At 42.9% G+C, this 62,669-nt stretch overlaps 4 protein-coding genes and 1 long non-coding RNA gene across 6 annotated transcripts; 4 read left to right on the top strand and 1 right to left on the bottom strand.

Annotated features, from left to right (window-relative positions):
- The first annotated feature begins 3,790 nt into the window (after positions 1–3,790).
- LOC128445147 (general transcription and DNA repair factor IIH helicase subunit XPB-like) lies at positions 3,791–6,962 on the top strand. The gene is made up of 4 exons (XM_053428213.1): positions 3,791–3,845; positions 4,865–4,983; positions 5,572–5,721; positions 5,829–6,962. The coding sequence occupies exons 1-4, from the start codon at positions 3,791–3,793 to the stop codon at positions 5,961–5,963; spliced, it is 459 nt and encodes a 152-aa protein (XP_053284188.1). The 3' UTR covers positions 5,964–6,962.
- A 4,674-nt stretch (positions 6,963–11,636) lies between these two features.
- On the top strand, positions 11,637–20,526 carry LOC128439928 (cytochrome P450 27C1). Its single transcript, XM_053422456.1, has 9 exons — positions 11,637–12,098; positions 13,062–13,252; positions 13,558–13,757; positions 14,031–14,240; positions 14,840–15,003; positions 17,520–17,686; positions 17,919–17,997; positions 18,218–18,421; positions 19,352–20,526. Exons 1-9 carry the CDS (start codon positions 11,817–11,819, stop codon positions 19,469–19,471), a joined length of 1,617 nt encoding a protein of 538 aa, XP_053278431.1. The 5' UTR covers positions 11,637–11,816; the 3' UTR covers positions 19,472–20,526.
- Positions 20,527–21,654: 1,128 nt separating this feature from the next.
- Positions 21,655–31,530, top strand: rbm26 (RNA binding motif protein 26). 2 transcript variants are annotated; one of them, XM_053423819.1, is made up of 22 exons: positions 21,655–22,128; positions 22,245–22,363; positions 22,631–22,749; positions 22,870–22,961; positions 23,051–23,328; positions 24,038–24,319; positions 24,424–24,666; positions 25,291–25,431; positions 25,759–25,899; positions 26,097–26,205; positions 26,342–26,498; positions 27,233–27,430; positions 27,808–27,906; positions 27,997–28,065; positions 28,166–28,264; positions 28,358–28,432; positions 28,861–29,031; positions 29,192–29,296; positions 29,459–29,656; positions 29,861–29,947; positions 30,064–30,177; positions 30,797–31,530. In XM_053423819.1, exons 1-22 carry the CDS (start codon positions 22,070–22,072, stop codon positions 30,884–30,886), a joined length of 3,045 nt encoding a protein of 1,014 aa, XP_053279794.1. In that variant the 5' UTR covers positions 21,655–22,069; the 3' UTR covers positions 30,887–31,530. The 2 variants fall into 2 exon arrangements, with proteins under 2 accessions (XP_053279794.1, XP_053279786.1); XM_053423811.1 differs by having other exon boundaries at positions 27,805–27,906.
- A 2,028-nt stretch (positions 31,531–33,558) lies between these two features.
- LOC128440513 (eukaryotic translation initiation factor 4 gamma 1) lies at positions 33,559–35,488 on the bottom strand. The gene is made up of 2 exons (XM_053423248.1): positions 34,410–35,488; positions 33,559–34,240 (listed from the first exon to the last, which is right to left on the bottom strand). The coding sequence occupies exons 1-2, from the start codon at positions 34,623–34,625 to the stop codon at positions 33,734–33,736; spliced, it is 723 nt and encodes a 240-aa protein (XP_053279223.1). The 5' UTR covers positions 34,626–35,488; the 3' UTR covers positions 33,559–33,733.
- A 274-nt stretch (positions 35,489–35,762) lies between these two features.
- On the top strand, positions 35,763–37,045 carry LOC128441155 (uncharacterized). Its single transcript, XR_008338744.1, has 2 exons — positions 35,763–36,222; positions 36,607–37,045. It is a non-coding gene; the product is annotated as an uncharacterized LOC128441155 (long non-coding RNA).
- Positions 37,046–62,669: the final 25,624 nt, after the last annotated feature.

The raw sequence follows: 62,669 nt of genomic DNA, 5'->3' as shown, positions 1-62,669 counted from the left end.
TTTAAATTGCCTAAACATAACTACATATTATTTCCGGTAGCGAATCATTATTATTTCAACTACATGACTGCTTTGGTTAAATAAATTATTTGTAAATAGTTGATAATGTGTTATGGACTCCACTCATTTCCATTAGTAGACATTATTCAGGTGGTATAAAGTGAACTCAGGTAAAAGCCAAGTCCTAACAGGGAATTGACTGTAGGGCTACATATATATGGACTATTACAATCAATAATATATTGAAATTAATTAGAATAAATCTATTTCTGCACAAAAATTTCGGTCTGTTGTGTGCGTGTGTCAAGTTATATACAGCCTATGCCTACCGTGCGCAAAAGCGCTGCTCGCGCCGAGGCTATTTCATTGTTAAGCCTTGGTAGGCTATGTGCGTGGTGCGCCAACTTTTTTATGAGATAGAGACCCCCTTAGAGACCAAAAGATAATTGGAACCCTGCTTCCACATGTAGTAACCATTGGTTTGCAGGAGGTGGAGCAGTCAGACTCAGAAGCAGAAAGGGGAGGTGTTGTCTCTTTTATGGCAGCTGAAGTGGGGCATGGATATAACCTGTAAGATAAAAGCGAGCAGACAAAACTGAGGGGAAGCGGATACTGTAACCAGAGAAGAGTGTTTTGTACTGGGCAGGGGAACCAGCAACTGGAGCAGAGTTTCTGTGGAACATGCACATGACTAATTTCTGTTACTGGATTTCCCTCAGATGCCATTTTTTTCCATCTCGATCCACATCTCGGTGCCTCTGAAGGGAAGTCCGCAGCACTTGGGCCACGGAGACCTCATCCCTGAACGCGGCTTGAGAGGACAGGAGAGCCTGGACGAGTCAGTCACACCCCTCATCCTCCTCGTTGATTTACCTGGGCTCATCTGTCTACTTGATATTTTTCACGTGTCTAAAATGGGGAAAAGCATTGGGCTCGGTTTCGGTTCCTTTGCATAAAATACAGATACAAATTCCCCCTGTTTTTCCTCTGCCTTTACCATTTATAAAATCATGTAAACTCCCACCTCCGCTGCCCGAGTCCCTGAGCTTTATTACAGAAAGATAACCAGACTGCAGCGCGGACCTTTCCCCTGCTGTCAATCTGTGAGTCAAAGCTGTCAAACTAACTGTTTTCACTTTTGTGAGCTGTGCAACAGCAGCGGCAGCTGGAGGACGAACCCTGTCAGAGAGAAGCACGGATCCAATCTGCAGAAAATGGCAGGTAGGGACTGAAAACACAAACAGCTGCAGAACATGGTGAGCGGAGCTGCAAAGACCATGAGACAATATAACGTCAGCAGCAGGATAGAACCATGCATCTCCTGGTATTATAATATTGTCTTGGTCCTCGTCTGAAAACAGCAGGACCGTGGTTTGTAGAATGTACAATTCTACAAACCAAATCTAGAAGGCTGGTGGTTCAATCCCAGCACCTCCAGTCTACAAGTGTCCTTGGGCAAGTTACTGAATGTGTGCGGGAACGAGTGAAAGCAACTTGTACTGTAAAGAGCTTTCAAGGGTCTTTATAAATATCTATATAAATACATTGATCATGACCTACTACCTACTTGCTTGTTATTTAAATTATATTTCTTTATTCAGTTGTGCAATTATTTTCATTTCACTTAATTTGCATCCCTTTATCTCCCATAAATCACTTGGCTTCCAAAGGTTTGTTTGTTAAACCACTCACTCATTCAGTCACATTTGACCAGTCTGCCCCCTAGTGGCCATTTTAGGCTAAACCAGGTTGGTTTTCTCAGCACTGATTCTGTAATCGTGTATTTCCTGCGTTACAACGACTCTTTGTGTCTCAGGGTTGTCTCAGAGCCTGGAGTCGGTTCTCGGCGGACCGCGGCCTCGGGCTAACACAGGCGGGATGATTAGAGTGGACCAGCATGGCAGACTCATGACCCCGATGATGGCAGCTCACAACGCGTTGATGCAGCAGGACACCCGTCGCTTCAGCGAGGCCAGCATCAACCCCCCGCCTCGACCGCCGCCCCCCAACCTGAAGCGCCTAAACATCAAGTCCCAGAGGAGGCCCATGCTCCCACTCCCAGGTGCCTCCCGGCCCACGCAGTTGATCCTTCCCCCTCCGCCACAGCCACCGGCACAGCAACCCCCTCAGCCTCAGCCGGGCTCCAACCTGGCTAAGATGGCCCACTTGGCTCGCTCGACCCCGCAGCTGGATGAGGTGGACAACAGGGAGGGAGAGAGAGAGAACCAGGGAACACGAGAAGTCGTCACATGTGCAGAACACGAGGGAAGGTCTCATCGGACAGGTATGAGATTTCATATAGATGAGTTTTTTCTACAGGAAAAATGTCAGGAATAATTTTCACTGAGACGTTATCCTGCACATTACATTAGCTGCAAATAGTTTTTTTACCTGAAGGATTTTGTATATATTGTGTTATAAGACATTATTCTGTTGAATAAAAGTGATGATCTCCTCTGATCTGATTTTACACATTGAAGTGCATTGTGGGTAAAATTGGGCATCAGGTTTTTCAAAGAATTAAAACAAATATATTTTCATTATAGTTATAATAAATACCATATTTTTTTTAAGGTTTTCACAGGATTCACCATGATGAATTTATGCATTACGGTTTAACATTCCATTTAATAGGGAATTTGAATGTTAATGTTATTGTATTCCCGAGCATTACATTGTACTGAAGGGAGGATGAAAGCTCTCTGGGAACTATCATTTAAGACGACACATTTCAAGTATGTATATCAGCTTATATTGTGTAAATAAGCAAAGTAAATAAAAACTAAAACTGCAGCAGGTGGTATACCTATTTTTCTGTACAATAGGAACTTGAGGATTTTATATTATGAGAGGGATAGTTCATTTCTAAACGATTCCACGGGAGAACTGATGCTGCACAGTGACATGTTCAGACATGCTCCCTCAAATTGGTGCCCCCCAACATACACACACAAACTGTCATGCATCCCCAAGAACTTTTTGACTGTATACAGATGCACTAACAGGCAGACGAAATTGTGCTTGACACAAGAGAAATTCACACTGGACGTGGCCTTTCAATAAAACAGTAAATGCACGGTGATGACATCGATACAGTGGTAATATCGCATTTCTACATCTCTCAAACAGGTTGGAGACACCTCATTTGATTTGCCAGAAGCCAATGTTCTGATCCAGATCTCCTTCCATGGGGGGTCTCGCAGGCAGGAGGCCCAGAGGCTTGGTAGACACGCCGTCTACATGGAATATCACAGCAGAGGCAGCAAATCCTCCCAACTCAAGGGCATTCATCCGCTGTTCAAACTGCATTTTCTCAGAATGAAAACCGCATTGACCCTTTGTTAATCAGCTCTTGAGTTAATGTGGCCAAGATTTGAAAGGTTTATACATCACAAATTGAATCCACATAAATCGGTGGATAATACGGATCAGTGTTCCTGGTTGTGCCCCATGATGTTATTGTTAGTTATTATGAATTGTTAGAGAATTTTTTTTGTAATGTTGCTAAATGCTTTTTGGAAAAGAAGTCTTAGGATTATTTATTTTATTCACGGGATTAAACTTTTGAACCATCAAAACGTGTCACATTAGGAAAATATAATATTTTACAAGAAGAGATGATTCTAGAATTGAAGTCTGTGTGTCATATACATCTGAGCGTGCAGCAGGAGCGTGGAGGGAGGACACTCAGACAGAGACTCGGACCCGGCACAAACTAACGCTCACTGTTTTACAGCTTTGATCTGTAGAGGAAACTCTGTATTCACACTCTGTGTTTCCACTGTTGGACATGCATCACCCCGTTCACCTCCTCTTCTCCCTCATCACTGCCTCACCTGTTTTCGGTGAGTGAGTAAACTCCATAGAGGAGATGAGAAGAGGAAGCGTCACGACTCGGATCAAACACAGAGACACACCAGTTAAATGTTTGGTGCACCTATTCCAGACAAAATAATGGCTGCATTCAAAACCAGAGTTTATCCTGTCAGGAATTCGATTTGACAGTCACCACTGGCCAAAAACATCACACTCCCAGACCAACACCCTCAACGGCTGAGTTTAATCTGGCTCAGTAAAGAAACGTAACAATATGAGACTGTTTTTCCCTTGAAGACTGAATGGAGGATAAAACTTTGATCCTATTGGGGATTTGGCATTAGTAAAATCTGGGGACAGTGAGAGGTGAGAGTTTGTTTAGGTTTATTTGGGTTTGTTTAAGATATTCCCAAAAAACCACACACCTGCATCGAGAGCCTGGTGCCTGGTGCAGGCTGCCAGACTAATTTCCCCTTGAAGGGCTCTACCTACGGCTTGGTTGGTCAAATATGTGCATTGTGGGAACTCAGGAAAGAGTTGAAGCTCATTGGCTTGGGAGGACCAAAACTATCAAGGTTGATTCAAACGCGCATGGTGGCGGAGATATGGACGAGAGGGGTCAGGGAATAGACAGAGACTCAATTAAATGTTTGATAGTGTAAAATGTAAAAGAAGAAATCCGTCAGAGTATTCTTTTTTGTTAAGAACCATATAGTTCTTTAATTTGGAATATAATTGTCTGGGGCTGCAAATGACAGTTTTCATTAGTGAAAGAAATCCTAATATTTGAGAAAGGGAAACGTGAGAATATCCGACCACGAGGTTTTCTATGCAGCTTTTTACTCTGCACAGAAACCAACATGGAAGTTAAATTAAAGAGTAGATGTACTCATATTCATACAAAACCTCATGAACACAACCTAACGTAAAAGCTACCCCCTCCTGGCAGAGTACGACTTTCGCAACTCTGCGACAACAACAAAGAAACCACTGGGATTGTTTGCTCACACATGACAAATGCTGACATGACTGTTTTTGACTTTTATAGGAATGGTTGCAGAGGAGTACAATGCCTACTTCTATTCGCTGGTGTCCCAGGACACACAGGAGATGGCGTACTCTACCAAGAGGCAGAGATTCTTGGTGGACCAGGGCTACAGCTTTAAGGTGCTTTCCCGCTCTTTGTGTTTCCTCTAGGTTCTTGTGGCAGATTGTCTCCGTTATTTATACACTAGCTCCAGACGCGTTGCTGCCTGATAATATGTTGACGGAGGTCTTTGGTTCATCAGGTTTAATCTTGCCCGGGATCTGCCTCCATGCTCATCAACGCTGAAATGTGACAGTGATTCTGGCAAAAGCAAACAATAGTTTTACATAAGAGGAACAATAAATGGACCAGAAAAGAATCTGGTTTGAGAAAACTCATCTTTCAATCACAGAGATATGTTATATCCAAAGAGAGCTGCACCTGATCTGCTGAATCTATTCATTTAGAGAGATGGAGCTAAAGTTGATTGACAAAATGACAAACTTGGTGAAAAATAGATTTTATCTAGACTTGTATTTGTTGTAAATATGTAAAATAGCATTCAGCCATTACAATTTCAAATGAATGTTCTGCAGGAAGACTGGAAAAATCTTTATAAATAAGAAAATCTTTGTGCTGTGATCTTGGATCTTTGTTTATGTGACACCCCGTTCTGTTCTCGTTAAAGAATACTGGTTCTAATTTGGCGAGTTCCTCCTCTTTTATAGGTCATCACTAAGTTGGCCGGTATGGAAGAAGAAGACTTGATGTTTTCCACCAGAGATGAGCAACAGCAGCTGCTGATGAAGGTCCTCGCTGCGTCCGACCTGGACGCTGAGGAGGAAGTGGTGGCCGGGGAGTTTGGCACACGACCACAGGTGAAGACCTTCGCCAAACTCTTACTCAGAAAACTCTTACATGCTTACTGTTGTTTTTGTGAATTGTCAAACTAATTGAATGTCATCTCTCTCTGCTTCCTTATCAGTTCTCGAGGCGAACGGGCACCATGAGCTCCATGTCCGGTGCAGATGACGCAGTCTACATGGAATATCACAGCAGAGGCAGCAAATCCTCCCAACTCAAGGGCATTCATCCGCTGTTCAAACGCTTCAGAAAATAGATGCACTGACTGAGACGTTCACACCCAAATACCTACTCTGTTGCTTATCAACTGTTTGAGGTGGTTTCACAGAACTGCATTTTCTCAGAATATAAACCAAATTGACCTTGTTAATCAGCTTTTGAGTTAATGTGGCAAAGATTTGAAAGGCTTATACATCACAAAAACTTTGATCCTATTGGGGATTTGGCATTAGTAAAATCTGGGGACAGTGAGAGGTGAGAGTTTAGGTTTATTTGGGTTTGTTTAAGATATTCCAAAAAACCCACACACCTGCATCGAGAGCCTGGTGCCTGGTGCAGGCTGCCAAACTAATTTCCTCTTGAAGGGCTCTACCTACGGCTTGGTTGGTCAAATATGTGCATTGTGGGAACTCAGGACAGAGTTGAAGCTCATTGGCTTGGGAGGACCAAAACTATCAAGGTTGATTCAAACATGCATTGTGGTGGAGATATGGACGAGAGGGGTCAGGGAATAGACAGAGCCCAATTAAATGTTTGATTGTGTAAAATGTAAAAAAAGAAATCCGTCAGAGTATTCTTTTTTTGTGAGATATATAACTTGATTGTCTTTTGTAACTTAACATAGGTTTAACTCAGTGCGTTTTATCTCTGAATTGTAAATAAAGGCAATTTTAAGTTCAGAAATCCACTTTAAGAATATCACACCAAAAGTTTGGCCCAAGTTAACGACAGCGTGAGTGCTTCCTGACACAGAGACATGAATAACGTGCAAATATTTCACATTTGTGCCATCTAGCCCCATGCAACATTCATCTCTATGGGAAAGGGGCTGAATTCACCGTTAGGTTTAGGAGAAATGTTCCACGTGAAACTCCTGCCTGTGTTAGCTCCACACTGAGATAAGCCCTGCGCCTCCTGCAGACTGTACACGGTCCATCAGAACTCTTTTAAAGTGTAGCTTGCTAAACATTTACAGACCAGTGAATGTGTTAACAACTGGTGATTGGTTTACCCGAATGAAAGAAGACGTGTGAAGTGTGTGTGTGGGGGGGGGGGGGTCCTTTTGTTATACAGTATACCTACTCTGTTGCTTATCAACTGTTTGAGGTGGTTTCACAGAACTGCATTTTCTCAGAATGAAAACCGAATGGACCTTTGTTAATCAGCTCTTGAGTTAATGTGGCCAAGATTTGAAAGGTTTATACATCACAAATTGAATCCACATAAATCTATGGATAATACGGATCAGTGTTCCTTGTTGTGCCCCATGATGTTATTGTTAGTTAATATGAATTGTTAGAGAAATTACTTTGTAATGTCGCTAAATGTTTTTTGGAAAAGAAGTCTTTGGATTATTTATTTTTTTACACGGGATTAAACTTTTGAACCATCAAAACGTGTCACATTAGGAAAATATAATATTTTACAAAAAGAGATGATTCTAGAATTGAAGTCTGTGTGTCATATACATCTGAGCGTGCAGCAGGAGCGTGGAGGGAGGACACTCAGACAGAGACTCGGACCCGGCACAAACCAACGCTCATTGTTTTACAGCTTTGATCTGTAGTGGAAACTCTGTGTTCACACTCTGTGTTTCCACTGTTGGACATGCATCACCCCGTTCACCTCCTCTTCTCCCTCATCACTGCCTCACCTGTTTCGGTGTGTGAGTAAACTCCGTAGAGGAGATGAGAAGAGGAAGCGACACGACTCGGATCAAACACGGGGACACACCAGTTAAATGTACTTCATTGGTGTTTCCATGGCAACGGTCTTAAGCTTGGGCCGTTGCCCCAGAGCAGAGACCGACGGCAAGAGAGAAGCGTTTCACAGAGCAAGCACACAGACAGAAAAACACAAGAATCAAATGACTCCAAAACAAGACTATAATGCTTGTGAGTCAAGTTTATTCACACACACATTCACGCTACTTTGCATAAAAAATAAAATAAAATATATTTTGCCACAAAATACAGATGTATTGAGCTTTCTGCACAACAGCACCATCTGGTGGGGCAGTGCCCCACCTGCCTCTAATGTAGAAACACCACTGATCATCACCGCACATCATCTTGCGGCGCACATCATCCTGCAGCGCACATCATCCTGCGGCTCACCTCATAGTGCGGCGCACATCATCCTGCAGTGCACATCATCTTGCAGCGCACTTCATCCTGCGGCTCACCTCATACTGCGGCGCAACTCATCGTGCGGCGCACATCGTCCTGCGGTGCACATCATCACCGCACATCATCTTGTGGCGCATATCATCATCACCGCACATCATCCGGGGGCGCACATCATACTGCGGCGCACATCATCCTGCGGCGCACATCATCATCACCCACATCATCGTGCGGCGCACATCATCCTGCGGTGCACATCATCACCGCACATCATCTTGTGGCGCATATCATCATCACCGCACATCATCCGGGGGCGCACATCATACTGCGGCGCACATCATCCTGCGGCGCACATCATCATCACCCACATCATCGTGCGGCGCACATCATCGTGCGGCGCACATCATCCTGCGGTGCACATCATCACCGCACATCATCTTGTGGCGCATATCATCATCACCGCACATCATCCGGGGGCGCACATCATACTGCGGCGCACATCATCCTGCGGCGCACATCATCATCACCCACATCATACTGCGGCGCACATCATCCTGCGGCGCACATCATCATCACCCACATCATCGTGCGGCGCACATCATCCTGCGGCGCACATCGGCGCACATCATCCTGCGGTGCACATCATCACCGCACATCATCTTGTGGCGCATATCATCATCACCGCACATCATACTGCGGCGCACATCATCCTGCGGCGCACATCATCACCGCATATCATCTTGGGGCGAACATCATCATCAACCACATCATCCTGTGGCGCACATCATCACCGCACATCATCGTGCGGCGCACATCATATCATCCTGGGGCGCACATCGGCGCACATCATCGTGCGGCGCACAACATCCTGCGGCGCACCTCATCGTGCGGCGCACATCATCATCACCCACATCATCTTGGGGCGCACATCATCCTGCGGCGCACATACAAGGAGGAGGGTTGGACCACAACTCACAAGTTCCACCCCACATAACAGCCTTTTGATTGAATTTGATATTCCAACATTTAACAATACAGGACAAAATCGATTTATGTATGTGGGTCTAGAGAAGTGATGGCCTATTTCAATGGCAAGAAAAAATAAAAAAGATTCAACAGAAGAATACGGAAGCGTATTGCATTCACTTTTATTTTAAATTTTTTGGGGCATTTGTCTCGGAATTTCCGAGATAATTATACCAGAAATTCAGATTAATTTTTTTGTGAAGTGAATGTAATACACTTCTGTAGAAGAAAGCTTTTTTTAAGTTCTAGACATATTTATGGTGTTTTTTTCTCACTTTCTGTACGTCCTATAGCGACCATTACATTATGCAAATTAGGCGATGACGTAATTTAGCGACATCTAGCGACGTTTAGGACAGCCAATAGCTACTTTCCTTACTGATGAGTTGGCAACACTGACAGTGAGATCAGAGCTCGTTCACGTGAAGCAGCCGCTCACTAACTCACTGGCTGCTTTTGAACAGTGGAAACACTGAAAACACAGAGTTTCTCTGGCCTCAGCTGCTCAGAGATCAGCACCAGCTTCTTGATCAGAGCAGAAGCTGCAGTTGGTTTCTACCGAGCTTCAGTATCTGTGTTTGCCTCCAGTCTGACCTGCTCTCACTTTTTGTTTTTACATTCCCCAACAAAAATATATACGATTGCATTTATGTTGTTTTTATTTATTTCAAAATAGGGTTCTTCTTATTTCATACATTTCAAATATGGGGAGGACTCAAAAAGCGGGAGGAGGGGGGCAAAATGGCTCTTTTGATAGTAAAGGTTGCCGACCCCTGATATAGACCTATGGCAGGTGGGATATCTAATGGACAACCTAAGTACTGCAAGCTAGACTAAAACTAAGAAGGATTAAAATGTGACTAAAACTAATATGCATTTTCGTCTAAAGACTAAGACTAAGACTAAATCAAAAATAGCTAACAAAATTAACACTGCTTGATGTGAAAATTTAAGGTAAACTTGTTCCCAGGCAATGTCCTGCTCTGGGATCAATGAGCTGAGGGCATATTCACACACGTGTACGATGATACAGAATACGCTCATCCCATTGGTCGAGGAGGTACTGTTGCTCACGGAGAAGATAGTGGAAGATAAGTAAGTATAAGGAGAAGATAGTAGAAGACAACAAAGCAGCATGGGTGACAGTGACACAGACGCCGACACTGCTTTAGAAAGAAATACAAGTGGAAAAAGTAATGTGGTATTGAGCTGTTGAGTTCATGATTTTTTTTCTTCCTGTATTACTACAACTGTAGCCTACAGTCATTGCCTTTGAGGCACAAATATGTTTAGAATTTTTCTACAGACATTCTGTTTGCACTTTTGTTATTGCACAAAAAATATGCACTATTTCAGGATGGATGTTCTGCTTTCTATCTATTGTTTTATAGATGGCAACCCCCAGACCAACACCCTCAACGGCTGAGTTTTAATCTGGCTCAGTAAAGACACGTAGCATTATGAGACTGTTTTTTTCCTCTGTAGACTGAATGGAGGATAAAACTTTGTTAAGACTTATACTCTTTCCTGAGAACTCAGGAAAGACTTCTCAGGAAAGAGTTTAAGCTCATTGGCCTGGGACGACCCAAACGATCAAGGTTGATTCAAACATGCATTGTGGTGGAGATATGGACGAGAGAGGTCAGGGAATAGACAGAGCCCAATTAAATGTTTGATAGTGTAAATTGTAAAAAAAAAGAAATCCGTCAGAGTATTCTTTTTTGTGAGATATATAACTGTTGATTGTCTTTTGTAACTTAACATAGGTTTAACTCAGTGTGTTTTATCTCTGAATTGTAAATAAAGGCAATTTTAAGTTCAGAAATCCACTTTAAGAATATCACACCAAAAGTTTGGCCCAAGTTAATGACAGCGCGAGTGCTTCCTGACACAGAGACATGAATAACGTGCAAATATTTCACATTTGTGCCATCTAGCCCCGGTGCAACATTCATCTCTATGGAAAAGGGGTTGAATTGGCCGTCAGGTTTAGGAGAAATGTTCCACATGAATCTCCTGCCTGTGTTAGCTCCACACTGAGATAAGCCCTGCGCCTCCTGCAGACTGTACACGGTCCATCAGAACTCTTTTAAAGTGGAGCTTGCTAAACATTTACAGACCAGTGAGTGTGTTAGCAACTGGTGATTGGTTTACCCACATGAAAGAAGACAGAGTGTGTGTGTGTGTGTGGGGGGGGGGTTCCTTTTGTTACAGTATGACTGATCATGGTGAATATGAGGTTTGGCTTCATGTTACAGGTAATCGCTATTAATCACAGACTGTGTGTGCGTGTGTGTGTGTGTGTGTGTGTGTGTGTGTGTGTGTGTGTTTGCGGGGGGGGGGGGGGGGGGGGGTCTGATTGATTGGTGTGATATAACTGTGGCACTTGCACGTTGAGAAGAATGGACCCTGCAGCTCTTTTTTGGGGTGTGGAAACGCCCACAGCCGAATCCAGAGTTATCCCTCCCTTCTCTCTGAGCGAACATCCAATCCTCGTCCACTCCTGCGGTTGTACAAGCCACATTTAAAAAAAACGATTCCTCAATAAAAGCCCAACTAAAAGTACAGCAGCACACAGGTCTGGAAGAGGAGGAGGGTTGCTTCTACGCGTGCACCGGGGGAACATGCATTTGCAAAACTAAAAGTCTTTGCGCTTTTGTCAGACTCTGCAGAAGACACCGAAACGTTTAGTTTTTTCCCCATTTGACACACGAAGAACACCGAGGAGACTTGTCACCATGGCATTCCTGAAAAGTTTTGCAACAGTCTACAGGACGAGCTTTCAGGGCGAGCGGCTGAATAAGCAGCTGTTCACTTTACGCGCGTTACACAAGTCTGCAGCCAGCGAAGCATTGGGAATCTCCACGGCCGAAGAGGAGGCCATGGGCCAGCCTCTGGTCACACCGGCGAACGTCGGTGAGAAAGTGAAGAGTCTGAAGGAGATGCCGGGACCGAGCACCCTCTCCAACCTGGTCGAGTTCTTCTGGAGAGACGGGTTCAGCAGAATCCATGAAATACAGGTAATGATGTGTTTGGAGTTTCATCGCGTGTTTTGCCTCTGTTTTCTCTATACAAAATATGCCCGCCCATGCGTAAAGTGGCACAGACTGTTGCGTAAAAGTGCACCAGAGGTCTGGTCTGTGGTTGAGGTTTTCCACTCCACTGCACGAGTTTGGGAATGGTCATCAAGTGAGTTGCATAAATCACTGACAGTATTTTCTTCCATCCAAGCTGCAGAAGATGAACTAGTTCTGAAACGATCTGGTCCAGAGGTGTCAAACGATGAGACAGAACAAAACCTCTGTCCGGTTTTTACCAGTGAGAAAGGTTTCATAATAGGTTTTGTTACATATGTTCTTGACCTGCAGGATAAGTCCTTATTGATGAAAGTTGACACAAACTGACAATCTCACATTTTGTTTTGTGACACATCTTTTGTAAGAAAGGTCTGTGTGTGTGTTCCCCCCATTCCGACAACTTATATCTTATTGATTATTGATATCCGATTTTAATCAGGGGGATTTTTCTGTATTACCTATTGTTGTTGGGGTGAATGTTTTTCAATATGCAATATAATAATAGAAAGGACATTTATTATTGTTTTCTTTTTTAATTTAAGTCGAGATCAGTTGGATAGTTGCTTAAGGAAACAATTTTTCTTAACTTTTAATTTCCCTTTAAACGGTCTCTGAAACAACAAGATTGAATTGGTTAATATGTGATTGGGCTTTGTTATTGGTCAGTTTGCAGGAATCAGACTGGTTTAAAGTATTTAATATTACATTTAGAGACTACTTTGCTAAAATCTGGATATAATCTAACAACCAGCATGTGTTCATAATTACATTTTGATTGTAGAAAAGCTGGGTCAGTTTCATGGAGTGAAGTCACTGCTGGATTTTCTCCCATTTCCAAAAGCCATTTATGTTACGTGAATGAAGAAATGTGTCCATTGCCTTGTTGTTTTCTCTTCTGCTTTATAGATGGACCACAGGAAGTTGTATGGGAAGATTTTCAAGTCCCGATTTGGACCTCAGATGGTGGTCTCGATCGCAGACCGGGACCTGTTGGCTCAGGTGCTGAGGGCCGAGGGCCCAGCCCCTCAGAGAGCGAACATGGAGTCATGGAAGGAGTACAGAGACATTAGTGGAAGAGCCACTGGCCTAATCTCAGCGTGAGTCTCCTGCAGCCTTTGACCTCCTGAGTCTGAATGAAATAAATGACTTAGGGGTTTGTCAGGGTGACCACTTTAATTTCTAACGTGTAGATGGGACTAAATGTGGGTGTGTGGGCTACATATCCAGGATCAGCCGACTTCTAGTGCACTAGCCAGTCAGCATTTAAACTGAGATGTTGTACTTTCCCCAGGTATCATAAATACCACTATCAGTCTTCTCAACTGCTAGGATGTGTTTCTATTTTTGTCAATGAATGCTTGCATGGGAATGCCAAAAATTCACCTAGTCACCTGTTTTCCAGTGAGGGGGAGCAGTGGCTGAAGATGCGGGGGGTGCTCAGACAGCTCATCATGCGTCCCCGGGACGTGGCGGTCTTCTCCGATGACGTGAACCAAGTGGTGGACGACCTGATCAAGAGGGTTTATACTCTGCGGAGCCGCTCGCCTGACGGAGCAACGGTCTTCAACGTGAACGACATGTTCTTCAAATATGCCATGGAAGGTGGGTGAAGTGAACACCGGGCAGAAGAAACTAAAGTTATGCAGGAAGAGAAATGGATAGGAAAAAACCATGGTCATCAATTCTCTCAAAAGTAGATTTGGCACATGGTGCTACCCAAACTAAAGAAGTTACCATGATGCAAAATGGCACAGAGCACTGATGTGTTTACATTTGTTTAGGTCTGGTGAATAATCCTTGTTGCAGCTTTGTATCTTCACACAACACAAAAACACTGTAACCGTCTCCTTCTCCCTTTTCTTTTGGTCTTTACAGGTGTGGCAGCTATTCTGTACGAGTGTCGACTTGGCTGTTTGGAAAACAAGATTCCCCGGGAAACCCAAGACTACATCAGCGCACTGAACCTCATGTTCAGCTCCTTTAAGACAACCATGTACGCCGGCGCCATCCCCAAGTGGCTCCGACCTCTCATCCCTAAGCCATGGGCGGAATTCTGTAGCTCCTGGGATGGCCTCTTCAAATTCAGTGCGTAGATATTTTGGGCATTCTACGAGGGCTTAGTTATGAATTTGTACTCCCATTACCAGGACAACTGTAAAACACATTACACAACTATTCTCACAAAGTGAGGAGCTTTCCCCCATTGACAAATATATCGATTGTCATGTGTGAAATTGGTGTAATGGCTCTTTAAGAGTGTCTAGGTCGTTTTGAGACTTTTAAAAGGCACATAAGATTATTTTCCCATATATATAAAAAAAGATAATATGTATAAACTTAAGTTTCAACAGTGTATTTTCCCCCATTCCAATGAGTCAGTATATAAATACTCCTCAGTGTGTAAAGATAATTCTCTCTCTGTGGTCCTCTGCAAACTAGAAACAGTAAAGCACAGGTCGGGTTCATGTTTTTCGGAGAAATCGCCTGGCTTTAATAGATAGGAATGTTGATTTGCATATAAATCTGTACTGCTCCACCATGAAAACTGTGGGAGTAAGGGGTCCCTCTTACATAAGCCTTTTCCCTCTGCTCTTTCCTTTTCTTCGCTACCCTCCCTCACGTCCCCTGCTCCCCTCCACCCCTTCTCCATTCATCCCTCCTTCTCTGTCTCCGTCCGATCCCAGGCCGTATTCACGTCGATAAGAGGCTCCAAGATATCGAGGCCCAGCTGAAGCGGGGAGAGGAGGTGAAGGGGGGGCTGCTCACGCACATGCTCGTCACCAGGGAGATGAACATAGAGGAGATCTACGCCAACGTAACAGAGATGCTGCTGGCCGGTGTTGACACGGTGTGTTGATGCATAAGTGTTAGATGATATGCGTGCAGAGGGGTGATGCGGTGCAGAAGGTGCGGTGGCTGGGAGTCGCATGTGTGTGTGTGTGTGTGTGTGTGTGTCTGAGTCAGTGTTGAGTTTCAAAGGTTGGGTTTCTGGCGCCAAACCCGTGCCTCTGTAGCTGTGCCAGCGTCAGGTCAGAGCAGTGAATCGTGGGGTTACACCGTATCCCACTGACAAACCTGTTCTCACTCATATTTAGTTTCTCGTCGTTTGTCTCCGTCTGTTAGATCCACACAAGAGGGCTTTGTCTTTTCTTTTTTTTTTTTTTCTTCCTACAAGACATCTGTGTTGTGTGTTCCAATGTTTCCATATTCGATTTTTTTTCACCTTTTTTAATTGGTAGATTATAGAACACAGGAAACACTGGGAGGGAGAAGGAAGCTCACATGGAGCTAAGATCCTGGGTCAGATTTAGACCCAGGATGTTACTTTTGCATCGCTGGCGCCTCCGCCTGTTGGCTCATCAGTCACACCCACACGCTGCAATTTAGCAAGAGCCAGAAAATATTTGAAATAAAAAAAATATATGTGTGGGACTAAAACATCTGGTGCCTAATAACACACCAAACCCACTAAGCATGATTTTCCAAATGTCTCAAAGGTGTGTGTCTGTGCACACTGTGAGCATTGGTGCGCAGTTACTGTATAATTTGTTTTGGGTACTGTCAGATTAATACGAATTATGGGTGGAGAGTGTTTTGTGCTGAGCCGGGGGGGCCACAGGATAAAAGGGTGTGTGTGTGTGTGTGTTTTTGTTGAACATGTTGCAACGGCCACGTCCTGGTAGGGGGTCGACTTAGCTGAGCCATTACCTGACCTCTTGGTGCATTTGCCTCTACCCAGCGCACACAAGAGCTGTCAGGAGACGTTAGCCACAGAGAGAGTTACAGCACAGACTGGGCAGAGGTGAGAAGAGCGGGGAGAATAATGATGTGAGTCGGAGGTAGAGGGACGCTGTCGTGTAAAAGCAAAAGACTGGGGAAGGAGGAGTACAAAAAGAGTTGGGTGTACAATGGGTGTTTGGGAGGGGTTAAAACAAGATGTGTGTGTGTCTGTGTGTGGGGGGTGGGGGGGGGGGGGGGGTGAAGGGAAGAGGCCCTGAGTCCCGTAGAGCGGTGTCCGGATGAGCTTTTGTCATATGATTCCTCTCGGCCTTTGTCTGAGGTGTTGCCAGCGTCTGTGCCAGCTGGGGTTGATTAGGAGCCAGTTGGGAAGATGGGGAGAGGGCGACGACGCACTGGGAGGGAGGGTCTGAGGAGGGGCATATAGATGGGTAGATTCGCTTTCTATCATCAGTCTGCTGGGAGACACTGACCTGAGACTGACCTCTGTGGTCTATTCAGTGTGATGTTTGCTAGTCTGATACCCACATATGTCATTGAATGCATGCGGAGGCTAGACGGTCACTCAGTAGAGAGCGCACCTCCGCCAAGGTTCAACAGTCTCCTTACGACACAACATTTCAGTTCTCTAGATCCTGACTTTTATTTGGATGTGTAGGAGATTGCACCCATTACATGAATAAGTTTCTGAAAAATCAACAAACATGTAGCCAAACAACTTATCTCACAATATTAAACAAAAAAATCCTGGTTCCGCACCAAAATTCAAGAGGTTCTACCTTTATTGATACTCTTTAGAAACAAACAGACCAACTCACAAACCAGCTGACAGGGGTGAAATGATGGTCTCCTGGCGTGGGTAAAAAGTGAAGATGGAAAGATGAGGGCTGGGCTGACGAGGCATATTTAACAGTTTGTAAAGATATCGTGTGAGTACAGGAGAGGTGTCACCCTGTTTTCATAGTATCTGCCCTTAACTGTTACATTTAAATGTCAATGAGTGGTGAGTCAGACATAAGGAAGAATGGGGCAATTGAGAGCAGTGAGATATCTGAAAGGAGTGGGTTTAAAAGGAGGAAAGAGGAAATGAAAACCATCAGGGTGGGTCTGATGACGGAGCGAAAGTACAAGATGTGTCGTAAAGGACATTTAGAAAGAACTGAGGGAGGTAGACATGTTTTTAAAATTCAGTCTGATTTCCATCACCTGCCAATTAATCAGGATTACTGTACTGTGAGAGTACCCTCATTGGTTCTTATCAGCGCTGCAATGTCTAATTGCGGGACACATGAGTAAATTTAATCAAGGCACAATTGAATGAGAGTGGATGAGAATGGGTGACGTAAGACGAGGGATAAAGGGCTGAGATTGCCGCCAGCGGAGTGGTCATGAGTGTCTGCTGATCATGTGGAATTAGCCCCCTCTCCCTCCAAGCTCCTCGCTGATTCAAAACACTTGCGCAACATCTCAGGAACTCTTATATCTGCTTGAGATGCAGTCAAAGTCAAAACTGTTGCAAAACGTCCCCCACAAAAAAAGGCAACATCTCCACAGAGATTTGATTGCCAACACCAGTACTGTATAGAGCCAAATGTGTAATGATGTCCTTTTTGTCTGTCCTGTTAGACGTCCTTCACTCTTTCCTGGGCCTGCTACCTGTTGGCACAAAACCCTCATGTGCAGGAGCAAATCTTCACAGAAGTGACGGCGGCTCTCGGACCTGGAGCCGTCGCCACAGCTGAAGACGTCCCCCGTCTGCCTCTCATCAGAGGGCTGGTCAAAGAGACTCTCAGGTGCAGATACCCTTGATTTTTATACTATAAAAGTTTTTATTCTGTTCCCTGGTTGATTAGTGTATAGTTTTGTCCAAGTTAAGAATCTGTGTGGGGCTTTGTTCTATAAGTTCACATAAAAACATCTATCTCTCTGTGAGGCTTTTCAAATTCTCTTATAATTAACCTTGTTAGAAGATCAATGTTTAATGCTGTTGAATAACCGTCTTTGTGCAACCCTCCCTGGGAGCAGGCTGTTTCCAGTTCTCCCTGGCAACGGAAGGATTACCCAGGATGACTTGGTGGTGGGCGGATACTTCATCCCCAAAGGGGTAAGACCGATAGAAACCGAATAGAGGCAAGTCCTCAGGAGTGTGCATGTGCCGAAGAGAAAGTTTTACTGTATGAGCGAGCCAAACACATTACAGTGGAACCAGATGTAACATGATCTTGCATTACTCATACATCTCTTTCTCTGTCCTGTACAGCTGCTTGTACAATAGCCCAGCTGTTTTCATAACACCACTGAAGTTTTCCCTGTTTTCTGTGCAGACTCAGTTGGCTCTTTGTCACTACTCCACATCTTTGGACGAGGAGGGATTCGCTGGTGCTTTGGACTTCTGTCCAGAACGCTGGATAAGGAAAGATTCCACAGATCGTGTTGACAACTTTGGCTCCATTCCATTTGGCTATGGCATCAGGAGCTGCATTGGCAGGAGAATCGCAGAGTTGGAGATGCATCTCGCCCTCACAAGGGTAGGATATGAATCCACCCTGGGGCACACACATTCACAAAGTGTCTTCAGACTTGTCTTTGAATATATGGATTGTGTTTTTATTATTGGGTCAGGCATACAGCTATTCCCAAAGACTCCATAAAGGTTTACAGTATAAGCCAGAGACTGTTTACATAGATGGACGATGAATCTCCAATCCTCTTACCGTCCAGGAACTAAGTTAAAGAATCTCTGATACAAATGCTGCCATCATGTGGAGCCATAGTCTGATCAGCAGCATTTGGGAATTGAAGTATTTTGAGCTTTTTTATTTGGGTCCATGTCCCATCTGCTTACATGGAGGGGGACGGGTTTATGACCTATACAGCAGCTGGCCACCAGGGGGAAATCAAGATGCTTTGTCTTCATTTTAGGGAGCCGTCATGTCATCTAACTTTATATACAGTCTAAATCAGACCCAGAATGATGCTAATACTCCTTCAACATTAAATAGAGTTATTCTTATCATCAAACAAAAATGAGTCTAACTGGCCAGTTCCAAAATCCCACAGCCCGCACAGTTCCTGAAAAGTTTTAAATCTTTCCCAGCTGTGCTACTCCAGATCTTTTTGCTTTTACATTTGAAAAGTAAATTTTATTTGGATGAGCCATATTCACAAATCTCAGTTTGCCTCATAAGGCGTGACAATCTTTACAAGGTGCTTTATTTGTATAGCACTTATCTAAACAAGGTTACAAAGTGCTTCACACAAAAACATGGCAAAAGAAGAATTCATTATAATAAAAGGTATTCAATTCAGCACAATTTTAAGGGGCAAAATCATAACATTATAAGGTGAAGATTTTAAAATGTACAGAGAAACTCACCAGTTCCCCCACAAGATGTATGTGTCAGTATTGAAATGAGTCGCACAGTATGACTGACCTCTGTCTTTGGCCTCTTGTGCAGCTCATTCAGAAGTTCACCATTGTGGCGTCTCCTCTCACTGCTGACGTCAAGGCGAAGACCCACGGCCTGCTCTGCCCCGCCTCTCCCATTCACCTGCAGCTCATCGACAGGGAAAACTAGATGCTGACTCCCTCTGCACCAGGTCGACTATACTGTACATCTTTTAAAGAGCTGATTCGTGATTGTTTGGTGAGGCGGGGTTACATACACTGCTTTTTAGTAAACCTTCCACTGTTTTTAGAGCTCAGACTGAGGTTTTACTCAGGCAAGAAATGTTTCTCACCTCATGTTTGTGAGGGAGGAGCACACAACTGTAGTCATGGACCAATTATGTAATGATAAAAAACTGTTTGTATTTATACAATATGTGTTTTAGTTTAAATCAGATTCTTTGGACTGTTACTCCTTCCATTCATCCTATTCAAAATAGTGAATGGAAACCTGAACTCTGGTCTTTACTTGTTTCCTTTTTGTTACAATACATGCATGTATGAAATAATGTGGCCATACACATTATAACAAACACACTGTTTCCTTCATAAGTATGAGAAAGCAAATCACTGGTGATGTTCAAGGGCAACCGTGAATGTACTGGAAATTAACTGTATGTATGTATATATTGTTTTAAATGTTTCCATGGTGTTGTAAGCCAAATTATTTTATCAGGTTATCTTTTTGTCTCTCTGTTTAATCACCTAAATGGCATTACATGATTTTAATCCGAACATACTGTAAACTTATATATTTGAAGGAAAAGTCGTATAACTTTTTAAATAAAATGTAATTTCATCATCCTTTATGAACCACTATAAACTAAGTATTTTAGCTAATGAAAATATATATATATTTCTTCACACCATATATCTGCATAAAATGTCTTCATTCATTTAGCTTTGTATTCTGTTTGTGTGAATACTAGTGTTTTATCAGATCAACTGTTACTGTCCATTATGATTGTTATGAAGAGGGCAAGTGTATGTTACAGGAGAAGGAACAAGTCGTTGCTGGGTTGTACCATTTTGAAGGATCATGCTGCGGTGACGTTGAGACCATTTACATGCCCTTTCGTATATCTTAATTTTTTACTGTATAGCATTGTGTGTTGTCCATAATACTTTTCAGGAGTTTTAAATTTACACTGATATTACAATAAAGAAATGATTCAACATGTTCAAAGCCACAGATTTTTCAATAAAATTCCTTGTTATTTCAAGTACTTTAATTGATTTATTTCCTTTAGCTTCTTTATGCATCAAAGGGGCCTTCTTCATTTAGGAAAGCCAAATTCCAAGACACAACTCCAGCTTGACCCTGTAGATGTAGTTTAGATCCTCAACATCACAGATTTCAGACTCAGAGTCAAGATCAAGAATTGCCTCCTCATGTTCTTCATCTTGTTCTGCATAGAGCATCTTCATGACCATTACAACTGTAAGTCAGAAATGATTGTGACCTGCCATACTAAAACTCTGGATAAAGAAAACCAAATGCATATTTTCAAATGCATATCGATCAGACTATTTAGTATATAATGTTATATTTTGACATTTATTTTGTTGATCTAGCAAAGGTTAGCTAGCCAGAAAAGAAGCTAACTAGCTAACAGCTAGTTGTAGTTGTAGCCACATGTAGTGATTAAGATTAAGATGCATTTATTTATCCCAAACACATGCACAGACAGGCACACTCATGCAGGTAGGGAAATTTAACCTCTGCTTTTGACCCATCTGGTGAAGGACACACAGAGCAGGGAGCGACCATGTACGGCGCCCGGGGAGCAGATGTTGGGGGAGTAAGGTGCCTTGCTCAGGGGCACTAGACAGGGTAGGGAGAATCCTCTTGGATTTTTGGACAGATCAATCCAGGTTCGTCTTTTTGTTGTTTCTCCGTGGAGTCGAACCAGAGATGAACCAGAGACCTGTCTGCCCATACTCCAAGTTTCTGCCACGAGTACTAGTCATAAAGAAGAATTACAACATTTACGTTTGTTTACAAAGTAAGAAAGGAAAAACGAAAATAATGGTTTGTGGTCATCAAAAACAAAATATTCTATGATCACTTAGAATATAAAATGATCAAATACATTTATTTAAAACATATAGTAAAGAAACTCTCATGCATGAAATAACACAGGAAATGATTAAGAGTCATTTTTGACCCATGTTATGAAGGTTATAATGTTTCTATTAAAACATGATGATTTTACAGCAGTTTGTGGTGATGTTGGTTTTGCAGGGATGCAATCACGTCACTGACGGAAACAGGAAGGCCCGTCTACCTCTCGCGAGATTTCGCTGACGAGAGCCACAAGCGGAAGTAAATAGTGGCCATGGCACGTTAGCTGGCGTGAGGAGATACAGTGGAAAGTGAAGCGTGGATCTCTCTTCACGTTGAACAGTTAAATATTACTCCCAAAAGCCATGTTGTGTTTGCCTGAACTCTGACCGATGCCGCTCTCGCTCCATGCTTACTTGCAAAACACATGTATGACGAGAGTTGAGGAATCAAACCGCGCGCTCGGGGCCTGGAGCAGACCTCCGCCAACTAGCTAGCTCGCCTGGCTAACGTTGAGCTAAGTGTAGCTAACGCTGCTTTTGACGCCCCGGCCCAGATCAAATAATACTGAAGTGTGACACCACTTAACGTGAGGAACTCGGCGAGTGACATTCTCCCGGTGGCGTTAACCGAGGCCGCGGTGGAAGTGTGGCTGCGTCTAAAATGATCATTGAAAACCTCGATGCCTTGAAAACATGGCTGTCTGAGACCCTTGAGCCCATGTAAGTAGCGTTAGCCATTAGCATCACAAGCTGCTCTTCCCCTGTCGAAGCAGCCAAACCCGGTCATGTATTCGTTACTCCCGTGTGTTTATGGGTTGTTCTCCTCTCGTTCCCAGCTGTGATGCAGACCCCTCCGCCCTCGCTAAGTATGTCGTTGCCCTGGTGAAGAAGGATAAAAGTGAGAAGGAGCTCAAAGCCCTGTGTATAGACCAGTTGGATGTATTTCTTCAGAAAGGTCAGTAAATCCCTCACCCTCCTGGTCACTGACATGTATTATTGCCCCAACCTGCGGGCCACTGGGGTCACCACGATGCGGACTCATGTCAAACTTAAAACGGATGCAAACAGTTGCTCTGTGCACATAGGAGAGATGCATTGACTTGGATAATTCATCCTCTGCTTCACAAAAACCTCCTTTTATTTATATCTGTTTCAGCTGAAGGATATAAACAAGCATCAATGTAATCGAATGTTTGCTTCGTTTCATCGTCTTCTTTTTCAGAGACGCAGCTTTTTGTGGACAAGCTGTTCGAAGCCGTGAACAACAAAAGCTACCTCCCACCGCCAGAGCATCCATCCTCTCTGGGCAAAGTCGAGAAAGACGAGCAGAAAAAGGATGAGGTAATTTTCTCATCATACTATGGTTCCAACCTATGATACGCTTTAAACCAGAGGAACTCGCACGTCATTGGCTCTCTTAAATACATGTTATTTATGCCATGTTGCCCTTTTTTTGTTCAGATAAACCGGGATGAAGAACGGGAGAAGAAGTTCTCTCGGCGGGTGAATCACAGCCCTCCACCATCAACCTCTCGCTACAGTAGAGACAGCAGGTGCGTGCCGGCTCCCCGTTGAACAGTTTGTCTTCAGCTCGTTATAACATTTAGCTAATTACTTTGTCGTTGTTTATCCACATGTTCAGGAGAGTCGATGACCGCAAGAGGGACGATCGCTCCAGGAAGAGAGAGTATGACCGCGTCCCGCCGAGGAGGGACTCGTACCGCGAACGCTACAATCGCAGGAGAGGCCGCAGTCGCAGCTACAGTCGTAGCCGCAGCCGCAGTTGGAGCAAGGACCGCGTCCGGGACCGTGACAGAGAAAGGGACAGGGACAGAGACAGAGACCGGGACAGAGAGAGGGACAGAGAACGCAGCAAGAGCAGGTCCCACAGCAGAACCAGGTCTGGAAGCAGGAGTCGAGGTAAGACTCCAAAGCCCAGGTTAAGAAACACAACTGTGCCGCCCTGTTGGTTACAAAGTTGACTTATTTAGACTACAACTGACCAAGCAGCTCCTTGAACACACATGGTTTGATATGTAGTTAATTTTTTTTTTTAAATTTAAAATAGGTCTGTATTGGATTTTCTTGAACTCTGATTTATTTGCTCTTGCTTATGAATTATATATCTTTTTATTCAATTAGTTGCTTTTTACGAAGCTGTATCAGCACAAAGCAAAGCATTTAAACTTCAAACCAATACAAGAACAGTTCGGACAGCTAATTTATCACTAATACTATCACATTTGGTATTAATGGACCGCGTTTTAATCACTATTTCATTCTTGCTTGACAATAGAAACAGAAAAAACAACAAGCTTTATCCGGAACTTGGCTGTGATTAAACACTGCATATGTGAGCACAGAGAGAAGCAAATAGATAAAGGGTGAAAACCGTCTGAGACTCAACTGAATGCAAATATGAAGTGTGATGTCATGAACACCCCAATAGGAAAATTACACTATCTTCCATGTTTTTGAACAGCCTTTGGGTACATCCCATTTCAAGTAGTCGTTTACTCCCAAGGTCTCAACCACATCCTCAATTTGGCACATGTACCACACATGGGCTAGCCACATTCTAAGACCCAGTCTTGTTTTACTATTATTCATCACCACTGTCTGTTCACAGAACGAGATCCTGCTAAAATGAAATTCGATCATGAACGTGTGGAGAGGCCAGAGAGCGGTGACGGCTACGCTGCAGCATCCCAGGTCTCCACTGCAACCACGACACACTTCCCTGTGCCATCACTGAGCAGCACCATCACAGTCATCGCCCCCACACACCATCACAGCAACAACAGCAGTGAGAGCTGGACAGACTTCTGCCCTGATCTCCCTGTTGATCGTGTCCCCTTTGGCAGGGGGCCACCTCCTCCTCAACTGAGGAATCGATGTCGTGACTATGATGGTAAGAAAACTTGGCAAAACGTTTGGCAGTTGGTCAGACATGCTGTTTTTATTATTACATTTCTATGTGATTGATGTTCTACCTGTGTTTGCTGTGTTTTCTAGAAAAGGGGTTCTGCATGCGTGGGGACATGTGTCCTTTTGACCATGGAAGTGACCCAGTCGTTGTGGAAGATGTCAATTTGCCCAATATGCTGCCTTTCCAACCTCCGCCCATCTCTGGTGTGGATGGCCCCCCGCCACCTGGGCTCCCACCACCACCACCTCTCATGAACCCCCCACCTGTGAACCTGCGGCCCCCTGTGCCCCCACCGGGTGCCCTTCCACCCAGCCTTCCACCTGTTGCAGGTATGAGTTCAGTTTATAGGAACACAACCAAACTCAGTCAGTGCAGGTTCACCCAGCTCCTACTCTCGTTATCAATAGCAAACAACATTAGCATTAGCAAAGCTGTGTAGAACTTTCAGCTGCTGCTATCAGCAGATATCCAATACTACTACTTATAATTGATTAATAAGTATATTTTTCTGTGTAAACCTTCATGAGAACTATTTTTAAGTTTAGATTGGTAGATAGAAAATACATGTAGTGATGAAGCTAATTTTTATTTTCATTATTGGTTAATCCTATGATTTTTATCTCAGTTATGTGATTTAGTCCCTAGATTTAAATGTCAGAACAGAAGATAAGAAACAGAATTACTGAGCCTGTGTCGACACTCAGGTTTATTCGGCTTGTCTTGAGTTAGTGGATGTTTTGCCAGGAAAGAGAAATTTACTTGAATTGCTACAGTTTGGATGCTCTTATGTATTCGTTGGTCTGAATTCAAACAAAATGGGGAAAATATCATTATTACACTAACTTAGACATGTGTTTTTTGCCGTGGCAGGTTAATATAATCATTCAAAGGTCAAATTGGTTTGTCAAGTTGGGGTTTTGCTTGTGTTATTTATATTGTTCTGTCCGACACAGGTCCGCCTCCTCCACTTCCTCCGTTGCAACCATCAGGAATGGATGCTCCTCCCAATTCCATCACAAGCTCTGTTCCCACCATCGTCACTTCTGGGATGCGACCCTCACTTCCTCAGCCTCCAGGGCCGCTCTTCAACACCGGTAATGGCCGTGTGTAAAGCTCCACATTTAGGCCCTGTTCCAATTCCTCTCCCATGGTCCTTGATATGAAGTGCCCTTCACTGGTATTTTCTGAATGTACCACATTTGAGCGGAGGTTTGAAGGGCTAGGAGGCCAGCCCCCCTAAATCACATAACGAACTGGGACAACACAATCCCTTCATGATCACGTGCTAAACGAAGGGGTTGGGCGAAGTGGTACGGCTAAGGGGTGAATTGGGACAGGGCATTATTTTAGTATTTATGAATCACTGTTAATGTATCTTGCATTGCGCTTTTATGAATTAAATAATCCTCTTTGCTGAACAGACAACTATGAAACAGATGTGTACAATCCTGAAGCTCCCAGCATCACCAACACCCCCAGACCAATCTACCGCCACAGGGTCAATGCCCAGAGACCCAACCTGATTGGCCTCACGATGGGGGAGGTGGACCAGCCAAAGAGAGGTATTGTTCTCGTTAACAGAGCTATCGGTGCTCTGACTAGATTGTCTCCAAACATATTGTCACACTTTGTCCTTTGGCCTGTGTGCAGCTTGTTGCTGCTTCACAAACAAAGCAAACACCATTATTACATGGGTCTGTATTTGTGTTGAGTGTTATGTCGTTTCCAAACTGATCTGTCAGCATTTGTCCCTCACCAGACAAGATTCCTAACAACTGTATGCGGATTGTAATGGAATCTGATCCGAGAAAGAGACCAGCTATTTCTCACGATGGAGGCCTCCTCTCAAAGAAACCTTGGTTTGACAAGTAAGACACATTTTCCCTTTTCAAGATAAAACAAGTCATATGCTCCCCCTTAACATATCGTTTAAGACAAATTCAACTGATGTATGACTAATATTTTCCTCACTGACTTATTCTATAATTTCCCTTCTCTGCTCAGACCCAACTTTAACAATCCCAACCACCAGGGCTACCACAAAAGACCTCCCTTCTCTACCAACACCAAGCTGCTGGTTCGGCAAATTCCCCCTGACCTCAACAACATCAGCAAACTCAATGAACATTTCAGCAAGTTTGGCACCATCGTCAACCTGCAGGTCAGTGCAGCGGCGCTACAGGCGTGAAGTCACAGCTCTGACGTGTGATCAGGAAAATGTCTAGTTACTGAGTCGTGCAAACAATGAAGCTGCTCAATAGGTCACCGATGTGTATGTAGGTGAAGGGATTTCAAAAACGCTACAGAGTTTAGTTTTATTTTAGATTTTGAAGAGGCGGTTTAAGTTTTGTCTTTGTAACTGTTTTTTAATCACTCACTATCTCCACTTTGGCTATACCCATGTTAGTACATTTTATTTTTTTTAATCTATCACTTTTTGGAAAACAGTCATCAGAGATCTGATTTATGTCCTGAAAGGAAATGTCTGGACTCTGAAGTAGTAACTCAGTTATTGGGAAAGTTAGGATGTTAAGGAGAGAATTGCATCATAGAGTTTAGGTTGAGTTGTCGAATTGGCCACAGATTGAAAAAACACAGTTTAGGGTTATGGGGGAGCAGCCAGTTGCAGTTATACAGTTTCTCACCACAAGGTGGCTGCAGTGCTCCTCAACTGTGATTTTCTACCTATGTTTCATTTATTAGTAGTTCACGTGTGAAGTGTCCTGAGCTGCATTTCTTGTGTTCTATCCCTCATATAACCTCATTAAGTTACTCATGTGCATTCGATAACCTTACAATGTTCAGGTCCAGTTCAGATAAATGATCCAGGATTTACAGCTTGTGTAATATTCTTCAAATGCCTGATTCATTTGACATTTTGATCTCTTTCTACAGGTGGCCTACCAGAACGACCCAGAGGGGGCACTGATCCAGTTTGCGTCTCCAGATGAGACCAAGCGAGCTATGCAAAGCACAGAGGCTGTTCTCAACAACCGCTTCATCAGGGTGCACTGGTTCCGTGAGGATGGGAATGATGTACATGGCCAGTCTCACCCACAGCAGCAGCAGCAGCCACAGACCCAGCCAGCACTGGTAAAAGCTGATTTTAACATAGTCAATCATGAGTAGTAGACTACAAGCATCGAGTTGGCCAGTTACTGAATCCATCTACCAATCTGATACCAGGTCTTCCAAGTACATTAGTTTCACCCAGATAAAACTGCTTTTCTTTCCCTTGAAATCACTTCTTCTTTGCTGCTCCAAAACATTAGTTGTGCTGCCCTGTGACTGGCAAGTTCTGTTTTTAGAGCGGTAAAGAAGAGGCGATTTATTTAGGAAAGTCTAAATAAAGTGGAAAAGGCAGATGCAGCCAAAAGCTCAGCACAACCAGAAAAGTGAAATATCAGAACTGTTTCATGTTCCTCATTAATCCAGACATATTGTGATTAACCTCTTTTGTCGCTCAGCAGCCTTCAGCTACCTCTCTGAAGCAGTCAGTCAAAGATCGCCTTGGACCAATGCTCCCTGCAAACTCTGAGCCCTCCCAAGACTCCAGTGCAGCCGCTCAGGTGTGTGTGATGTAGGGTTCTTGCATATACTTGTCAGTTGTCAAAATGTGGGTATAAACATGATGTATTTTTTTTTTATCATTCATGAAGAATCCATCTAAAGTGTCAGTGAAGGAACGTTTGGGCTTTTCCTCAAAACCAGCAGCTCCTGGCGAAAAAGTAACCCTCTGCTCTAAATTTTTGTTTCTTGGAGAATCTATCGTCCTACTTCAAATTGTGTTGAAACCTTTGTGTGATCACTTTTCTCCCCCTTTGCCAGGTGTTCTCTACGTCCATGGGTCTCACAAAAACAGTGTACAACCCTGTTGCCCTGAAGGCAGCCCAGAAAACCTCAGAGGATGCCCTGAAGAAGAAACAGGTGAGAGGAGAAAACAGGGAACGGCAAGAAGAGATACTCTGAGGGAAGCAAGAAATAAGATTTCTCACACTGAAAACCTGACCCATTTTACAGGAAGCTCTAAGACTACAGCAGGACGTACGGAAGAAGAAGCATGAAATATTGGAGAAGCACATTGAGACACAAAAGGTGAGAATCTGTAATGAGAAGCGTATAAAAACTTTGATAATTAAGTGTCCCTATCAACGGACAGCATTTAGATCTGGGACCTTCCAACACAAAATTATTCTCAAAATTTGAGCTATGAAAGAAGTGTGACTCATCTCTAAAGCAACAGGAGGCGACAGAGTCCCTGAGCCAGGCAGTGGACGGCTTTGATTTGTTTGTGTAGCTTAACCAAGAGGTGTCGAAAGGTGTTTTTCCGACATGTGACTCGTGCACTGTGTGATCCGACTAAAAAGGGATTAAACAACGAGTCATGGAGCTAATTTTGACCCAAAATGTAGTTGTGAGGGAAATAATCTGTTTCTTACCATGTGACCTTTAGCTGACTGCGTGTGCTTCAAGAGGAAGTAATATAGAGCAGCTAATATTTTAACTTCTCTCTCTTTCTGCAGCTCCTGATATCCAAAATAGAGAAGAACAAAGCAATGAGGGCCGAGGACAAAGCCATGATCATGGTAACTTTGGGCACGTTAACCAAGAGCATCACCAAACTGCAGGAGGAGATAAAGGGAATCTCATTCAGCAACAACAACCCACTACGCATCAACAAGAGCAAGGCTCAGGTAGACTTTCCACCAGCTTCCTCCATCCATACAACACAAAAATCCTACTCTTCAAAACCAATAGATTGTGAGGTTGAAGTTTAGATTCTATGTAGGCCTTGGATATAAAAACGTTAATCATCTAAAAGTGCTAAGTGAAAGGAGTTTTTAATCCTTCCAGGCACAGAAGGATCTGCTGGATGCGGAGCTGGACCTGTACACGAAGACTCAGGCAGGAGAGGACACCGCATTACTGAAGATCAAGTATACCCAGCTTCAAATTGAGGTATTTACTTGCACTTGAAAGACAAAACTGTCTAAAAGTGCTAAAACACACAGCTGCCGTTTGAGGTAACTTGTGCTCTGACAACCTCAAATGGTATTCAGATATTTGTGCTCTCTTTTACATCTTTCCATTTATGTTCTGCTTTTGTTTTTTTTAATTCAGGCAGCTAAAAGAGGACTCCTGTCACCAGGGCGAGGCAGGGGGGTCCACAGCCGTGGCCGCGGGGCTCACAGGGCCCGGGGGAGGGGCTCCAGAGGTCGGGGAAGAGGCGTGCACGCAGTCGTGGACCATCGGCCACGAGTGCTGGAGATTTCAGGTTTCACCGAGGCCGACTGCGTAGACCTGCTGCCACACTTTGCTGTAAGTCCACTGAGAAACGACTGAAGCATTTCTCTAATGGTGCAACAACACCAAGAGAAACCAGCACCATAACACTCACTTAGGATTTGTTCTGTAATATTTTACCTGGTACTTGAAATCAATTCTTAGAAATGCATCTTCTATTGTTGCAACAGTTGAACAGGATTCATTGATTGAAATGTTGTCTGTTCATGATTTTTTAAGCAATTTGGAGAAATTGAAGACGGACGGATAAATGAAAACAACCAGTCGGCGATCATCTCTTTTAAGACCAGAGCAGAGGCTGAACAGGTGAAACATTTCCTCCTCTGTATTGATTTATCTTGACTGGAGCTCTGAGCGCCGCGGTCGAGTCTGCTCCACTGCACCTGACTCACCTGTCTCCCCTCGGCCGTGTCCCCCTGTAGGCGGCTCTTCATGGAGTGAAGTTCAACAACCAGACTTTACGCCTGTCGTGGCACAAACCTGCCATGTCTCTCAGTGCTGCCGATGCTGATGGGGCAGAACAGGATGAGGATGAGGTTTGTGGACATTACTCACTTTGCTTAAATATCTTTTATTTATTCAGAGTTACAACAAGTTACATTTAAGATCCTCCACATTATCTTGCAAACTTAAAAAAGAGGCAGTTGGTTTCCATAATAATTTTTTTGTATGCATTAGAAGTAGTGGTAAATGAACGTTAATATAATTAACATCTAGATTGTATAATTTTTACATATTTATGAAATTTCAAGACCTTCAATTCAGGTTATTCGATTTTAAACTTCTAATGAGAATGGAATTGTTCTTTTATAGAAGCTGATGATTTGTGTCAGCTTCTCTGTAAAGTTGATAAGTCTTAAGGATGGAGGTCTGCCACGTCTCATCCATTGTCGCCCTTCATGCTGATACAAATATTTATTTGGAAGTATTTACTTATAAGGGAATATGTATGGTAAAGTCTCTGGTCAGATAACTGTTCAGATCAGCTTACTTCTTGATGTTGTACAATTGGAGAACACAAGAGGGAGCCATCAAACATTACAGCCAGCATCACACTGTCAAACTGAGAATTCTGTCCCCCTTGAGGATTTCTGAATATACGTTGAAAGTGAAGTGCTGAAAGTTTAACTGGAATCTTTTTCTTTTCCTCCTCAGTACCCGGAAGAGTCCCTGAGTGACAACGAGCTGCTGCAGGACGACGACGAGGAAGAGGACGACAACGAGCCGCGCTCCTGGCGCAGATGAAGATCAGTCACATGCTCGTCTCTGGGCAAACCGGTGCGGAAAAGGAGCAACAATCCAGCAACTTTATTAGATTTCAATGCCTGTTTAGAAGTCATGAATTGTTGTTTTTTTTCTCACAAAAATGTAACAAGCAAAAGAACATTGTGAGTTTGATTAATTTTAATGTGTGTATCAGATGCAGCAATGGTGAATTTTTTAATGATCTTAATGTAGAACTAGAACTTTTTTTCTTTTGATTGAGTTATTTTGTTTCCCAGAACACATACTTTGTCTGGACATGTGACACCTGTTCCAATTAAGACACATTTGTTAAACTCTCAGTTTAAGGAAAACCAAACCCATGTTTTAATTTCACAGCATCACAGGCCGTAGCTTCTGCTGCATAGTATGAGGTTGACTTAAAATGCTCATGTGTAAATATTTTATGTCAGGGTTTAAATGATTTGTATGAACGCTTGGCTTCTGACTTCTTGGCTTTACTTTGAATTGTACAAAAAATAAAGAATTGAAATGGTCTGAAAACAAACTGCAGAGAAAAAAAAAAAGAGAAAAAAAAGAATAAAAAAAACAAAAAAACAACATTGCAGTTAAAAAAACAACAACACTCGTGTTGAAAAAGACCATTTCAAAAAACAAAAAAACTTCCTCTTCCCCAAAAGAGCAAACTATCCTAAAAATCCTATCAACATTTTTCAAATGTTGGGTCGGTAAGGTAACTGAATATTCAGCCCTGATTTTAACGCCCAAGGTAAGAACATGACGCAGTCTGTAAATGTTTTATTTGCAAACAGCGGAAATGTATTTAACCTTTAACATTTATAATCCAGACTCCAATAAAACAATAACACCTTTTTCTTTTTGTTGCAGGACATGTCGGCAGTTTCCAGCCCCCGGTCTTCTTCCTCCATGAGGCTCCAACATTTTACAATGTAAACTTTTATTGTAAACTAAGAACTGCTGTATTAAAATACTATATTTATACACATTTAGTTGTTTCAAGTAACTTTACTTGAGTGTGATACTTGTTTGATGTAACTTATTGAATCACTTATTTTATTATTTTGGTTAATGTAAGGCCTCGGTTCCCAAACTGGGGTACATGTACCCCAAGGGGTACGCGAAGTGGTTCAGGGGGTACGTGGGGAGAACATTTTATCTGCGTTTTCAAAGTGAAAAAGCCCATTACATTTTCAAACTGAGCTATAAATAATCGCGCAATATTAAATAGTCTGAATAGCCAACTCGCATTGCCAAAAATACCCATATTCAGCAAAATAATTACACTGCCAAAAAAAGTTACAGGTAGGTTAGTGACCGTTAGTCAAAACTAGGGATGGGCATAATTAATCGACAATCGATTAATTGATCCTTAAGAATTTCGTAGATGACATTATTTTGTCATCTACGATTATTATAAGTCCTGAAATCCCTGACAATTTCAAAGTCTCAAGTGTTATAGGCTGTATACGTGCGTCGGGGGGGGGGGGGGGGGGGGGGTACGTAGCTGGAGATTGAATGTCTGAAGGGGTACGAGACTGTAAAAAGTTTGGGAACCACTGATCTAGATTAACCTCCATTCATTTGAATTGGTCTCCCCAACTTCTTAATATTTATGATTTATTCTTTTATTTATTCATTCACAGCCTCATTCTTTGGTGCATGATATGGCAAGAAGACAGCAGAATCGCATGCTCTTAAGTAAAGCCGACACTGACAGTATTGTGCGGACCCAGTGTCAGACTGTCCTGCAATTTAGAATTCTCAGTTGCTCATTTTTCAGGAATAATCTCAGTTATTTGTCTGTCTATCCTATTATCTGGGAACTCATGAAGCGATGAATATATTCTTTATACGTGTACAAATGAGAGAAATAAATCCTTAAAGCACTGTTGTAATATGCCTTAATTTTAATGCCTATGTTGTGATGACTATATATTTACATAACTCGAAGAAGCTCATGGGGCCAAGGAAGACAATCGGTGCAGTACTGCCTGTTGCACAACTTTTCATGCAGTGAGTGCATAGGACGTTTTGGCAGGCCAGGCCCACCCATCCATGCAACAACTGTCACACTTAAGCTACTGGAATCCTGAAATATGCTGCGAGTTTGTCTCCCAAAAGAAACACATTTTTAGTCCAGTGCACAAACATAAGCTCACAGACAGAGTCTCTGAGTTTCAGCAGACGATACTGAGCCAATTTTAGGAGTTTGACCTCTGATGCCGTATTTATTAAACATGCACTGAAATGTCTAAAGGATTGGTTGAAAATAGTGTTACTTAACACAAAGCTGCAGTTTGTCTGTCCTTGTCAAATAATATCATGCTCTTGCTGATGATATAATAAAGCCAAGCTTTTTGTCCGTTCATAAATATCACTCTCCAGAGGCTTATATTGAATATCCTCACAGCTTGAAGTGAAACTTGTGGTACACAACCAGCTGTTAGAAGATAAAATATGACATCAATTATGTTTTTTTTACTGAATTCTCATTTAGATTTGATGTTCAGTTCAGGATAAGTACTTTTGTCAAATGTTGTCCCAGAAACTCTCCAGGCATCTGTGCTTTTCATTGATTATTGGGAAAGTTGTATAAGTTGTATTTCCCACATGTGTTTTAATTGAAATGTGAGGGCAGCTGCATGCAAGACATAAAAACACCCAAATTAAATTTAAAACATTTTATTCATTAGTCGACAACATAGTACAAACCACAAACAGAGTACAGACATGATGTCACCCAGTGCAAATTATACAGAGTAGGAGCAGGGGTTGCAGTGGGGGGTTAGTGTCCATTTACAAATATCACTGTATAAGTTGTATAAGTGTATAAGTTGCATTAAAAACTTAGTGGGGGGTGGAGTATGCCATCTTCCTGGCATCCACTGTTTCCCTCAACAAAAGGGAGAGCCTTGGTGCCCTCTTCCCTTTCTCTGCGATATGGTCCAGCTGGTTATAGTAGGTGTCCATCACCTCCTTTTCCGTCACCACCTCCAGGTCCTGCTGGATCATCTGGAGGAGCTGACAGAGGCCCTCAAGAGACGGCCCGTCTCCTTTCTGCAACAGCCTCCTGATGCAGCAGTGCATGGACTTCTCTGCCAGCACCTTGGAGAGGAACAGCTCCCCAATAAACCTCAGCATATTGAGGAAGCGACCAGAAGGTTTGGTGTTCTGTTGCTCTTCCCTCAGCCGGTCGATGACCCTCACGTCCTGGACTGGCTCCAGGCAGGACCAACTCTTTAGATGAATGCCCTCCTTGTCCAAGTTCTTCATGAACTCTGCCTGGCAGTGTTTAACCAGCAGAGACCTGAAGGAGACGCTGGCTGACCAGTCAGACAAGGATTGGAACTCAACCTGAAGAGGAGAAAACCATAAAAAAATATTAACACTAATGTAACTCACATACATACATACATAGTGATCAGTGTGTTCAATTAAGGTTAAAACCTGCATACAAATACAAGGTGTCCAACTAAGTAAGAAACAGGATAAAGTAGCTTCCAGTCATAGATGCATCACTTACTTCTGAGAGGTGTTGACACAGCTCCGCGAAGACTGCAGCAGAGTCTGGTTTCTTCACGGCCCTCTTGAAAATGAGCTCAACCATTTCCTGCAGGTTCTCCTCAACGTCCAAGTCCTCGTGACTCAGATCCGTCACGAAGGCTTGAAGGTTTGCAGTGACGCAGCTGACGGACTCGTAGGAGGCAGCGCCGAGAAACCCCACGTGTGTTGGGATCATGTTGATTCAAATCAATCGTAGTTCTCTTAAAGGCAAATCCAAAGAAACGAGTTCAGGAGCAAGAACAGAGTTCAGGAGCAAGAACAGAGTTCAGGAGCAAGAACAGAGTTCAGGAGCAACGAGCCAAGTATTCCGAAGAGAACTGACTGAAAACTGACTGAAAACTGACGCTTATGTAGGGACAGACTTCAAAGGTATATGGCTGCTGCTTTGGTGACCTTCAGTGACATTCATCAAAGGAACAAAGCCTGAGTGATAACGTTCAAAAAAATTCAGAAAATGCCTTTTTTTTTTTTAAATGTATAAGTTTAATTTAGATAAACATTAAATTCAAACTTAACGGTTTGAGTGAAAAATCCCTGATGATGCTTCTGAAACTGCGTGTTACAAAAATAAAGTACACCTATTTATCTACATCAATTTAGATCTATCTGGGGGGGGGGGGTTGGGGTATAGGGGGGCTAGTAGCATTCATGCTAATAAGGAACGATAATGCCTGTTTCATATTGGTAAATGTGTCGCTTTCAAGAGTTTTTACAACAACAGTTTTAATTTGGTCAAACCACCACGTGGAAATGTGTCCTTCGGGGGAAATCAGTGGCACTAATATGGCAGGCAAAACGTTTGCAGCGCTGTTTGAAGTCAGTGGGCACGATGTACAGTCAGAGTCCGCCTCCGTGTCTTTATTGAACGGGTGTCTCCTCTTCTTCGTCAGCTTCTTCTTCCTCTGCGTTATTTTGTAGCTTTAACGCTCCTTCAACCGTCGCTGGACAGCTTTAATGTGCGGGCAGTGAAATAAAAAGATCTCGGGCTCGTAGCGTCTCAGCAAGTAACAACACTTGAGGTCGGACATGTTGGATACACGTTTGAGGGACTTCTTGCTTCTGTTTTAGTGCGAGACTACCACGGTGTTGTCTTATGCTCCACACCGCCTCCTGCCGCTCCGGGGTGGGATTACATGGTTACGATGGCCGAGAGAAGATAAGTGTTTTCTTCACTGCAAATGAAGAAACCACTTTCTGTTAATAGCAACATTTGTTAGAAAATGGACACTTGCATCTGTAAATGCCTTTAATTTACATATAATCATTTATTGCACAGATGGGACCAGATCATAGTTCTTGTAAACATTGAATATGTAACCTTGTAGACAATTGGGCCCTGTTTATTATAATTATTATTTATTATCATTTACTATCATTATTTTATTTCCATATAATATATACTTATTTCTCGATTTCCCCTTTCTGAACCATTCCCTGCATTCACATATCGTTTACCTGTTGGTTAATTAAGCTGTCCATTAGTGATTGAGTATACTGGAGTCTAATTGGCTGTATCTAAGGATGCAGACCTACGATTGGGTAGAGGGAAGTAAGCCCCGCCTTTTCACGTAGCTGTCGTCGATGCGCAGCCACACACGAGCAGACGAGAGACAAGCAGAGAAAACTAGTAGAAGTCGTAAAACTAGTATAACTGTAGAAACTGTGTTTATAAAACTATATAAAGCAGTGGAAGTGGAAGTTGAAGGAAACGGAACCGAAGTGAGACCGAATTAATGAGCGTCGGGAGTTTTATTATTTTCGGCGGAGTCTTGGTGAGTTCACAGCGCTAATGCTAACGCTAATCGCTAACCATGCCATGTCTTAACACGAGGCACTGTAGGAAGCATGTGAACCTGACTGTTGTGTATTTTACTTTTGTGGTGTTTTTTATGTTTATCATTTGAGCATGTATGTTCTGTATGCACTTAATTTAATGTTCAGGTGTAGCCTGTAATATGTGTTTTATGTTAACAAATGGTTAAGAAGTGAAGTAATGAATAACTAAATATATAACTCATATTTAGTCAAACGATTACATTTAGAATACATTTAATATGGAAAAAAAGCTGTGCAGTTAAAGAAGATAATTAATTCATATTACTACTATGTTTTGATATCTATAATGGCCATGAGAGTAATAGCCTGTTCTCATATAGGCTAGGTTTTTTGGAATCCCTTGAAACCGTTGAGAGATTGGATCGAATTCCCCTTGACGAAGGGGTGGCGAGCTAGTGATGAAAACACCTCCTTATCCCAAGGAGTGGATCGGATGACCTGTATGAGAAGCATCACCTCCCATCAGGTGAACACGTTCTGAAGCGCACACGTGACCATTGACTAACTTTTTGACTTACGACCTGACATTTTGACTTGAAGTACATTGAACCAAAGAACACTTGCAAGGATTTTATTTTGTTTTTATTTTATTTTTCCTTATGGACATTCCGCAGCCATTTATTGGTGTTTAAAAGAAATTGTTTTGAATTGTTCTAATGTTACCGGATATTGATTATTATTGAAAATTGAATATTACTGATTGCACTTGAATCTATTTTATTATTTTTCTAAAAGCCAATACAATTCATCTAAACGTAATCAGTGGCTCCAGTTGATCATTGTGTGTGTCCTTTTATTCTTCCCTCCGTACGAACCTGGTAACTAGCCCACATCTGAATATATTCTATTGCCCATTGGGGTTACAAATACATTTTCTTTTTGACTCATTTCAAACAAATGATTATGCTTGAAATCTTACCCCTGAATAGGATTGTTCCCTAGGAAATCAGTAAAATGTCCTTTTAAAAACCCTATTGAAAGGCAGGGATAAATCTAGTTAATCTAAGGCAAAGTAATGTTTAAGCTTAGCCCTAAACTGTAATTATATATATATATAACGGTATGATGACCATATGCCAGGTACCCAGATCCTTAGAGGTGACGAAATATACCTCACATCACACTCCTGGTTACCTCATGTTATAGAAACACAAGTATTCAAGAAGATCTGTTCATTGAGGATCTCCTCGCTTGTAGAGAGAAGTTGACTCAGTTGACCCTCTCTGTAATATTGTGAGATGGATGTTTGTATGGGTTGATGTCGGGTTGATGTCGGGTTGTCCGTCCGTCTCATTCTTGTGAACGTGATAAACCACAAGAATGTCTCAAGGGAATTTCTTCAAATTTGGTACAAATGGTCATGTGAACTCAAGTATGAACCGATTACATTTCGCAAATATTTTGCCTTGTGAAGTTGATCTCATTCAATCAATCAAATTGTATTTGTATTAGGGATGTCCCGATCCGATATTGATATCGGAAATCAGTCCGATATCAGCCAAAAAAGTGAATATCGGATTTTATCGGACTGAATCTAAAAACTCCGATATAAGCGCTCCGATATAAGCTGTCCATTTACCGCTCCAGGACTTCTATAATAGGTGACTCTGGTTTGATCACACTCCAACACAGTAGGTGGTAATGCCCCTTAATTAACGTTGGTGCCGGCCGCGGAAGAAGAGCGTCTCTGATCCAGCATGCACAGCCCACGTGATCACAACAACGACAACGTGTGTGCCTGCAGCAAGGTGTAGTGATGTCGGCTGTGTGGAAGTATTTTACCGTAAACTCGGACAAAGACGTTGCAGCTAAATGCAACATTTGTCAGGCGCAAGTGTCCCGTGGAGGGACAGAACCGGGAAGGTTCAATACAAGCAACCTCATCGCACATTTGAAAAAACACCACAAAAAAGAACATGAGGATTTTCGCGAGAGCAGCAAGGCGAAGCAACAAGCCTCTGGCTCGCTTCAGCAACCCACGCTGGCCGAAAGCTTTGCAAGACGTGACAAACTTAGCCTGGATGCCAGACGAACTTAGCCCCGCCCACAACATTTTGGTCGGGCAGTTCGGTCTGGAGTCGCTCCATTGGGAAAAAATTATGGGGCGTGTTTCAACTGACCAGGAAGTAAAATTCCTCTTCGCTCAATTGGATAGACCTACAACCAATCAGAGCAACGTAGTATGTGACGTATGCTAAGCAACGCATTGTGAGTTATTTACTAACCCGGGTTCACACCGGACGCTTCAGCGCAGCGCCAAGCCTTAAATAACAGCTGGCTCCCATCCACTCCCATGTTAAAACTTTGTGCCGGTCACACCGGAGGCTGAAGCACCACGAGGCAGCCTTGGCGCAGCGCGGTGCTTCAGCCTCCGGTGTGACTGGCACAAAGCCGTGCAGCGATCTTCTGGATCAACAGGTGATATTATTAGCGCTGCCCGGCGGTTCAGCGTCGCTTCAGTGTCCGGTGTGAACAGCCAAGCGCCGGGGCGATAGGGATTAGCGCGGTGCTCTGGCGTCGCCTCCACGTTCTGTGTTCCTCTTTCAAAATGAATGCGCTGTCGATGTCTTCTAAAACAGACTCAATGGCAGCATCTACACATCTCAGCTCGCCAGCGGCAGGCATGTTTGTTGAAAACGAATTCAACCCGAGGGCACTTTGGTGACGTGGTTTACGTCACCGTTGATCATCTGTCAATCATCGTATAAAGCCCGCCCTGACAATCTGATTGGCCCAGTCCGGCCATAATTTTTTCCCAATGGAGCGACCCCAGACCGAACTGCCCGACCAAATCTGTTGTGGGCGGGGCTAAATTCGTCTGGCATCCAGGCTATGACAAACTACCACGGGACAGCAAAAAGGCAATGGCCATAACAGAAAAGATAGCCCAGTTTATTGTGCTTGATGACCAGCCCCTGTCGGTGGTGAGTAATGTCGGGTTTAAACGCTTAATGGAGCACCTCGAACCTCGCTACATTATTCCTATAGTTTTTGTTGTTTTTGTCCCTGCCCACAGTTGTTTCCAACATATGCTGACAGTAGAAAAATAACTGAAGTGAACTTGAATTGTTTGCACTTTAAAATTTAATTTATTCTATTCAATTGTATAATGATGTTGGTAACCAGTGGTTATTTTGCACTTTAAATATAACATTTTGTTTTCATTGGATTTGTTGAGGTAATACTCTTATGTTGAAGGTTAAAATTGATGTAACCAATTGGTTAATAATAAATGGGTCAGTTTTTCCTATACCTACTGTTGCTGACTATTGTTTTCTGTTATATCACTACAACATCAGTAACAGTAACATCACTTTATCAAGCCTTTTCTAACATTCCACACAACAAAATAAGGAATAAATATATGTATGATTTGTGCCTATATCGTATCGTATTGATATCGGTATCGGCCAATACTCAAGGCTACAATATCGGTATCGTATCGAAAGTGAAAAAGTTGTATCGGGACATCCCTAATTTGTATAGCCTTATTCACGAATAACAATTTGTCTCATAGTGCTTTAATAAGGTGTGAGATTTTCTGCCCTTAACCCTCAAAAGTGAGAAAAAATTACAAAATAAAAACCTGTTAAAAAAAAACATAGAAACCTCAGAGATCCACATGTGAGGATCCCTCTCCTTAGATGCCACTTGAAAAGGAAATCATCAGAAAGATACGAGTATTTACAGCATTGATTAGAATAAACAGATTGTAGCATAATCGAAGGTAAATGAACTGATGGATTATTGTCAGTAATGGTAGAGTATGTGAGTAGACATTGTATATCAAGCAGTCTTGTTGTAATCATAGTCCACGGACAGCTGCCACCATGATCAGGATCCACCATCAGGATCCACTGCCGCCATCAGGATCCACCATCAGCTGCCACCTCCACTGTGGTCCACCACCGCTCTCAGATGCCAACACGACACAGGACGGATCTGTGGAACACCATCAAGGAATCATTTCACGTTTGACACAAACATTCACTTGAGCTTGAATTTCATCTTGGTAGCCTAAGGTCAAAGGTCAAGGCCACAAAGTATGTTTTAAGTGTTTGTTGAACATGCTACCATAAAATCAGCTTGAGGGAATGTCTTCAAATTAGGTACAAACCTTCACTTGGACTCAAAGATGAACTGATTCGATTTTGGTGCCAGGAGGTCAAAGGTCACATTCACAGTAACGTCATGTTACTTTGAATGTGACACCTCAGGTCTACCCGTAGGGAATTTCATTAGATCTGGCACATTTCACTTTCACCAGATATCAGTGGTCACAGGTCACGTTGGTTTACAAATGGTTTGTGTGTGCAACTTGGTGCAGATCCAATATAAGATCTGGATCCAGTGAATTTAAACGTGTTTTCATACGAGGGCGGTTTGGCCTTGGTGGACGTGTGCACTTCTAGTTTCTGCTTTTCCCACTTTGACACATCAAAGTGTGGATCTGTGTGCGTCTCTTCCCTTTGCGTTTCCCAGTCTGACCACCTCACATGGGTTAATACTGGCCACCCTTTCATTTCCGTCAAACTAAAGTAAATATGTGTCCCTGTGTTTAGGTGGCAGGGACGTTGCTGTCTGGACTCGGTTGGTGTCCACCTGCAGAGACGCTGTCCACGATCTCTCGGCTCGGAGTGAGCCAGGACAAATAACCCAATCAGTGTCCACCGGGTCAGTGTTCCTGCGCCCCCCCCTGGTGCCTGTCACGCTCACAGAGATAATTGTGAGAAATCCGATTTGCTCTCGTAGAATATCTGCTGTTTTTCATTTAAGCTCTTCTCCCTCATCCCTCCATCCTCTCGGTGTGGGAGTGTTAAAGGCCCCCTCCCGTCGTCTCATTTACCTCCTGCCGTTCCACCACACTCACGCCGGGCGTTTATTGGCCTCCACACAAAGCTGTCGCAGTTTTTACCTGCGTGTTTGTGTATTTGTGTCGACAAACCTGTGGCTTTTATTCGTCACGAGCCCGGGTTTGATTGACACAAACGCCAACACTTCCTGACAATTGTTTAGTGTGGAACGCGTCACATGAATAAACAGATTTAGGACCGAGCCCCGTGTCGTTTACAGCCACCTCGGTGCTGATGTGACCGGCATGCAGGAATGTCTGCGAGCTCCGGCCGCCTCCTTTTGTGTCTCAGAGGCCGGAGGACGTCTATCTGCTCCGTGCGAGAGATGGAAGAGATGGGCTAACGAATTTAACAGCGTCCGTGTCGTCCGTGATACAAATCTTTACTTTCTGATTTGTGTCAAAGAGACAAATGAGGGTAAACTTTGGAATGAGTTTCAGCTGTGATGATTTTTTCTTTTCTTTCTTAGCGTGTGGAGAAAGGATATGAAATCTAAAATGTGTCTCACTTCGGGGGGGAAAAGGAAAAAGTGTGTTCAAATTGTTACTTTTGTTTGCTTGGAGATTTGCCGCCTGTTAGTGGAGATGATTGTAGTTTCTTTTCGAAAGTCCCCCCCCCCCCCCCCCGGGGTTTAAGAAGTCGGTCATATGGATATGCTCCGACTGGGAAAATGCATAACATTAAGCACTTCTAATGTATTTATTCAGATTCATTTGAATATTATCGCTGCATTTTCACAACACAAACACATCGCCGCATGCCAATTAACACCGATCACCACTTAAGCAATTTTGTAGAATTACACGTACAGCGCTCATCGTAATGGACGGATAATGGACGGCAGTGTCTTGTTCTGGTCTCTCACTCGTGTGTCACCTACAACCGCCTGAGGTGAAGACATGAGGACGCTGCCCCTGACCTCAAATCAACAGTGCCCCCCCCCCCCCCCCCCCCCTGCGCTCCACGCTCTCACTCGCCTTGCCCCCTGCGCTACAATGCCACTTCTTTGTAAAGCCATTAATATTTGATGTGATCATGGGCCTTCATAAGCAAATTTCAGTCCCCAGCAAGTCGAGCAAAAGCATGATTAATTTAGTATTTATAACCCGACAACCCTTTAAACAACACAGTGCCCCCCCGGCCACAAAGCAAGGCACAGTTTGAAACCAAACCAGCAGCCTCTAAATCATAATCAGCACAGTCATTCAGCATCATTTGAGTTCGGGGACACCTTTCTTTCCTTCCCTCCCTTCTGGTGTGAAACCAGTGCCTGTGTGAAGAAGGAGGCCTCGGTTCTAATCCTTCACCTGTTTATATAACTTGAAAAAATCTTTGTTAGTTCTCAGACACATGAAAACAAACGCACCTTTCCATCAGCGCGAGTTTGTTGGGAAATTCTGCTGCGTTAGCCCTTTAGCCTCGTCTGGTCCTCAGTGACCCAGAGAAACACCATCAATAAATCAACAAGCATGATGCAAACAGAGGGATGTACGGCTCCTGTGTTCACTACTGAAAGTGAAAACATGGAAACAGTGGGAGTAAAAATTTTTCCTCTAGAAAACTCTGTAGCTGCCGTATAAATGTAATGAGCTATAAGTAGAAGACTGCAAAAATAGAAGAAAATACTCAGTACCTCATATTTAAACTTAAAGTGGCTGTGGTTAAGTATTAACCTGACATTTCCTTCAGGACTTGAGGCTAAAACCTGAGCTACAAGAGTGAACATTAGATTAATGACTGAATGAATGTTGATGTTGGTTTGCAAACAAATCAGCTTAAAAGACCAAATGAAAATTCATCGGTGAACATTTAGGCTAAAAACACGGTGTAGATGACACCGTTTTAAGGTGAATTTGAAAGTTGTGGCATGTGGACACTTGGATGAAACCACATATGGAGGCATGTTATGATTCTATTCTGTTGTATTATCACGTCTGAAGAAGGGCTCCTATTTACTCCAATTGTTATTTGGCTTTAACGCTGTTTACCCCTGAGACTCCAGACGTGTGCTGTGGACTCGAACACTCCACCCTCCGCTCATCAACAAAGTGCTGAGTAGATAATGAGTGAATTAACATTTTTCTGTGAACTATCCCTTTAACTGCTGCCTCCTCTTCCCTGTCAGGATCAGTGTTATTGCAGAATGTCATTCAGAATCGAGTTAGGCTTCACAGTAACATGATCAGTGTACAGTTCAACTTCATTAAAGATAATCTCCGTGCAGCCACTGCTGGGCACGGCAGGCCCCGCCCCCTCTGCCCTCTCGCCTGCCATTGATTGGTGCAGTGATTTGCAGCATGTAATCCAATGCTCCCTGACAGGTTGTAACTGAGGTTAAAGATGGCAATTTAATTATGTGTCAGAGGTCACATTAAAGGCTGACCCTTGACCCCCGGCCACAGGACTCTGATTAGTGGCAACCTTATGTTATTGATTCAACTGAGCAACATAACAAATACGAGTGTGGGATAACAGGTCATTGATGAGGGGTCAGTGCTTCCTGGGCTCTTTGATATGAGGATTGAAGAATCATCCCAACATACCAACCTCCTCCTGGTACTCTGCACTTATAGTTTGGATAAATACAGCCCAGCAATTTATTGTTTTATTTGTAAGGATGTGTGTGGACATCTTGTATATGTGGAAATATTTTGTAATTTGGAACTTTATCTGTATTTATAGATCGTTTTCTACATGTTTGTCGTGTGTCAATTCATCAAACAACAGAACTATTCAAGAAAGAAAGGGACTGGACTTTTCTCATTATACAAAGTTAAAGTACTTAAATACTTTACTCATAGATACAAACACACGTTTATGTATTTCTTCTAAACCATGTTGAGTCATTGGAATTCTTATAACTCAATAGAAGCAAGTTACTGTAATAATGAAGGATTGATATCGCACCTCTATACTTTGTGGCGAGAGAATAAAAGGAGAAGGGCGACACTGCCCTACAAAGGCAAAATGCAGTAACTGCACAATTGGAAAAAATAGAGTTTTTGTTAGAATGTTAGAATGTTAGACATTATTAAGCCAAATATGATGTCGTACAAATTTGTAAACAGCTTTTTGAAACTCCAGTAACAGACCTAAGGCACATAAGCTGTACTGTCCTGTGTAAATTAGCTGCAGGACTTGTCACTGTAATCTTGATTGAACCCACTATGCCAAAGAGCCAGGCTAGCTGTTTCCCCCTGCCTGCAGTCTTTGTGCTAAGCTAAGCTAAGCGGCTGCTGGCTAGAAAGCCCTCAATTCAAAGGGACAGATATGAGAGTGGTATTCAGCTCGAACGTGGATCTGACTTGTTTACGTCGCTCTGAACGAGTACAGTGTCGTTGTGTCGTGTCATTAGGGCCCTTAGTACAAGCACCACTAACAATCCTATAGTCAGCCATATGCAAATGATAGGGCAATTGCAGATATACAAATATGTACCCATGGTCCACACGGCCTAATGGTCTCCCTCCCTCTGGCCGGCTCAATGGCTCATTTAGATATCTGCTTGCTTTATTAGGTGAATAACTTACGCCGGGCTTGTTACGACCCTCCAGGTTCCTGTTTCTGCTGTGTGGCTGGGATGTGTGGCGCTCAATTAGGCGGCCCGGCTTGCAGAGTTAACCCTTCGCGCCAGATAAACTGTTTTTCTCCCTCCGCCAAATGGTGTTGGTACAGTACGGGGGGTTCCAGGCCGGGATCAAAAGATCAATCCTAATACAGTGCTACCAGGCTGACCCCTCAGATGTAATAAAGGCGCCATCTCTCACCCTTGGGGCCAATTCAGAGCCTCCCGCCCCATGAACCGACCTGGTATCTTTAAATTAGCTGACTTGCTTGCCCTGCAGGTAATTGCATTAGTTTATCAATGTTCAACACAATTTATTACTCACTCCAGCAGCAGAGAGATCCTGGTGTTAATGTCCTCTGTGAGGAGACAGGGAAGCAGGGTCTTTGTGTTTGAGAGTGTGCGTTAGTGTGTGTGTGTGTGTGTCTCTTTGCAAATAAAGAAAAGTAAACACAATAACACCATATAGTTGAAGGAACTGTTTTATTGTCGGTGAAAGGTTTTATTAGTACAGGACCATCGCAAAAGTCTTATATTTGTATCTTTAGACCAAATAACATTTCACTGCATATGCGTATACATCCATACTGAATGATTACTGCAGCCAAGGAGGTTATGTTTTTAAGTAAGATAACACAAAAACTACTAAAGGGAAAACCAGGAAACTTGGTGCAAGGATGCAGAATATAGCTCAGGAGAAGGGGCGGGGCCAACGGCAGGGTGGTGATTACAAAAAGTACAAAAAGTGATCGATCAGGGAATGATTTTCTAAATATATTAAATGATGTTGCTCAAAGCCATAGTGCTAACAGTAAAAAAAGGAGTGACTTCAATGTACATCTTACTGAATCAGGAATCGTGCACAATTGTTGGACATATAAATGGCCCCCTCTGTGTAAATTGTGGCCCCCTTTGTGGCCCCCTGAATATCCTACATCCGCCACAGGTCAGGGAAGAACTGTGGATCTGGATCAGGGATTTTTCTAAATCACTTTCTTTTGCATTGCGAGTCAGGCCGCTCCCACATTGGCCGAGGCTAGCGCTCTCCTCTATGTCCTGTGATTTATCGGTGAACCTACTGTTCCCTCCGAGGCGTCACATCAACTCCTCTCCCTGTGTATCTCACTCTCTCTCCACTCTCTGTCAATGATCATTATGGCTCTGCAGCACTCGTGTTAAAACTTCAGTGACAGCAGACTTATTTGCCGTAATAGGCGTTTTAAATCAGATCGTCTTTCATTACACTAAAAACAATATTACTGTCTGCACTTTTCCAATGGAGTCCTCTGGCCAGGGGCTGCGGCGGGCCCCCCCCCCCTCACATCTGTATGCATTATGGATCCGTCTGAGGTAATAAACAGACCCTGCTCTTATTTCTGCTTCCTGCGATCATTATTCCCGGCCCCTCAGATGGATTATAGCGCACTGTGCAACATGTAGATGAGTGGCGCTCCTCTGATTGCCTTATGGCCATCAGGCTTTGCATATTTACTGCCCATGAATCACGGTGCGGCGGTGTAAAAAACCCACAGCAACATGTTCCCGTCCTCTGCCTCCTTCCACTTTTCACTCTCCGCTCTGTGTTTTACACTTTCTCTCCGAGTCACTCTCTCATCATCACTTCTCTTCTTTCAGCCGTCTTTCTCTCATTACCCCCCCCCCCCTTCACTGCTTTTGTCCCATTGTCTTTCTTTCCCCGGTGCCTTGATCCTCCTCCCTGCATTCCCAGCTTCTTAATTAAAGCATGTATTATTAATACCGCCATATCTTTGTCCATCCTTCTTCCTGTTCATGTGACTGCTACATTAAGTGTAAATTGTTTCGCTGTAATTCCCTTTTAATATCCCTGTTATAATCAGTGTTGCTGGTGTGTGGCGTCCAGGGAGGAGAGGAAGAGAGAGAGAGAACGCTGCTTTCACTGTAACTTACTGTTTGATGTGTGGCTTGCATACGACGGAACGCAATTAGGTTCTGTTTTACAAGTCAAATGTATCTGGCGCCAATCGGCAAACTATGAGATAAATAAAGAGAGTTGTCAGATGAGGCTGCTGTGGTGCGTCCCTGCTTACGCCCCAGGGGCAGGACGGGACACTTCAGTGCCCTCAGCCTCTTCTTTAATAACAGCTTCCCATTGTCCCGTGAAAACTGAATATAACCACAACTCGAAGACCTGCATGATTCGACATTTGTAGCTAAGTACTGTTCATATTGTCCTTTGAATTCCAATCTTATCATACTCTACCTTTCTTTGCCACAAATGAAAGTCTATCCACGTTCCCATTGTCCTGGGCTGGGGGGTGAAATCTCAGAGAAACATCCCACAACTCAAAACCAGGGCAAAGGAGCTCTACTGGCTATAGTCAGAAAGACTTGGAAGCGTTTCAGTCAATGTATCTTTTCAGTTTTTCCACAAAGAAAGATTTAATACATTTTTTGTTTTTCATTCATTAGAACAATGTAAAATGAAGGTTTTGGAACCGTTTTCCATTTTCAAAATGTTGGATAGAAAAAGAGAAAAGTAGGAAATAGAACATTTATAAGTTTAGCTTTCTGTTTTGGACAACCTGATAGGACGGGGTCTAAGTGTCTGATTGGTAATATTGGTATAAAGAGAATTGAATTGATTGTTACACGGACCCTCTTCAGTTCCATCTGTGTCATCAAACCGTCCAGAGTTCTGCACATGAAGCTCTGAACATATTAGCTCATTAGACTCCTGTCCCCTGTCAAAGGCACTTTCCTCGACCCTCCTCTCACCATCTCACGTCTTGATGAAATGCCGTTGATGCTTTGCAATTTATCAGTGATGTTATTGATTCAGGTGGGCCAATTGGCTGGGAGGGTGCTGTAAACTGGGCCCATTTAAAGCCTGCATCCTTCATTGTCACATGATGGGTGCGGAATGAGATCGTAAGAGGCTGAATGGTCGTCGCTGCGATAAATAAAGGGGGAATGAAATGTGAGGCGGCGGACAGACAGCGGCTGTCGATATGATCGGCGTCTCTGATGTGCTCGAAGTGATCATCGGGGCAGGCATGATGAGCTGTGGCGTGAGTGTACTGTAAAAAGGGTCATTTCCTCCTCGTGTCACAGGTTCCATCTCCGCTGAGACGGATGTTGCACATGAGTAATGTAACAACCGGTGTCAGATCGAGGCCTCCCTGCTCCGTGTGGCCAGTCGGTAGCAGAGAGTGTGTGAGTGTGAGCGAGCGCTAATATCGTAAAACAGTGTTTAAATATTTTAATTTCATTTGTCAGAGGGGGCCCCTCCCCTGCACTCCATTACCCTGACAACCATCCTTCATCCGCTGAACGAGTGCATTATTCATTAGCACTAATTATTTTCACATAACGTCTGCCCCGATATATTTAACCTCCACATTACACCCGAGATAATGGCCTTGTAAAATTGAATTGCGAGAAAGAAGTGGAGTTGGAAAGCTCATTTAAAGAACATAGGAGGAAGAGGCAAAGAGTGAGGGAGGTGCAGGAGGGCCTTTTTTTGTGTGTGAAGCAGCTGGAGTGGGGGGGGGGGGGGGGGGGCTGACAGGACGAGTGTTAAGCACTTTGGGACACGGAGGCCCAGAAGTGATGGGACATTTGTTCCTGTCTCATTTGCATGCTATGAGAAGAGCCCGGTGGTTCTCTGCCGGGTCGAAGAGATACCTAAACGCCCCGTGGGCTGGACGGGCCCCGCGGCCCTCAGAGTTAAGATTAGCTCTCCCTGACCTGACACATGACCTCAGCCATTAATATAAAACCCCCTGACCTGGGACGGCAGGAACAGACGAGGCTCCGTCTCTCTCACCGTGCTTCCCCTGACTCCACCTGCATCCTCTCCTTCCTTCACCTCTTCCTCCTCTTCTTTCTTTGTGCTCTCCATCCAGTTACTTACCTGCAGGAGCCTCCCTGATGATGGTTGAATCACTCAGGCCTCACCACTCGTCCCCCCACTGAGGGGTGTTGATGTTTTCCATACGGATAAACTTCAGAAACAAACCAGGAAAGGCTTTATTCCCCTTTTGCTTATTCATGAGATTGACATTCACCGACATGCAAAATTTAGATGCAAACAGTTCTTGCTGCTCCACTTGCTTCATCTGTGTTCTCTTCTGGGCAAGAGCTGTGACCCCACGCCAACAGCTGAGCCAGACTCTAAACACACACACACACACACACACACACACACACACACACACACACACACACACACACACACACACACACACACACACACACACACACACACACACACACACACACACACATACATACACACAAGTAAACATAGGAGTACAGACATAACCACACGCTTAAATACACACTTACACGCATTAGTTCTCATACATGGGTGAAGTCATGAAGTTTCATGATGTGAAACAGGGAGCTCTGATGAATCAATCAGATTTCATCAGAGCACATTTGACATCTCTTTGCTCAGGGTTTCTGCATCAAGTTAAATTTAAGACTTCTTAAAAAAAAAATGGAATAAAACGTTAGAGAGACGTTACAAAATACACACAACACCCAAACAGTTCCCATAAAAAAAACACACATTTTTAAGAGTGCATGGTAAATAGGCATGAATTATATTAATTAATTACATTTCAATACACCATAGAAACCCTATCATTTCACATTTATACGCATAACTTAAGAACAAATAATTGTAACACACTACTGTAGTTGTCATCTATTGGTAAACAATTATATATCCTCCTATCGGCACCCATAAGTATATAATAACAATACAGTAAATTACTGTAATAATAAATAGCACAACATATTTTGAATATCTTCAAGTGCTTATAAAGTCACAGGGTGATAAAAACTGAATGTTTGTAGCCCTTATGTTTATAAATGTTAAATGGGTTAAAAAGGTCACAGTACTGATTTACTATGTTTCCATGTTGCACTGCACAGAGTAGACAGGTTATTTTTCTAGAGCTTTTTCATGAGTCGACTATCAAATGAAGATACAGCAATAACCTGGAATGAACGTCTTCAGATAGCTTTCTTTCTTTAATTCTAATATTAAACAAGAAAGACAAATAACAGCTTCTGATATTTGAAAAGCTGGAACCATCAATATCATTTGCAATTCATTTTCTGTCGACGGACTTGGTAAATTGACCAATCAGTGGAGCACTAATCCTGAAACTAAATTCATAATATTTTACAACATACTTACGTCTTATATTTTCCACTGTGACATTAAGAAACTACATTTTTTGGGGCTCATTCTTTGCTATTTGTTGTTTCATCTTTCTTTTGCTTTCCCGAGTAATGTTGCAAACTGTGACCACGCTGCTCTCCGGGCGATGTGAGTGCAGCAGTGAGCGCACTGCTTTGTATGCTCGATGCCGGGTAATTGCAGTTCATCTCAACTGGGAAAAAATATTATTCTCACGCCTTCCTGCGTTACGCCCAGAAGGCAGCGCTCTCTATGTGTAAAGGATCTGTCTCCCTGACATTTAGATTTGCCTTTTAAAGATGGCATTTTTCAAAACTGGCATTTCTTCATATGTTTTCTAGAGGCGACAAAATTATTCTTTTTACATCCCAGTCAGAGCGTTCGTGTAAAGTGTGTCATTTGTCCAACCTCTGGTTTGTTTGGTTGTTTTGTTTTTCCTCTGTGATGTTTATATTGTTTCATGGGGTAAGAATGGTCTCATTGTCGGATACTGATATCAGAGTCTGGTAGTTGTACCTGTCCTCACATGATCTTTACCCCCATCACTTCAAGGATAAACGAAATGCTTGAGTTCTGTGTTTCCAAGCTAAATCCCAGGTGGGACTGTGAATACGTTTCCTTGTATTAAACACACAAAATTGCACATTTGTAGGAAGAGTGTGATTTATACATGGCTAGTGGCGAGCACTCGATAGCTGTGGGGACAGTAGCTGCTGGTTTTTGGGGGCGTCTGACTGAGGAGTAATGGTCGACCGTTATCGAGGAGGCGCGCTCATCTTTGAATCACTGGAGACTTCCAATTACTGCTCTCCGGTGCCTCGCAGTGAACCAAGCGAGCGCGCGATCCCTAAATAATTTCCTCAACAAAGATGGTGCTTTGCATTATGAAATATTCAGAGCTCTATCAGACTTGGGAAAGATCCATAATTACATGATAATCCACAATGTAATTCATTTTGGGTACTTTAGGGAATCTGAGTTTTCCTCGTAGTGAATTATTAAATATATCGGTGGAATGGCATGAAGCCTGCTTTGTGGTGGTTCTGATTGTTCTTTGGGGGGATTATGTGTGACAATCTGGTTTTTTTGCCTCTGATGTCTTCACGGTCATTGAAAAAGTCGGGGCTAATGAGGCACTGTAACCAGACAGCTGAGGCAATGGCAGTTATGGCCGAGCGGTACGTACAGGAACAGATAGACCGGATTGAGAACGGTTATTACCAAAGTACAGAACCGGCCAGACACATAAACCTTCCTCACAAGTGGCTGTAATCTCCGGAAAATGGCAGGTTTATGTTAAAATGCTAACGTTATCCCATTATATTGTTATTTCAGTTATGGCATATAGAACAGCGCCAGAAACCGAAAGGTACGCTGGCGTTTGGATTACGACTTGCTGGCCGGAGATGTGGGGTCAAAGGTCAGTCAATGTGCAGCACAACTCGACGCCTAACAGAGGCATGTGTCAGATATATTGGCATTTTAAAGGTGAACAGAATGAGTCTGTTGGATACGAGACAGAAGGACATTTGGCCGACATGGTCATTTCCCATCTGTGGGAGCATACAGTAGTGGCCGCCAATGAGGACAAGTATATTATCTGCATAATGATTTACATTGAATTGTGTCCCATAAAGAGGGGGCGTGTGCTGCACAATTGTAACTCACGCCATATACTAGTTTAAAATGTATAATACAATTTAGACAGGTCTCTCGCCGTAAGATATTTAAAGAAGGGGGCCATAAAAAAAAATTCTTAGCCACTGGCTTTAAAACCAATAAAGTTAAATGGAGCCGCTGACATTTTTATTATTGCATTATTGTAAGTCGGCCCCTACGTGTTCACATGTGTGTGTGACTGTGTGTGCGTGTGTGTGTAGTCAATGAGGCAGAGAGTGTCAAAGCAGCTGTCAGTCATTACGACAGAAAGCTCCGCGAGATGACGTTAATGACGCTCTTGTTAAAATGTGAAGCCCGAGTGGTAACGGCTCGGCGCTGAAAGGCCAAAGCTGTCACAGCAGAGGAGAAGAGAGCGGAGCAGAGCGGTGGAGTAAAGTGTGGAGGCTGCTGGAGTTCACAGATACACAACATGACAGGAACAGGTGAAACACATTACTGGGACATGGGTCTCTCTCTCTTCCTCTATCCAGCTATACTGTGTTCATTCCTCTTATGTGGGATCATGGTTAGGTTAGTCAGTAGCTTGGCAAAATCGTAGTCTGAATATAAAGATGGATGATGCGTCTCCACTTCCTCCTGCTATCCGGAAATGAAGCCAAAATACAGATACAAAAGCCGCCATCTTGCCCTGCTGATGTCGTTTAGAGCCAGCCTACCAACCGACCAATCAGGAGTCAGTCTCAGCTGTCTCCTACTTGTTAGCAAATGGGACATGAACCAAACAAAAAAATGCGAGTACATAATAAATATTTCTCAAAGATGCATTGTGTTTTTTCAGTTAGTTCTTATCTTACTTATGTATGTTCAAGTGTCCATCTTTGTTTAAAGTCTAAGGGCCTCCCCCACAAAAAGTCAAAATACAACAATGTATGTTAAAGTGCTAATTTTTTGCAATAAGTTTGTTCTTTAAATAAAATTGTATGCAATAAACTGGGTGTAATGTCCTGATTGACAGCTGAGAAATACGTGTATCAGCAGGACCTCTGTGCCGTAGCTCCGCCCCCTGGTCCCTACAGTGCAGACTAGGGTATTTTGCCCTCGTTTTTGTATAATTGGCAGAAGTGGAGATGTTTCATCCATCTTTATATAGAGTCTATGATGCACCCGTGACCCATCCACTAACATGGAGGAGGCGGGGGTCATATTGTAGTTAGCCACCAGGGGGTGATAAAAAAAAGTCTATAGGCCCAATTAAAAAGAACACGTCAAGTACATTTTTTATTTACAATGAATGACCCCTTTTAGAAATTAATAACTTTTTTAATTGTTGACTACAGCTGCTTTCAAAACACGGGGGGAAACTGCAGTGTTCAAATTAAAGTTGGCAGATACAGATTCAAGATCAAATTTTGCTGAGTAATCGGAGTTTTATAATTTATATTTGCCATTAATTTGGAATCTGACCTGTGTCCACTTTGACTTTAAGGGTGTTTTCCTGTTGAATCTATCAATTACATCAGTTGAACAGATGTGGTGAAACACACCAGGATGGAAGGTCACAGCCACTTCTCAGTATTTTAAAGACGTCAGTTGTTAACAACATTAATCAATACCCCGGGAAAAAAAAGGGAGATTTTTGTCAGTGTAATCAAACCCTGATGTCCCTCATTTTCTCAACACCGTTTTCTGATGAATTCCCATCTGCAGAGTATTTCCGAATACTTTGCCCAAGGAGGTGTAATTTAAATAATATCAGTCACCGTGCCGCTGCCAGAATAAGAATTATGTCCACGCTAATATCTCATCTGACACGCAGAGGAAAGACTTTCCTCCTGAATAACAAAAGTGCAATAATTCATCCAGTGTTATTATCCACCTAATTATAATGGGAAATACAGTCGAGTTCTTTTCCGTGCATGAGCCAAGAACAAATCACAGCTGCGAGAATGATCAGTTATGTTAATCTTGTTCAAAATGGCTGAGTATCACTCACAGGAAGACGACAACAGAAGATGTTTAATGCTTTTAAATAAGAAGAGGAAATGGGTAAAAACGACGCCACAAACTAAAACACATATTCTGTTCTAAACGATGTCTTCTCCCTGGTATCATTTAAAGGTCACATGAACCGTATAAATATTAAACATTCATATTGAATTTACCACAGAGTGCAAACTAACCGCACACACCAAGAGGCTGCGCATCTTTCCAGACATATTGTCTTTATAATTATATCACTCTAACAAATTTAATGAGAGCAATCAGCGCTGAACATTTTGCCTCGAAGGAAGCAGAGGTCCCAGTCACTCACTCAGATGCTTCTTGGTCATTCTCTATTAATTTGCGGAGCGTGTTCTCTGGGTGTCAGGGTCTTGGCAGTGTCGTTCCCCGATGGCTCCTACCTCCGTGCCCGCTGCACGAGGGGGGCCCTAATTAGACTCTCATGTGTATTTAATGGACTTGCTGCCTTTGGTCCTGTGAGAGAGCGCCTAATACTACAACCTCTGTATGAGCGAAGGTCCCTCGGTGCGTGGGGAGGGACCTGGCATGATAGGTGTGTGTGTGTCAGTGTGTGTGTGTGTGTGTGTGTGTGTCTGTGTGTGTGTGTGTGTGTGCGTGTGTGTGCGGGTGTGTGTGCGTGTGTGTGTGTGTGTGTGTCTGTGTGCGTGTGTGTCTTTAACAGCCCAAACCTGAAGCCAAACTCCAATCTTCAATGTTATTTTTTGGACTTTCTCCACTAGATTCCAGTCCGTTTTGAATCTGTGAAGTGAAGTGAACACAAACAATCAAACCAATCATTGTCATCCTTCACGGGTTATGACATCACTTCCTCATTGTTTGGGTCCCAAAGACAGCTGCATGCATGAAAATCATGATAACAATAGCAAAATCACTGTAATTAAATAAATATTAAATATATTTTTCGGCTCGGACAATGGTTATTGTAGTCGCCCATGTGTTTGTTTGTTTTTTTGCAAGAATACACAAAAACAAGCCTCTAAATTTAGCTGTGGATCTGAATCAGGATCCAGGAATTTCTTTAACTTTCTTTAACATTATGAAATGGGACGTTTTTCTACATAATAATTCACAGATCTTGATGAAAGAAGTCAGGCACATTAAGGGAGCAGATATCTATGAATTGCTGCAATTCGGTGCAGCTTGATTGAATTCAAAGAAACCATTGGGTCTTGGCTGGTGTTTGTATCTACTCAGTGACATTTCCTTTCCGTTCTTTGCTTATACAACTTATTAAAATACTTATGCCTCAAGCTTTCACATGCGTTCATGGTGAGGAAATGTAGAAATAGTCATAATCCTGTTAAAATCTTGTTTAGAAGGGATTCCCAAAGTCACAGGGAAAAGTCATTTAGTATCAATGTGAGGAAAACAGTGTTAGGTACGTTTTTGCCAGTGTTGTCGAACTGAGTTCACTAGATGATAGACAGAGGGTCACTTCACCCAAATGATGAAAACCATCTATTCTCTCAGGTAGCCACAGTCGTCTCAAGCAGCGCAGATAGCCTCGGTTTTATTGTCTCATTTACACTATGCGATTCATAAAAAACAAGCTGTCAACAGTTTTCATAAGGAGCAGCTTCCACAGGAGAAAATGAAATCTGCTCACGAGCAAAGAGATGTTGTTTTTCATTGCTTTGAGTAGCAACCTTAAAATTCTATTTATTCAAAGATGTAGTGTGTGTCTCTTGTACAAAAGACATTAAACAAGAAGCATGACAAGTCCCCACCTTAAACTGACCCAAGGGTGTGCCTCACAGCAAGAAGGTTGTTGGTTTGAATCCTAGATTTGCCGGGTCTTTCTGTGTGGAGCTTGCATGCTCTCCTTGTGTCTGTGAGGGTTTTCTCTGGCTTCTTGCTACAGTCCAAAAACATGCAGATTGGGTTGAGGTTAATAGGAGAAATTAACCGTTGGTGCCTATATGAGCATTAATAGTAGTTTCTCTCTGGCTCTGTCCACACTAATGCGACTATTTTACAAAACAAACTTTTCCCTCTGCGTATGAACTTCTCGTCTTCACGCAAACTGCATTTTAGGTCACAGAATATCAACAAACGCATTCTAAAGACTCCAGTTTCTTTGTGTTCATGTAAAATGGAGTGTTTGGGACACACTGTCTCTTTGTGCTACACAGATCTACACTTGACAGGATATTAAGCTCACTGACCATGCTCACAATCTTCTTCTCTGGTAATTGACGGATCATTAATGTAGATTTTATCGCCACCTCCTGACCCAACTGGACGGACATATTTTATAAAACGAAGGTCGTGTGGGGATATTTTTTTAAACGAAGGGGTAAAATATCTGTGGTAGTGTAGACATGGCTTCTGTCTGTTGGCCCTGTGATACACTGTTAACCTGTCCAGGGTGAACCCCCGCCTCTCATCCCATGTCAGCTGGGATTGGCTCTTTAAATGTACACACCTCTGCTTGACAATCTTCATGCCACATACCTTCCACTGCAATTACTCTACAACACTGTCACCTATTAGATTCCGTACTTGGGGCGAGTGGCTTTCATATTTGAATGTTTTTTACTTTGCGAGCGGTCTGTTCTAATGAGGACAGACATCTGGACCAATCTCACAATATAGGGCTGTGATGAATGTGACCCCCGTGGTCAGCCCTTGCCCCTAAACCCACCAGGACACATAAAGCAGTGGCACAGCCCCTGTTAAAACGCTGCACGGCCACATAAATCAGCGCTGGCGCTTCTTAACTGTCCAATTTGCATGGCCCCAACACAAAGAGGCTAACGATGGTTTACAAGACAAATATGCACAATGGCACAAACACGCATGCAGGTAGACCAAAAGGTGGAGCTTATTAAGTGTCATACATGTGCACATCCAGTGCACAGTTTGCTTTTGTCTACAGGCTGATAAAATATAAGCTTTTCAGATGAGATTGAGATTTAGGTTTGAAATTACATACACGAAAAAAAGTGGAAAAACGGCTGACAGAAAGATGAAATCTTTGAGAGAAAAGCAAAAGCAAATGTGGAAAAGAGAGAAAAAGCAAAAACAAAGATGGAGAAAACACTAAAGGAGCGAGACTGGCAATTGGAAAAGGCAAGATGAAGAGGGTGTTGAGATGGGAATCTGGGTAGTTTTATCTGGTGGGCAGGGAGACGATGGCGGGAGGATCTGTCTCTGTTAGAGAGAACACAGCCCTGTTATTAAAGCCATTTATCACTGGCTGAATATTCTCCCTTTAATAGGCTCTGTCGTTAATTACCCAACTTTGTCAAGATAGGGAGTCAGGGGCTCTCCGTTTTCTCGACCAATACACAGACAGAGCAGGCACACGCACATGCACACACACACAGACACACACGCACACACACACACACGCACATACTTGAACACGTCTTCAGGTGATGGGCCACATTTTCACCGATGCAAAGACAGTAATAGGCAAACACACATCAAAAGAAGCATTTTCTTATTTTCCTTTTCAGCGTACGTTGTTTCCAAATAGACACAAACTCACCTGCAACAACGAAAACAACTGTACAGTCAAATCCAATATCCCTGCATGAACTGCAGCACTACCTCAGTGAGGCTCATCCTGTCAGAGAGGCTCAACTCTGTTGTAATTTAAATCCATGTTAGAAGGTAGTGGTGTTGTAGTAGATTTCAAACTGTCCCTGCTGCTCTACAGATGGATTACATGAGGCCTGAAACAATCAGTCAGACATTTGATTAAAATTAAAAAACATAACACTGCTGGGTGATGACATAAAATGAATAATTATCGAAATATAATTTTTCAAAATATAATTTTCATCAATATAACAAAATTCCTAACGATACATAATTGATCAACCTGTTTATCAAGTGTTTGACATTTTCTATTCATAAAGAACAGAAGAGTCTTTAAACTGATTGATAATTATCAATATCTAGATGTGTACATTTTTAAAATCTTGATATCATTTTTGGCCATGTCACCCAGCCCTAAAGAAATATCCAAATATCCAAACTTAAATGGATTCATCATCAAAAATGATATTTTTTGGTAGATTTCTTATTATATTATACGTAATGAATTTACTCAAGTATATTTTTCACTTTTACGTGAAAGTTTTAATTCCCTGCACCATGGAGATTATGCTTTATCCAATGTTTGTTTGTTTGTTAGTGAGGTTGCACAAATACTACAGGACAGATTACCATGACACTTGATGGAAGGATGAGACATTAATCAGGGATTTTCCACGGATTTAGATCAGGGAACAGATCCAGAATTCCTTTCTCTCTTTCTACAACATTGCAAGAGGGCATGTTTTTCAACATTTCCCTTGATCTCTCAGAGACAAGTTCATGGATCTTGATGAAAAAAATTCAGGTATGATTGGGGAAGGATTTAACTACAAGGCAGTAGATACAGAAGCAATAATAATCCAGTAATAGTGTTATATACTGTATACAGTAGTAGTTGATATCATACTGGTGCACATTATTCTGTGTTGTGAGTACTTTTTGTATTTGAATATTAAGTAATAGAGGTCTTCTGTGAGGGTAACTTGAATATCTTTGGGGTATTTTTAAGTTTTGATGGATAAAAAAAGACACGACTAGAGATTCCACACTCTGTAGATTTTTTCTGTCGTGTTTTACACTTTAGATTAATCAGTTCATCAAGAAGATTATTTGCAAATTAATCGATAATAAAAATAATCATTGGTTGCAGGCAGATCACAACAATGGTCAAACACCTCTGCTTTGTCTGAACGTGTCGACTCAGATCAGAGCACCACACATTACAGGGCTCCACACTCTATTACAACAATAACAAAGAGTTAGCCGAATGCCTTTGGGCAGTTTCGGCAGCGAGACATTTATGTTGAGCTAAATGTGTCAGCTGCCCCGTGTAGACTACAGGATCAAAACCTCTTCCTCCTCTTCCTCCTCCTCCTCCACTCCATCCCTAATCAGACTCTTTTGTGATCCTTTTATAATTAGGCACTTAACTAGTGGGGCAGAACGGGGCCGTGGCAGTAAAGCATTTACAAGGGTACTCGACAGGACACGCCGGCTCCTTTTGTTTAGCAATTAGTTTGTCTGTGAAACGGACAAGACAAATAGGCTGTGAGAGCATCTGGTGGCCCCTGTAGCTCTTCATGCCAGTGAGAGAGAGAGAGAGAGAGAGAGAGAAGAGGAGGAAACGGGAGGCAGAGACGGAGGACGAGAGAGGTTCAGAGCCCATCAGCAACAATAAGGATCGCACCACAAGGATTTGCTACTAGGGCTGTAAAGTTTACAGTCTGAGGAAACTGATCTGGAAATGAATAAAGCAGCTCTGACAAATATGATGATAAGAGGCTCAGTAAGGGCTGTGTAATAGGGACCTATTTTTCAAACACTACTGATTAAGAACAGGCTAAGTGTCTGTAGAGATTCCCATGTGTACAATGCAGCACGGGCGGAGTTTAGTATGCATCCCAGTAGGCTTTCCTTTAGTACCCAGCCATTTACATTGTAGTTATCTGGAGATGGAAGGAACGCAAGGCAGCGTGACAATCACTCCATTGATCCCTCTTGCCTGATTAGCTCACCAGCGTACCGTCAAAGCAAACTCCTCGGACGCATTGATCAAGGAATACTTTTTGAAATATTTCCCCAGGCAATAATAAGATCCTCCTCCAGTCGAGTCGCTGGTTAGTTATCTGCTGAGATGGGATGCCAGACATTTCCTATGAGATGTCAATAAAAGTCAACTTCAGGATCTATAACCGCACGGCAGGAATACAGTTAGGATAATAAAATGCCGTTTAATTTCCTGCGGCGTTCTCGTAATTTCTCTCAACCTCAAATTTGTCAGATTGATGTGATTGATACTCACACGTCTGCTCTGCCGGCTTCAGCTCACTTCCTGCTACTTTCCCTTTTTGTCCAGGAGAGGTTGCTGTGTTCCCTGCATACAACAGGACCAGGATCCATCAGACTTCACCCTGTGGAAGGGGGGGGGGGAGAGGGACCGGCAGGGAGAAGCCAGGGGGGGTAAAAATCCCTGAAAGATAGATGAGTTGAAAATTGCATCTCCTTGAACAGAGCAAACAGGTTAAAGACATTCAAATCCTCCAGATAAAACATGGATAGAAATAATGTGGGGAAACTGAAATGTGTTGTAATAGCTCTGAAGTCATTTCTCCCTCAAACAGGAACCAGATGAGGGAAATATTATTGCTGATCGTCAGCACTCTGCAGGCCCTCATCACCGAACACCCACTAATTGATTATAGATGCCATTTTCATCATTGACAGTAGGAGGGAAAATCCATACATTGATTAGACCTCCATTGTGTGCAGGCCAAGTAATTGTACTGGGGCGCCTATTAACACACAATTACACAGCGTTGGGAGGATAATGTTTTGCCACCTGACTTGCGCATGTTTATCTAGATTCTGCTCTGACTTCTGGAAAAGCAATTTTTTTTAAAAGGAGCTCGGATTCACATCTTCACAGTGGAATCTCCCACAGCCCATTTACACCAATATCTAAATAAGCCCCGTGACAGATTGTGAACAGCTGTAAGAGATACGAGCCCCTCTCTGATATACCTTTGTTCCTGTGATCAAACGCTGTGATAGCATTACTTCCCCTCCTGTCTGTCACACCCTCGGGCGACACGTCGGCTGAGCCCCTCGCAGCTGGCAAACGCTCTCATGACAAAGTTAAAATGTCTTGATTAATATCTGACTACTCCTGCGTTTTGTGTCTCTTCTCCTCGTCTCGACATTTTTTCGCTGCTCATCCGTACTGTGATTTTCTGAAGGATACATCCATCCCGGTTGTGTTGTACTGTATCAGCATGAGGGGATTCAACCAGTGGGACGGTTTGATTCAGAACCACTGAGGAGTCCCTCTCTGGTTGTTTGATGACTCTGTACTTATGATGCTTTGCACAATGCTGTGCCTGTGTTTCTGTTCAGATTTTAAAGGCATTTTGTTCCTAAAAAAATCTGTTTAATACTTCATATTTTATCTTTACAATCTGTGGCCATCAACTGATAAATAGCAGCAATAATGTTAAACCATTGCCATCAGAAGAAAAAGGTCAAAATAGATGTTAGATCATTTTTCCTCAAAGATGTTTTTTGTCATTTGAGGTAGATCTCATTGCACTGATACATGTTCAAGTTTTCATTTCCCCAGTAAGTTTTAAGTAGTTATTTGATGCTATAAAAACAGGGCGAAACATCATGATTGACAGATGAGGCCGACTCACGATTGGTTGATCCCACGGCTCCATCCCCCATGACTGCGAGACGGCAGCAATTGTTAACTCAACTTATGACCTTTTGCATATATGGTGCTATTTAGTTTGAATCATATTCAACAAGAGGGTAGATGTATCCAGGATTTCACAAGAAAACTGCATCATTATAGAATAGTTAATAAATGATCTCTCTACTATCCCAATTTATTTTGTGACCTTTTAGGAGGGCCTTATGATGCATTTATGTGACGTCGTAATAATCGGAAAAACGTGTTCTCAACTGAAGACCAGCTCAAATCAGAATTTTGGTTTAGAAGCTGCCGACATCATCGCTTCCAAACCACTTAACATACTTTTACAATCAGCTTTAAATAGCAACTTTTAATGTAAACCTTTATCACTGGCAAACTGCTTATGACAAGGATTAACACCAGACTTTTAGTCACAACCTTCTTCAATTTTAAATTATTTATATATCTGTCACACATGGTCTTTGTTCTTCGTTATGTAAATATTGTAAAGATGTGTCAAGGTGTAGTTTAAACAGTCTAAACACATAAATACAGTACATTTTGTTTTGTTTTTCACATTTTAAAGTAAACACCGAAGTCGGAACAACGACGTAACGAATTGGGGAATGGGACCTAACAGACTGGAAACCATTGCCCCATAGTAGTGTCCCATCAGTACATGTGTCCCCTGCTTGACAGTAACTGTCTCATCCATCCACTTTGAACCAGGCCTCATTCATGGGGGTGTGTAACTTAAAAGCCCGGCAAGTCAGACCTAATTAGCCAATGTCTAATCAGACAAGTCCCCGTACGAGGACACAAAGTGGATTGTCAGGAGTGGTAAAGACTCTGGACACGAAACAAAGAGACAGACAAACACGTGTCCATCTGTTCGGCACCAAGATAATAACAATGCCTGATGGTCCAAGTTTGCTTAGCTGCATATAAGTGTAAATAAATATAAAGGCACAAACTTGCTCTTATTCCTCAACATTCTCATCCCTCTGAATTTCTGTGTTCCTCACGTGTCTCCGTTTCCACATCTGTTCAACAGCCCCCCAGTTAATCATTCCTGTAGTGCAGCCTTTTTACTGGACCTCTGAGACCCACACCCTGGTGTACCTGTTTGGAGTTTGATTAACACTGCATTTTAGCACACACTATTCAAACCCAGCGGAGGGAGCTTAACAGGGCTGCGCGCCGGAGCTAATGTAGCGTGTGGTACGGGACAGATGGAGAAGTGATAAATGGGAAGGAGGGATGCTTGTGAGTCAATTCTTGTTGGCTTCATTGTGGTGGTGGTGTGACGCGGAGCTGCTGGGACGGGGATGGATTTTTGAGGCCTGTGTTTTCTTGCGGTGTGTAATCTAAGAGGAGGGGAGAGCTCTTCAGAGGACGGGAGAGGACGGGACACCAGATAGGACGGGAGGAGACGGGAGGAGGCAGAGCAGCGGTGTCTCCTCACTCTGTCAGTCCCCGCACACACTGAAATATTGAAAAGCTTTTGTTTTGCCTAGTTAAACATGCACTGATGTGACACAAACTGTGAACAATGCCATTTCACACGCTCGGGAATCCTCTTTTCTTTATAATTCATGACGGAGTGACGACTGCAGCCGTGTCCCACAGCGAGTACAAATACTTTAAAACAACATGCAGCTCAGTATACAAATAAACGAGATGTATGTGTTGTCCTTGTCAAATATAATTACTTCAAACTGTATTTTCGGGATAAATGAGATAGAAGAAGACCCGTTTTGTCTGCTTCAGTCAGGTCTGTTTGTCTCTAGAGTAAAACTGTACATGCGGAAAAAGACAAATGTATGAATTGGAAAAAAACAAAAAGGTGAATCTAACAGTAAACACTTCTTTCTTCCCCGACCTCAGCAGTT

Source organism: Pleuronectes platessa, chromosome 1, assembly GCF_947347685.1.
Source record: "Pleuronectes platessa chromosome 1, fPlePla1.1, whole genome shotgun sequence".
NCBI classification, from domain to species: domain Eukaryota; kingdom Metazoa; phylum Chordata; class Actinopteri; order Pleuronectiformes; family Pleuronectidae; genus Pleuronectes; species Pleuronectes platessa.
This window is presented reverse-complemented; position numbering and strand designations above follow the sequence as displayed.

What these genes read in the sequence shown, in the direction of transcription:
- LOC128445147 (XM_053428213.1), top strand. Translation starts at nt 3,791, where the DNA reads ATGCATCACCCCGTTCACCTCCTCTTCTCCCTCATCACTGCCTCACCT. An exon ending in CACTGCCTCACCTGTTTTCG is followed by an intron (nt 3,846 to 4,864) that starts GTGAGTGAGTAA and finishes TGACTTTTATAG; the next exon opens with GAATGGTTGCAGAGGAGTAC. An exon ending in ACCAGGGCTACAGCTTTAAG is followed by an intron (nt 4,984 to 5,571) that starts GTGCTTTCCCGC and finishes CCTCTTTTATAG; the next exon opens with GTCATCACTAAGTTGGCCGG.
- LOC128440513 (XM_053423248.1), bottom strand. Translation starts at nt 34,625, where the DNA reads ATGATCCCAACACACGTGGGGTTTCTCGGCGCTGCCTCCTACGAGTCC. An exon ending in TGTGTCAACACCTCTCAGAA is followed by an intron (nt 34,241 to 34,409) that starts GTAAGTGATGCA and finishes TCTCCTCTTCAG; the next exon opens with GTTGAGTTCCAATCCTTGTC.
- LOC128439928 (XM_053422456.1), top strand. Translation starts at nt 11,817, where the DNA reads ATGGCATTCCTGAAAAGTTTTGCAACAGTCTACAGGACGAGCTTTCAG. An exon ending in GGATGGCCTCTTCAAATTCA is followed by an intron (nt 14,241 to 14,839) that starts GTGCGTAGATAT and finishes GTCCGATCCCAG; the next exon opens with GCCGTATTCACGTCGATAAG. An exon ending in TGCATCTCGCCCTCACAAGG is followed by an intron (nt 18,422 to 19,351) that starts GTAGGATATGAA and finishes CCTCTTGTGCAG; the next exon opens with CTCATTCAGAAGTTCACCAT.
- rbm26 (XM_053423811.1), top strand. Translation starts at nt 22,070, where the DNA reads ATGATCATTGAAAACCTCGATGCCTTGAAAACATGGCTGTCTGAGACC. An exon ending in AGGGCCGCTCTTCAACACCG is followed by an intron (nt 25,432 to 25,758) that starts GTAATGGCCGTG and finishes TTTGCTGAACAG; the next exon opens with ACAACTATGAAACAGATGTG. An exon ending in CAGCAGCTCCTGGCGAAAAA is followed by an intron (nt 28,066 to 28,165) that starts GTAACCCTCTGC and finishes CCCCTTTGCCAG; the next exon opens with GTGTTCTCTACGTCCATGGG.